The following is a 72,089-nucleotide window of genomic DNA, read 5'->3' as shown; positions in this document are numbered from 1 at the left end:
ATGGTATAGATGAGGAGTTGATGCTAGAGCCATGCCCAATTCCTATTTCTAAGAAGGAAAAGAGAAGAAATTCTAGCTAGTCGTGTGGGCCAGAGTACCAGAAATAAGCAGCATGAAGAATACCTAGTGAAGTGGAAAGGATGACTAGTAGAAGATTCAACTTGGATATCCACAATGGAGGTTGCCCATTTGGGTTTTCCTCTAATAGCTATAAAGTGACAGGGTCACTTTTCAATCTACCCTGGGTGTTTGATAGATGAGCATCCAATGGTGTAAGGGAAATCTTGTATCACCCAAAAATATGCTTAGTGTTAGTTTTTGTTTAATGTTTTTTCATTTTTGGGTACCCATTTCGGTCAAATAAAGGTTCCAACTCTCATATTTTCACTATTGGTTTTCTGGGTTAGAGTTTTTGAGCACCTTGGGATACATGCCAATGTAGAAAATAGGTTATTTTGTAATTGAGCCATAATTATGATGAATTAGAGCATGTAAGTTGAAGGGATTATTATAATTGTAATTTAAAGCACTCTAGAAAAAGAATCAAGTCAAAAGGCTTTATAGTTTGAAAATTATTGTAATTTAAAGTTGCCTAGAGACCTCCTAAGAGCACTTCAAAGTCAGATTTGAGGCACTAAATGGCTTATATGGGGCCAAAAAATGAGGAATGAGCCATAGGCCTATAAAGTTCTTGGAGAGCCTTCCAAAAATGTAAATGGTTTGTCAATCGGAGTCCCAGATCAAAAGTTATGCCTCCTGAAAGTTGGACTACCAATTCTGGATTCTTCTAATTTTACACTGACTTCTGACTTGATTTCTAGAACCTTCTATTTTGGTGGTGGATGTCAAATGGAATATTCTAGAATTTATTCCTAACCCTAAACCTAATTGGGGTTACTTAAGAAGATTTTTGGCATTGTAAAGACATTTTTTTGGTGGAGTTTGGGAGAGGGTACAGTGAGGAGGAATTTTTCACAGAATCAAACCATTGTAAGCCTGTAGGACATGTCTTTGAGTATATTTTCATTGTATTAAATGTAATAGCATATCACTTATGATAATAATATTTACCTTTTCTTTCTATGTTCATTTTGGTTGTGGTTTGTGCCCTCATCATACTTTCAAGTCCATAAAGGTTTAATGGTTGGAGTTATGTAGTCTTGTTTGTTGATAGTGAGGTTGACTATCAGGAATAGTTGGGACTTGTCCAAAGAATGCTTTGCATTGATGTTTCTAGGTGTGAAATTTGGGATATGTTCCTAATTTTTGTATAATTTTCTAATTAGATATCTTGTGTTGTTTAGCTCCATAGGTAAAGTAATGCTCTATGTGTAAAGTAATGCTCTATGTTTGGAATTTTGACTTACATTGTTCTTTGACCAAATCAATTAATTTTGGTGATCTGAATTATGACTTAGTAGTTTGTATATAATTTTAAAGAAGAGTGAAGAGTCTAATATGGATCTTTTAGTGACATTTTGCACTCTTTACAAAGTTATGAGAATTGGAGAATGTTTTTGGGTCAACTATTTATCGTGTTCTTGTTCTATTCTACATGTTACATTTAACACTAATCTTGGAGACTATTTTTGGGTTAATTATTTATTGTATTCTTATTCTTTTATACATGTTACATTTAACACTAATCTTGATGAATATTTTTTATTAAGAAAAAATAGGTTTTGATGGGGTCTTGAAATCCCTAATAATCATATTTTAAAGGGGATTTGGAATCCCACTAACAAGAGTTTCTACAATATAAATGACATTTAGAGGAAAAAAAACCCAAAGCCAAAAAATAATCAACAACCAAGAAAAAAAATCAACCAAAGTACCAACAATACAAGAGGCCAACACCTTACATTATGGAAATTTTTTCAAAAGAAAAGAGATCCAAAGAGATTTGAGGGCTCCCCAAGCCACAATAACTAGGTTTTTACATGGCTCCCAAATACATACCCACACTTTCAATGACACCATAAAAAGAAACACTATACTCTACCTCAATATGAATCAAAGAAAGGAAAAAGGGTTACCAAGATCATAAAGACTACCCAAAATTCTACCTTTATAGGAATATTCACCACCTCCCATAGTAAAGTAGCCAAAGTTAATAACTAGTTGTAGAAGAGGAAATCTCCATCCCAACAAAAGGGCAGAGGAAGTAAGAACATTAATGAACCTCCAATTTAATATCTCACAAACCAAAAACTCCATGATCATTACAATAAAAGAGACATCACCAACTACACCAAAGAACACTGATAGGAAAAGATGCATTTAAAGTAGAAGAGGGATAAGTAAATATGAGATCATAGTAAATCCCCCAATGAAATATCATCATAACCAACCTCCTTAAGCCATCCAACAATCAAAATCATCTCAACTATCTTCAAACAATAAATTAGAATATCTTAGAGGATATTGTGTTGCATGTACTTTGATTAAATTATTTATGAAAGATGTGTAATGATATTTTTGGGTTCCCATATTTTATAGAGTGACCCACATTAAGTGCTAGTATTTATGGTGTTTTAATTTTTATAAATAATTCTTATCTCCATCATGGATGACCTAGTTATATTTTTGGATGATCAAGTTAATATATACAATTGTGCAAATGGTTGATTTGAAATGTGTTTTATTTCAAAATCTTGCACCCTTATTTTGTATTTGACCTCCAAACAACCTTGTGAATTATGGAAGCAACCTTAAATGAAAACATAAAGACTCACAAGAAGCATGTTGTATATCCTAATTTATCTCATGAGAACCATCATCTATCCATATGATAGGTCAACCATTGAAGAGTGAAAGAATATTAGGATACGATAGATGAATAAGTGAAGCTTTTTGCAAAGGGGGTTGACAACTTTGAGTGGAAGGTTGAGGCACTAGTACATTTTGACTCATTTTTTGATGAAAATTGGTCAAATTTTCAACTCATGTTGCTCAAATTTTTGACAAACTATTTTTTCGCTCTTTTTGTTGTTGAAACTTCAACCAATTTTTGCTTTGGTCAAAATTTTGACCAAATTGCCGGTGATCTCTATATGTTATATTGATAAGCCTCCTTTATCGCTCATCGAAAAAACTCATCGCCATGACTTATAGCAATATCTCCTCATTTTTGATAGAAGAGTTCACTATATTCTATAGTGATATCTCTTCCTTTTTGATCATCGAAAACATTCATCACCATGACTTATAGCAATATCGCCTCCTTTTCAATAGAATATTTCACTATATTCTATAGCGATATCTCCTCCTCTTTGATCATCGAAAACACTCATTGCCATGACTTATAGTGATATCTCCTCCTTTTCAATAGAAGAGTTCGCTATATTCTACAGTGAAATCTCCTCCTTTTTGATCACCAAAAACACTCATCACCATGACTTATAGCGATATCTCCTCCTTTTCGATAGAAGATTTTTTTATATTCTATAGTGATATCTCCTTCTTTTCGATCAACAAAAACACTCATCACCATGACTTATAGTGATACAACATCTCTATCACTCATTGTTGTAATGATTATATTTTTTTTCTCGTTTTCTAATGATTGCTATATGTTATAGCGGTAAGCTTCTTTTATATCTCATCACTATATTATTTTTGTAGTTCCTTTGCATAGCGATAAAAGGGTTCACTATATGTCATAGTGATATACTTTCCTCATCACTCATCACTATGTCAAGATTAGGTCTTCTTTGTATAGCAATAGAAGAGTTCATTATATTCTATAGTGATGTAGTACCCCAAATCTCTTTTGACCATACTACGATCGCTATTATGTATCTTGGCTCATGGAGCCTAATTGCTTCACTATAGTGGTATATGAAGCATCGAATGAAGAAACATCATTTCTATCAATTGAGGTTTCTAACATCGCCTTGACTTATAGAAATACAACATCTCTATTGCATATCACTGTAATGATTATATTTGTTTCCTATTTGCCGATAATTGCTATATGTTATAGTGATAAGCCTCCTTTATCACTCATTGCTATATTATTTTTGTAGTTTCTTCACATAGCGATAAAATGGATCACTATATGTCATAGCAATATACTTTTCTCATAGCTCATCACTATGTGAAGATTAGGCCTCTTTGTATAGCAGTAGAAGAGTTCACTATATTCTATAGCGACGTAGTACCCAAAATCTCTTTTGACCACACTGTGATTGCTATAGTGTATCCTGACTCATGAAGCCTAATCACTATAACTATAGTGGTATATGAAACATCGAATGAAGAAACAACATTTCTATCGATTGAGGTTTCTGACATGCCTGTGTGAAATAAATATCATTATCAGTTAAATGAAATGTAAAATGATAGATTCCAATGCTTATTCGATGGTTCAAGTGGGGCAGGGCATCAAAGAAATATACAGAGAAATCATGGTAGGATTTCACAACATCCACTAAATGTTTGGTGGAATTAGTGTAGCCAATGCTTACACGATTTCTAACCATGATGTCCAAGTGAGTTACACCATCCACCCCTAAAGATATAACAATAAAGCTAAACCCAACATTTCATATGAACCCACCAATGTTTTGTCGAATGAAGGTTACAATGTTGCACCTTCCACACTTCAGTTAATGTGACCTGTATAAGACAAAAAAATGTGACTTGTACAAGGAAAAGATGGTGTGAAACACAACTACTTGCATATTTTATGGTTCAGTTAATGGTATCGAGCAAGAGTCCACTAAAACATTGTGTTGCATAAAATTGTAACCAAGATTATGGAAACCTCAAACTAGGAACATAACAATGGAGAGTATGTTCGGTATGCTCTTAGGAACACAATAATGGATGAATCTCTTGGATGTGTGAATGCAAATGGAAAATGTACCTAGACTAGAATGATGATGCAATAATAAGAAATTCTAATGGACCTCTAATGACTCCTAACCCAACCAGTATCAGGCCATTCTTCTCGTGTGTGAAATGCTTGAGACAAGATGTCTATTTAAAGTGGATGGAGAAAGCATCTAGAATGTGCTTAGAAACCACTAGGAGATAAGGATAGGGATTGACAACTAAGCACAGGAGATAAGGATAAGAATTGACAACTAAGCACCTTATCTCACATTCTAGATAGATGGATAAGACTGATGAGATGGTATGTGTGTGTAGAAGATTCCTATGGTGTAGACAACATGTGCTTAAAAGATGCGATGACAACTAATATGAATGCACATAATCCTAGGCAGTTTGAATAAAGATTAAATTAAATAACATTTAATTTAATCAAGATCTAGAAGAATTAATGGGAATATGGAGGATTTTAAATAAATAAAATTTATTTAAAAAAGGAATATGTGGAGAATCATGTGTTAATTAAATTAAAACATTAGAGCTAGGAGTATTTAAATTAAATTTAAATACTTAGGCAAAAATGAACTTATTTAATTAAAATAATTTAATTAAATAAGTAGAGGAATGTGACTAGTATTAATTAGATTAATATAGTCATTTGGGACAATTTTTAGTGTATACATTTTGCCCCTCTTTGATGTGATGTCGGCACGACATCATATCAAAGAAAATACAGGTTGCCCTAGAGAAGATAGGAGAGGACTGGTGAAAATGACAAAGAAGAAGGGTGATGGAAAATGATAATCTAAATGCAACTTAACTACATGAATGCAAGAGATTCAATTGTGTTCATATGGAGAGCAAACCTTATTTTAATATTGCAAGAGGAGTTATGCACCAAATGCTATAGAAGCATAGACGACAAGATTCCTTTGTGTGTATTAGACTCTTAACACAATGGATGCAGGTTTCAGAGTCATGAGGGAACAAATGACATATACACACTGGAGAGGTCTGGGCACACCCAAAGTCTTTTTAAGGAGCTTGGTGGAAAGTGTGCTAACTCGTTGCCCCCAATGAGCAATGCATTATCATAACTTGAAACTGACATAGATGTGCTAAAGAATCATGAAAATAGATCATATTGCAAAATAACATGTGTAATAGGGATAAGCCATTCCAATGATACCAAGATATGGAAGATCGAGGCACATTGGGGAAGGCTATCACTGACACAAAAAGATAAAATTAACAAAAAGACATTATGACTAAGTAGTCATTCAATTCACCATGCTTGCCATGAACCTTATAAATTTGTTAAAATTTGTTAAGCCTGTGTAGGAAGGATTCATCCTGTAAGGCAAAAAACTGATTGATTGATTGAATTGAAATGATATATTTGTGATTGGTTGCTGGCAATGACAGTAAAAGGAATGATGTTCTCAAATCATTGAGTCTAAATATGAATTTGTGTAAGCTTGTTTGCAATCACTATTTGATGAGGTTGGTTTTATGGATGGAAGCTCAGTGTGGTGAGAATATGGATAAGATAAGATGAGATAATGGATGAATTGAATTGGAATGGAATGGCAGGAATCGATAATAAAAATATAAATATTCTATTAGAAGAAAATGTGTTGAATGGAAGACTAGAAATTTGATCAAGGTGGATGCAAATAGAATGAAGAAATTGATTATGGAAATGATGTGAATGAAGTGATTAGAAGAAGAGAATATGATGAGATTAGAGGATAAATGAATTGATTGAATGATTGGGAGACTTGAATTGAATTTAATATGAATGAATGAAAGTGAATGAATGTGGAATAGGATGGATTGAGACCAATGACAAGGGAGAGCCACGGTATTTGTAAATGGATAGAAAGGTTGGGTAGATATATGAATGGAGGAATAATATGGATGAACAACAGATATAGTGTCAGATAATGGGGAAACAAGAACCATATTTCAGAGGAGAGACCAACAATGCCCCATTCCAAGGATATGAAAATGGAAGGAAATAATGGTGGGGAAGGATTGCATGAAAATGGACGGATGGTGTGAAAGCTCGCATATGAAGAAAGAAAAGGCATGTGCTCCTCTTAAGCATGTATGAGCATTTTTATTGTTGTGCCTCTAGTATTATTATGAGCATGGGTATGAAAGTGGAATGAAGGAAGGCATGAAAAAGGGATAATGATACGAAGGATATGGAGGAGGGATAATTATATGAAGGATATGCGTGATAAGAAATGGATGAAATAAAAGGGATAACCAAGATCAAGGGTATATAGAAGAAGGATAGGTGTGCATAGGATTATGGATGGAAAAGATATGAATGAACATGAACGGGACAAGGACTATAGAATGTAAGATAGGGATAACAATATGGAAGAATGTAGGAAGTATATAGGATAATGTATGGATAATGGACAAATGAACATGAACATGACAAGGACTATAGGATAAGGATAGGGATATCATGTCAAGATCAAACATATGGAAGAATTATGGGAATATGTAGGATAGTTAATGTAAAGCAAATATGGGAAAAAGTATAAAGACATATGGATAATGCGGAAGGGATATGGAAAGTATAAGTCAAGATCAAAAGTGGGAATGACAATGGACAATAGATGGAATATAGACGATAGGTAAGGAAGAACAATATGGATGGAACTTGCCCCTAGTGCAAGGAAAGTTAATGGATAGGTAAGTGAAAGTGGAAGACAATGGATACATAGTAGGAAAATGAAGGGAGGACTCAAGCATCTAGGTATATGGATGTATCCCTTGATATTTACGTTTCTTTAATTTGTTTATTATTATTTTTATTTTCAAGAAATTATTGGTATTTTCTCGTAGATGTTGATAGGGTAAGGAAAAGAATGCTAAAGTGAATTGGGGAACAGAAGACAATGACCTATGAAAAAGTTTGGATTAAGGGAGTTGAGTAGGTAGGAGGAAGACATGGTTGATGGATACTAGGTTGGAAGACTTGTGAAGGAAGTGGAAAGATCTTCATTGGTACACACCTTGAAGGGTGGTGGAAAGAAGTAAATTGTGAAGGATATGTAGGAGAAAGTTGGAATTTTGGGATATAGGGACCCAAAATGGATGAAGGAGATGATAGAGTTGGGATGGCGGATTTGGGTGTATAAGGACCCAAAATGGATTTGGAAAATGGAGGTTGAGAGAATTTATGAAGGAGGGAGACTTTTGGATTAGCATTGGATGTCATTTGGAATCTTTCTTTGAGATTCATTACTACATTAAGTAGCTTTGGTATCCACATAACTTTTGCACTTTTGATTTTTAGTCTTTGTGGCTTTTTGATTGTATTTTGGATCTGATTTTTCTTTTCTTGGACATGTCGCTTAGATGGGACATGTTGATCCTTACACTTTTGTGTATTTTCGACTTTGTTTTCTTTTTCTTTGGCATCCAATTTGCTTCCATTTGCCATGGTATGGGTGTATGAAGGTAAAGAAGATGGAGAATTTATGGAAGGTGAACGTTGGAAGGAAGTCAAGGACATGCGCCTTTGTTGATCTTTATGAGGGGATAATTTGGAAAACGTGGATAAGGTGGGAGGATGTATATAAGGACCTAATATGGAAGGAAGGGAAGAAGAGTTTGACAATGGAACATAAGGACCTAGAATGGATGGACTATAAGAACCTAGAATGGATGGACTATAAGGACCTAAAATGGACTTGGAAGATGAAGGAGGAGAAGTTTTAGGTGTGGAAGGAAGAGTTTTGGAATTGGCAAAAGTGGAAGGTGTACCAACATCTTGAGGAATTTTTTTTTTAAGGGGATACTTAGTATTCTAAATGCAAGATGTGAGTCTAGGTGTATGGGGTTCATGAGGAGATTGGATAGGTGTGATGGGATCATGTGAAGGAGTAGGGTTATGAGGGGGATCATGAGGAATAATAGGATCATGAGATGGAGAAGGATCGTGAAATATGGATGAAGGGGTGTATTGATCTTGACTTGGAAGAGGATCATTGAGTGGAACGAGTGGATTGTGAGATGGAATAGTTTCATGAGATGGAATGGAGGGAGTGGAACTATGAGATGGAGTACTTTGATCTTGACATGAAATAATATCATATAGCTCAAGGAGTGGATCATGAAATGGAATAGAATCATATGAGGACGTGGAAGGAATGGAATCATGTGGTGAAAGAAGATCATATAGCATGGTAAGTGGATCATCATATGTGGGTGTGAAGGAAATGGAATCATGAGATGGAGTAATTTGATCTTGACATGGAGGAGTATTAGTGAATGGAGTGGAAGAAACTTTTTCATGAAGGGGAATATCTATGGATGGTAATGCTGGAGACAGAATGGAATCAGTAATGTGCGTGGTAGGTGTAATGTCTTGATCTTGATTAGGAGGGGAATCAGAAGATGGACTAGGAGGGATGGATGAATCTTGAGGGATAGTGGAATGATGGGATGGAGAAGTGCTTAGATCTAGAGGAGAAACATCATGCTTTGAAGGAAGGTCTTGAGATGGAACTGGAGGTATGGCTTTGGGTGATTGGTTCACATTATGCTGAATTTTCAATCTAGCCAAAAGTGATGTGAAATACCTCTGATGAGGTGGAGATGACATTGTTGGAGGCTTAGGAGATGATGTTGTTGGAGTATTAGGGGATGATGTAGTTGGAGGACTAGAGGGTAATGTTATTATAGGATTAGGATTTTGTGGAGGTGGAATTATGGATAAAGGATTTGAATTAGCTTCATAGTAAGGGGAATTACATGGAGGATTAGGATTGGATGGGACATGAGAACTAATGCCTTTGAGATATGAGAGACAATTCTTCATTTCCTCCATTTTCTTGGCAAGGGTTTTTACGTCTGAGGCATTGTGTGGGCCATGAATGGAATTATATGGAGGGATATGAGAGCTAGAAAATGAAGGACACATAGTAAAGAAAATGACCTTTTCCTACAGACTTATTTTGTCCAAGAGTGTTTTCTTTAGTTCCTCAATTTCTATGGCGAGGTCATTTATGATGGAGGAATTGTATTGGCTATGGATGGAATTATCTACAGATGAAGGATAAGGAGATGGATTTCCCTTGTCAAAGGTAGGAGAATGGTGAACATGAGATAGATTAGAATTGAAGTGTTAAGAAGGAATTTGATATGGAGGAAATACGAGACCATGTTGTCGTGCAATATTTTCAATCATTGAAAGAAGCGGATTTGAATCCATGGATGCAAAATGAAAAGTGATGAAAAGATTTAAACTTGGAATTAGGAGCTTTGTGCTGATTGGACTTTTGATTTGATTTAATTTGAAATTGATTGAATTTGAATTGATTTGGTTTGGATTTGGATTGGATGAGGGTTCGACTTGACTTGATAAGAACCCTATGGTAGTGTAAACAAAGTGAATGTTTGATTTGAATGAAAGTCCAATGATAAGACAATGCTCCTATGTCCGAAGTAGAATATGTGATGTCAAATTGAAATAGAAGAAGACGTGAATGAAGTTTTTGAAAGATTGATTATGACTTGGATGATTGAATTTGACAAGGTATTGGATTAGAAGAATGCTGATTTGAAGGACCGAATTAAGAATGCATGATGAGCCTGACTAGGGAAATTGAATATGAATAATGATGAATCATGAGTATGAAGATTAGGAATGTGATTGAATGACAAGGAAATAATTTAGATACATAAAGAAGATGAAGATGTCAAGCAACGTTTTGAATGATGAAGGTAAGATGTGTAAGAGGGAACGGTGTCTTGGATGGAAGGAATATATGACGTGAAATGATTTGGAATGATGATTAAGAAGAGGTGTTTTTGAAATGTTTTTGATTTTTTTGGATTTTTGAACTTTTATGATTAAATTTTTTTTTTTTATATATAAATTTTTACACGTAAAAGAAATATGAATAGATTCAAGGCTGTGAAAATTCTCATTCATATCACAATCTCGCTCTGAGCATTTGCTTTTTAAAGCGACAAGACGACATCGAAAATGGCGTCGAGTAGAGTAGGGCAGGCAGATGCATTGTTTTCGCTTTGCAAATTAAAGAAATGCGAAAAGATTCAAAGGCTTATGTAACTCCTGTTTCAAATCATTCTTTTCACTTTGCAAACAGATCCAAAGGCTTTGTAATTCTTGCTTCAAATCACAATCTGGATGCGTGCATTTGCCCCTTTCTAATTCACCGAGGCAAAAATGCATCGTTACATTGAAAAAGAGAATGAAAACAGGGCAGTGTGGGCGAAGTAGGAGGATTATTTAGGGAGAGATTCACTGAGAAGGGGGCGAGGAAGCGGTACTGCGGGAGAAATTTTTGAGAAGTGAAGGGTTGCGGAGAAGCGGGAGAGAGTAGGCCACAAGAGGAGCTCTCATGGGAGAAAGAGGAGGTGTTAATGGCGGTGTGTCCAAAGGCTGAACCAGCATCGATGGGGACGAAAGTGGAGTTGCAAAGGGAGTTATGTTTTACGATGAGAATCTGCCTCTGCACGAAGAGAAATTGTCCCACTCGTAGGTCGGATTTGAGATGTAGAAATTGTGGCGCTGCGAAGGAGAGGGAGTCGCTGGAGAAGCGGCAGCACCGGAAGGAGAGGGAACCGCTGGAGAAGCGGTGGCGCCGGAAGTAGGGGAGCCGCTGGGCTGGAGAGGTGGCGCGGGCCTATGCAATGAAATTTTTTTTTTTTTTTTTGAATTTTTTTAAATTTTTTTTTTTTAAAGATTTATATTTTAATAAACACACCCTCCTTATTATTATTATTATTTTTAATTGTTGTCTCCCCTCCCCATATGCAAAAAAGAAAATAACCCCCCTATCTCACTTTTTTTTTTAATAACCTAAATAGCATAAAGCAAATTGAAGAAAACCTACCCCAAGCCCCTATACATTTTTTTTTTCAACAAAGAAGAAAAAAAATAGGGTACTCACCTCATGCGCTCCAAAGATAGTGACTGACCTCGTGGCTTGATTAGACGCTCCTTACGCAAGTTAATCTCCAACCGCAAGCCTCCAACCTTAGCTTGAACCAATTTGAACCCGCGAAGTGGGTCCCACCGGGCGTGCCAAAATGTGTTGCATAAAATTGTAACCAAGATTATGCAAACCTCAAACTAGGAACATAACAATGGAGAGTATGTTCGGTATGCTCTTAGGAACACAATAATGGATGAATCTCTTGGATGTGTGAATGCAAATGGAAAATGTACCTAGACTAGAATGATGATACAATAATAAGAAATTCTAATGGACCTCTAATGACTCCTAACCCAGCCAGTATCAGGCCATTCTTCTCGTGTGTGAAATTCTTGAGACAAGATGTCTATTTAAAGTGGATGGAGAAAGCATCTAGAATGTGCTTAGAAACCACTAGGAGATAAGGATAGGGATTGACAACTAAGCACAGGAGATAAGGATAAGAATTGACAACTAAGCACCTTATCTCACATTCTAGATAGATGGATAAGACTGATGAGATGGTATGTGTGTGTAGAAGATTCCTATGGTGTAGACAACATGTGCTTAAAAGATGTGATGACAACTAATATAATGCACATACTCCTAGGCGGTTTGAATAAAGATTAAATTAAATAACATTTAATTTAATCAAGATCTAGAAGAATTAATGGGAATATGGAGGATTTTAAATAAATAAAATTTATTTAAAAAAGGAATATGTGGAGAATCATGTGTTAATTAAATTAACACATTAGAGCTAGGAGTATTTAAATTAAATTTAAATACTTAGGCAAAAATGAACTTATTTAATTAAATAAGTAGAGGAATGTGACTAGTATTAATTAGATTAATATAGTCATTTGGGACAATTTTTAGTGTATACAAACATATTGAGGAGGAAAGACAAATAAATCATATATATATATAATCAATTACATATTTGAAGAATTTAAATAGGAAAGGTTTCATAACCTAGAACTCATTCAATAAAGAGTGTACATGACCAATCTATGACCAAAATAAGCATGCACTAGTATTGTAATACTATATCAAAAAAATCATTAGTAGGCCACTATAGAATATAGAGGTTTAACTAGAAAAAATAAATTGGATAAGCACTATGTTATACATATCAAAATATATCTAGAACAACAACTTCATACTCTTGTCAACTCTCAATATCAAACTAGTGCTCAAAACAAATTACCTTAAATCATATCAGACTTGGGTGTGGATAATATTATCTATTACCTTCCTCTATCAACGTATAAGGTGTTCATTAACAAAGTCTAGTGTAAAGGAGTTAAAATTTGAATAAAACCAAGGGTACAAACTTGGGTGTGGATGATATTATCTATTACCTTCCTCTATCAATGTATAAGGTGTTCATTAATAAATTCTAGTGTAAAGAAGTTCATATTTGAATAAAACCAAGGGTGAACTAGCAAATTTCTATAACCATTTATATAATTTTATATAACCTTGAGAAATTATTGGTTGCTCACAACCTTGGATCCTTTTAGATCTTTTAGATTGAGGGCATAATTTAAGTTATTCTATAGAGGACATTACATAAGATGCATGTTACCAATTTCTTTTTGCATGTGAGGATGATCAAACTTAAATGTAGGAACAAAACTATGAGAAGTATCCCGCCATACCTAGCTATTCAATGTGTTCTTCACTATGATGTGGACTAGAGCCTAATACTCCATGATGCCTCTTCACTTGTCGCTATTAGTAGTTTTTCTATCGCTATCTTTTTTAGACATGATTCCTAAATTACATGATGGGTGTATACATTAACTTGTCTAGCTTTTATACAAAGTTGTTGATCTAAAATGAATTAATATTATACTATTGCAGGAAACTAAAGAAAAAAAGAGTCTCGGTATAGATCCACATTTATAATTTATATTAATAATATAGTATTAAGAGATAAAATACACCTATAAAGAGCCATGCATATAGTTTTAGCTTTTAACTAGACACTGAATTCCCAATAGACTGAATGCTTGTAGTATTCTTGAGAATAATAAGATAGCTACAAGTTATATTAGGTAGTTATCTCAAGAGTTCAAGTATATCTATACTACATCAATAATCATTAATAAAAAAAGGTCTTCTTAAGCATTGGGCTCCATGGGAATCTTCATATACCCAATAGAGATATTAGAAAAGTTCAATGAAACTCTAGGTAAAGTGTCTATAGTTATCGCATGTACATGCACTTCATAGAATAGGGAAATCAAACCTTAAGTCATAGGAGTATTATCTTTTCATTCAACATCCCTGCAAGCATCCCAATTTAGAATAAGGAAAGGGGAAGGGTTTTAGATTTAGATCATATTGTACTTTACAGGGAGTATGTTTGAACACGAGACTTAAGAGATACACCAATTATTAAGTAATCAAATAATAGTAAAGTGCAAGTGTTTACCATCTCTCTTTGAGAAGTCACCTCCTTGTAATTGAATAGAAAAAGAAATATAGTAAGTTATAAAAAAAAATCCTTAAAAGCTATATGACATTACTTCACAATTAACATAATACTCAAAGAAAACAACTTATCATCTCAAATTTACATTTTAAAGTGTTGACATTTTATATATTGAAAGTAGCAAAATATTTTAGCATCGATACAAAAAAAGAAGAGAAGCTATTTATATTTTAAAATAAAAAATCATGTCAAGCATATCAAGGAATTCCTACAAGAGACCTACACAAGTAACACAAAAACCAATATTGCATGTCTACCATTGAGAAAGGAACTGCAAAAATGTCCACAAGGGGGAAAATGACAATCAATTGTAATTTTTGCACACAACATACTTATCAAGTACCTAGAACCTTTCCAACTTAAATTTGAATTATAAATATTATCGTTTTCTAATTGTTCTTATTCAAAGAATTCAGTGGACCACAAATATATATTAAAAAATGGTACAAAACTATAGACATATTGTTAATGGAAGAAGAGTTGCTCACTAGAAAGGATGAAAGATAAATCATTCCGTAGTAGAAGAATATTTCTAGGAAGATTCATACAATTTAAATAAGTGAGATTGATAGATAGGAAAAACACCCTATCCAGTGTAGCCTACATGAAAACAACCAAAGCACAAGATTTTATGATAGCACTCCAAGGAATGCCTCTCTTTCCCTTTCTAACCAATTCTTTCACAAACAACCAGAGATTTATGACTACCCAAACACTGAACAAATAATTGCAAACAAACTCTCTTTAATCTCACCGACACTGCCCACAATTGAAACAATGCTCCAATCAAGGCTTGCTAAGTTTAATAATAATATTTTAGTTGGTATGATAAAAAATGTAGAGGAATCAAATGTAAAATCACCCTCATCACCATTCTCTTCTTCCTTTGACTCCCTTGGAGTTGCAACAAATTAGACAATCCCAACAATTTCACTGCAACATCAAATAGTGTAATTAACCATGAAGATGTGCACACAATGAGACACATGAATTGGTTATTCCACCACTCTCTCACACAATACCCAAGAAGAATGTACTACACAAGTTGATATCCATAGATTGAAAGGAAGAGTGCTAGTGCAATTGGAAAAGAAACCTCTGTAATCTGCATTAGCAGTAAAGCTAGTGTTAAAAAATGAAAATTATGGTATAGAAATTTGTAAATAAAAATGAGTTCATCTTTTTGATATAGTTTAAGCAACACATTCTAAGATTTTACTTGCTCAAGTGGTTCATCACCCATATTTATGATATAATTTAAGCAATGCATTGTATGATTTGACTTGTTTAGATGGTTCATCTAAAATCACATAGATTCATTTACTAATATGATTAAAGATGCACCAACTCAAGGAATCAAATGGGCAGCTCAAACATCACACACTAAGGTCTAATTGTTAAACAATCAAAATTGACTTCCTTTTTTAAAACTTATCTTTTCCTAAAGATGATCTAAATCAAAACACATAATATATTGTTCAGGCGATAACCATATCATGAGACCAGTCGCTAATAGGTTAATAGTGTGTTTCAATTTGGACAGATAAGATGATATTAATATAAAATAAAATTTAACTAACCTTGGGCAGGAATGATGTATGATATAGCAGACTCATGGTAGGAAGTAAGGCATAGCAAATAACTGGTACTGACCAAACAACCCATAGGCAGAAATAAACATAAAACATCCTTTACCTCAGGCTAATTGTTGGTGTAAATAAGTATTTACTTATTACACTTAAGTTTACTTAGGTTAAAGCATTATTTTATTTGTGAGACACTTAGGAGTATGTGCACTCTTGTGAGTTTTCATGATGACATCATAGGGGTCCGCACCTCTTTTAAGAACATGTTGTCTACAACACAAGAATCTTCTACACACATATGACACTTTGTCATTCTTATCCATTCATCTAGAATGTTGGAGAAGGTGCTTAGTTGTCTTATCTTCTGGTTGTTTCTAGAGACATTCTAGGTGCTTCCTAAGAGGCCTTTTTATACAGGCACTCCTAGTGTACTCTTAATCATGGCATATTGAATACATTGTCATTCTGATCATACTCTCTCTCTCTCTCTCTCTCTCTCTCTCTCTCTCTCTCTCTCTCTCTCTCTCTCTCTCTCTCTCTCTCTCTCTCTCTCTCTCTCTCTCTCTTGCATCTACTGTGAGCTTGTGTATGAGTTCTTAGTTCCTAGGTGAATTTTTCCCTTAGGCACATTCTTACATGGTATCAGAGCTTGGAGACTTTCTCATCACATAGCCATTCGAGACCACACTTGCTTCATCACCTCAGCCTGAATCCAGAGTGCTGCAGAAATTGGGAACATCTAGAGCTAGATCTGACCTTGCCATTGTGTCTAGAACACTAAACTGGTGAAAATCAACTATAAACACGCCTACTTTGGCACAAAGTCGACCGTGAGGCAATTTTTTTTTTCAAATCGGAACCCGGAGGCCCCGATTTGCAATTAGGGTATGGTCATTATTTTCAAATCTATAATCCAATTTTAATTCGAATCTATATTTTCTCTATATTTCTATTATATTTCTGTACGAATTTTTGAAATTTATTTATCGATAGAGAATTTTATTTTAGCAGACCTGGGCAGTGACACCCTAGATCTGCCATTTTTGGAGGGTATTTTCATTTGTTCACAGGGCATATTCAATTTAAATCTGTGGCCATACCATTGTCACAAAGGGTAGTGGTTACAAATCTAGCATAGTATTTTAACCGACGCTCAACCCTTCTTGGCCAAGGCACAAATTCGGTGGTGCCAGCACACGATCTCCCGACAAGCTATTTATTTTATCGCACGTGAGTTCAAGCTTTTATAAAGTGCACAAAACTCACCCACATCACATGTGGGATAACACTTGGTGACTCCGACGACATATTCTCTCTGGCGACGACTGGCTTTTTTCAGCCACCCAGTTTGTTTTCCTGCCCGTTTAATCTCCCATCCATAGATGACAGTTGTCAGCAACCCATTTGACACACAGCTTTTTTGGTGCCCAATAAAGTTTCTCCATGACAACTCCTACCCACGCAGTGACACATGGCCATATTCAAAGTTTTCCATGCTGACCTCCACATAGACCAATCCATAAGTGCCATGTGTCCCTATTGACACTAGGACTCTGTACATTTAGCAGACAAGTCATCCTCGACACGCAAGCAGATTCTGGGACTACCACATCACTCATGGAACCTAGATGATCTTTCCACATCATCATATGGCACAGACACATATTCATCCGTGCAGTACAGATGACCAACTCAATGTGCCACATCAGCCTAGGGCGTTGATTTTTTGCTAACGTCAGCATAACACTATCTTAAAATTGACGACCATTTGACCATCATTCTTAGGAATTTTATAACTATAGAGATGACCATTTGATCATCAAATTTAGACTTGCAATTTTTCCTCCAGACCCCTCTTTAGATTGCTTTTTAGTTTAGCAGCTTGACTTTGCAAGTTCATATCTCTGACATCTGGATTCTGATTTAGGTGCAATTTTTTTCAAATTGGGTAGAATTTCTTGAGTTTTTTAGTGGTAGTGTTGTTTTCTAGTTTTGTACATAGATTTTGCAAAAATTGCATTTTTTGGCAACTATAACTACATAATCCTATGTTTTGCAACTTCAGAAGCTCCGTACAGGCACATTTATTCACTTTTTCAAGTTCCATTTTTTTTGAAAGTGTGTATTTTTCATCTACTTTCTAGATTTGAAGTCAGATTCTAGGGTTGTGTGGACCAATTCAGATTCTAGGGTTGTGTGGATCAATTTCTCACTTTTTGAATTAGGCCTTCTTTGGAATTGTAAAGCTTTTCAGAATTGTTGTAAATCTAAGCTACAGTGCTTAAGTGACAGATTTCGGCCTCATAAGGCAGTTGTAAAAGAAAAATAAAAAATTCCACTTTGTTCAATTTGACAAGTGGCCCATTGTAAATGCACTACTTATAAAGTGCCAAAGCATCTTTTTTGAGGGGGTCTTTTGATTGAGTGAAAAGGGGGGGTGTGTATTGTGTTTCTTGTGTCTCTCTATTGTGCTCTTTTCATTTCTGTATCATGGGTTTTAAATGTCCTCCTCTAACTTCACACAACTATTCTACATGGAAAGATATTGCATGGAGTAGATTAATGGAAAAAGGATATAGTCTTTATGTTGATGGTACAATTACCAAACCTACTAATGCTAAAGAAATCATTGATTGGCAAATTCAAGACCAACAAGCTTTAGGTGTTGTCAGGAGTTGTGTACATGGGGATCTTCTCTTTCACATTAAAAAATGTTCAAATTCTAAAGAAGCTTGGGATAAACTTGAACAGTTGTATGGTAAGGTAGATGAAGAAAAGGGATTTTAGATTGAGGATGATCTACTTCTCTTGGATCCTAAAAATTATGACACAATTCAGGATTACATCATCAAAGTCAATGAGTATAGGGCGCTTCTTAAAGATTGTGGAAATCCCATGAAGGATGACAAGTTGATTCATCATATCCTGAAGAGGCTACCTTCTGAGCACGCCAACTTTGTTTCAAGTTTTAATACTCACAGGTTGACCATGGGATCTGCTTACCAGAAGCCTTCCTTTGATGGATTTGCAGACATGTTGATTGTTGAACAATCTCACTTGGTGGATTTTGGACTTCTCCAGTCATCAAAGACCAAAGCCTTGGTGGCTAGTGATGATCACAAATCAATTCAAGGGGGGAAAAGAAACAAGAAGAAGAAGCAATGGAAGTAGAAAACACAATCTGAGACACAACAATCCTCCTCTCAACAAGGAAGTTCTTCTTCAAACAAGAAGGGAAGTAATGACAAGGAAGACAAATTCTTTTGTGCATACTGCAAAAAGCCAAATCATGACGAGCATCATTGCAAGACAAAAAGAATCGATGAGTTAGAAAACCTACTCAAGAAGAACAAGATTCAAGTGCCAGGTACTTCCAAGGATTCAACTCCAACCTCTTCAAAGGGTAAAGGTCAAGCACTTATGGACACAAATTCTTCTTTGGAATGGATACTTGACCCAGGTGCCTCCTATCATATGGGTTCTTCGAAGGACTGACTTTTCTTCATTGAAGCAGTCAAAGGTACCATAAATCTTCATGGGAGATGATGCTAAGATGGAAGTTGAAGGGAAAGGACACGTGGAAATGGAAAATGGGGAATTAAAAGATGTTCTCTATGTTCCAAATCTAAGCTCCAATCTCCTATCAGTTTACCAAATCACTCACCTTGGACATGATCATAAGGTTGAGTTCCTTCCAGATTTAGTGATGGTGCAAAGTCTCAAAAATGATTCATTGGTTGCAATGGGGAAAGTCAATGATGACAAGAGGTTATACTCCTTCTCCCACTTTGTTCTTAAGAGTCCTTCTCAAGCCTTGTTGACTCACTCTACTTCAAACATCAACTTATGGCATGAGCAATTTGGTCACCTTGAATTCCGCTCTCTTCAACAACTTTTCTCAAAACACATGGTCAAAGGTCTACCTAATATCAAATGTTCTAAGGGAGAGTGTTTATCTTGTTTAGTGGATATGAATCTCAAGGAGAAGTATGATAAAAGGAAGTCTTCTCGAGCTCCAATTGTTCTTCAGCTAGTTCACATGGTATTAGCAGAACCCTTCGCAGTGACTTCAGTTAGCCAAGGCTACTACATACTCACATTTGTTTATGACTTTTCTAGATTCACTTGGATCTTCTTCCTTCATCATAAGAGTGAATTGGTTCATAAGATTCAAGATTTCAAGACTCATGTTAAACACAAGTTAAGAAAATCCATCAAGGTACTAAGGGTGGACAATGAGAACATATATGTTGATAGAAGACTTAAGAACTTTTGCAAAATTGAGGGGATTGATCTTCAAAATTCACCATCATTCAGTCTGCACAAGAAAGATATTGCAACTATGAGGATTATGACTCTCAAGACCATGGCAAGTTGCTTGATCAAGGCCAAGTCTCTTGATCCTACATTAGAAGTTGAAACCATTAGCAGTGCTACTCACATACTTAATAGGTCTCCTCATCTAGCCTTAGATGGAAAGACTCCTTTTGAGGTATGGTGTGGAAAAAAAGTAGTTGTGAGTCACCTTAGAGTCTTGGGTTGCCCAGCATGGGAAAACCTTTCTTCCAGGATTTGTAAGGCACTGACACCTAGGTCTTGTACCTTCATCGATTATGAAGACAATGTGAAGGCTTATAGATTGATGGATCTAGAGACACAAGATTTTTATGGAGAAGGATGTTCACTTTGAGGAAAGTTCTCCTAGCTTGTCCTCTAATCCTCTCCACACATCATACACAGTGGAAATTGATAGTGACACCAACTATAGTGCTTCAACAGGTTCATACATGTAGGGTTCTGTTGACATTTGCAGTGAGAGGTCACATCAATATTCCAGTCCACATGCTTACATTGCCACAATGAAAGGTCCAACACAATATGGTACATCTCATCTTCTAGCTATAGCTTCAGTTGATTTGGGAGATAGACTTGAGGGCTTACATCTTCTCATTGATGAAGGTGATCCTTCTATAGTTGTTGCGAGGGCTCACTCTAACCCTCATGTCCATTCTCTACATGATCAATCTTTATAGGTTGGCATAATTGTGGATCCTTACGAACAAAAATTAGTCGAGGTCTCTTTGTCATTTGAGGAGACAAATGGTTTAGTGGAATAGGTTCAACAAACATCCTTGATAGATCTGCATTCATTCTTTTCAACACAGTTGGAAGGGGTGAACATCAACATCAGTATAGGGATACTTGAGTAGGTTTTAGGGCCAGTACACATATTCAAGAGTGTACCTTTTCCTTTTTTTCTTCCTAAGGGGAGGAACACCATTCTACATTCTTGGACCAACTTCTTCATTGGAGTAGCTTTCACTTGTCGACATTCTTCTTTTTTTTTTTTTTGGGGGGGGGGAGCCTATTCTGTCTCTCTTCCTTCTTTCATTCTCTTATGTATATATTGGATGTATGTCATAATGGGGGGGTCTTGATTACTCCATCCATCAATGCATCCTTATTTATCTCTCTTTTTGGGGGAGGGTTTTTCCCATGAGGTTTTCCCTCTTTCCCCGCTTTATGAGAGATTTGCATCTTCATTATGTACATGGGTACCTAATATGGCCTTGTAGCCGGGACCCATTATGCATCTCATCCTAGTTTCATAAGCTTAAGGGCATTCCCCTAAGTTGCACTTAAGGGGGGGTGTTGGTGTAAATAAGTATTTACTTATTACACTTACTTAAGTTTACTTATGTTAAAGCATTATTTATTTATTTTGCATTATTTTATTTGTGAGACACTTAGGAGTATGTGCAATCTTGTGAGTTGTCATGATGACATCATAGGGGTCTACACCTCTTTTAAGCACATGTTGTCTACAACATAGGAATCTTCTACACACATATGACACTTTGTCATTCTTATCCATTCATCTAGAATGTTGGATAAGGTGCTTAGTTGTCTTATCTTCTAGTTGTTTCTAGAGACATTCTAGGTGCTTTCTGAGAGGCCCTTTTATATAGGCACTCTAGTGTACTCTTAATCATGGCATATTGAATACATTGTCATTCTGATCATACTCTCTCTCTGGTCTACTATGTGCTTGTGTATGAGTTCTTAGTTCCTGGGTGAATTTTGCCCTTAAGAAAATTCTTACACTAATGCCTCTTCTAAGTACAATGAAAGGATAAAGTTTTCTTACAAATATTTCAAGTAGTCCTATTGCCCATCTCTTCTACTGAACAAGGGTATCTGGACTAGTGGTTGCTACACATCCCATGAAAATTGGTTCCTCTAGTTGGACACTAATGGAATGTCAACCTAGACTATAAATCTTCATTCCTATCATAACATTCTCAATTGTAGATCCACACATCCATCCCACTTGCAACCAGTCAAAAGTGAGTTAACATCTATGCTATAGAAGATTTTTATGGGTTGCATCAAATATCTAATATATAAGGTGATATGTAATTTTTTGTGTTTGGATTTGATTATGCATGTTTTTTTACCATCAATGTTTCAGATCACACTTCATGATCCATTATCAGAATGAGAGAATGCATTAAAAAGTGAAATATACAGACCAAGCCCAACCAAAGGGAAATAAAAAGAAAAAGAGGATTGGTTTGCATATTTCATTTTTCCATTCTTGCTTTCTCTTATCCTGATGATGGATTGAAAAGTGTGATCTAAAAAATTGATGCTAAAAAAACATACACAATCAAATCCAAAAACAAAAAATTACATTTCAAATGGATAATGGACATCTGATAAGATTAATATAAGATGATGGGCAATCTTTCAATAGAAATTATTTTTAAGAAAAAAAAAAGGTTATGCATCTTCTACCACTTTGCCTCAAACAATTTTGGTTTCATAGCTGCAACAAGAAACCTTCAAAGCTTCCTCTCTAATAGGGAAGGAAGGGTATGATTATTGCATGGAATGTCACTTAGTATAGTCCAAGCTACTTCAACTAGGGCATATGATTCTCCAAATGTTTTCCTCAATCCCTTAGATGGACAAGATGATGCAATGTCTAGAATCTCTGCTTAGCGAACATCATACATGTTATTGATTGAATATTTAAAGGGTTTATAAAAAAAATTTAATAAGCCTTTTATGAATACCTATTCCGACCACATTTCAACATGACTATTCCTCATGTTTCATTTCTATAAATAGATTTTATTTAATAAAAGATAATAATGCATTATTAGATGAAGCTTCTTAAAAAATAATAAATTAAAATAGGATTGAGTGCAATAAAATCTTAGTAAATAAAATATATTAAAAAAGAGGAGTCCTTATCATAATTGCCTCAAACATCTACTAGACACTATATTTGTCGTGCACCTGAAAACAAAGTGGTGTACAACCATAAAAGTAACTTCTAGAAAGCTTGCTTCAAATAGGATTGAAAGTATAATTTATTGTTTTTTAATTAGATCTAGAGATTTTTCCAAATGACTCCCATAGTTCTATAATACTGTCAGTACACAACAAACAATCAATAACAAAAAAAAATCAGCAAAGATATCAAGATTGCACCCAAATATTAAAAAATAATTAAAAATTTACTATTAATATACAATACTATTATGAACATTAAGATATTAAAAGACATTTAGTAATATATATCATTATTTCATGTGAAATAATTGAATTTGGTAAACAACATACCATATACTGAACTTCAATTTCTAAACCAATTTAATGCCAAAGATTTTCCATTACCTTATATTTGCATTTCACCTCCTTTCCTATGGTGTTGATCAATCTTAGGTGGCAACCCATACAAGTATTTTTTTTCTATGAAAGCAATAGGTTCCTCCATAAAGAGGGCCTTGGAGTGCACTTGATCCCTTCCCAATAGTCTACATACACCTAAAATCTCCATTATTACATCTATAATCATGTAATAACTTGACCAAAAATGCTGTAGAGCTCTTAAATAATCAGTTCAAAAAAGATAGTAAATTATTTCTTATTTCTATGAGTATTTTCAATTGGTTTCCAAAGGGTTCATCCTTGAAACTTCCATGGAACACTTGAGGGAATTGAACAAAACTGCATTCTTTCTCTAATTTAAATTGAAGGAAAGAACAAATAGCATGTTGTATAGCTCTGCAATCACTGACATGCATATCACTATCTAGATTTAGTGTGAAAGGCACATTTTTCATTAGTGCTAAGACTCTTTCCTAAAAACCTAACACCACATTAGATCAGTAAAAATCATGTTAAGAAACAATATATATTTTCAATACCATAAAAACCTATCATAGTTGACAGTATAATATTATATATTTCATTTTATTCTTCATAGTTGATATTACTATTAAAATTTCCAAACAATTATTCAAAAACTTTTTCAATCACAATTTATACCAGAAACTTTGTAAATAAGATCTAGAAAGATAGATAAACAAAATCTACTAACCATGAAATTCATGGCACTAGCCTTATAATGATGGTTGACCTTGGGGCATTTCTCTCTAGCAACATATATTAGGTGGGGTAGAGCATCAACTTTCTTCTCATGAACAATTTTGTTTTCATTAATATCCTATACATATATATCTTGATTAAAGTTTATACTGCAAAAACATAATAAATAATAATTTTAACGTCACACTCTCACTATTACCTATACTATACTTGTATGGTTTCTAACATCCGAACTTCTATATATAAAACCATCAACACTATGATGAGAAGTAAAATTAGGTGGAATTTTTTTTTCTTCCAATGTTTTGCTTATCCTTTTCTTCAAACCTTCATAATCATACTACAAATATCATTTAACAATGTTAAGGAGGCATGATGATTCAATAACACAAGAACTATTGATTTCTGTATCTTAATCACATCAGATCATCACCTTCATATCTTGCCATTGTCAGAAAAAATCAAGATCAAATGATTCATTTTCTTTGGAGAAATACACAAAGGGTACCCTATTTTTTATTTTGAACTTTTTGTAGAATGGTACCCAATTTTTGGAAAAGCTCAAAGTTTATACAAGACTAGAGTAGAAAGTGATGGGAGATGCACCATAATCTGAGATATAACAAGAATTTTTTTCTACTGGATAATCAAGTGCAAGAACATAAGGAACTATATTGGAAGCTATCAATGTAGGCTCCTTGAATGAATATGTTGTAGTGATGATAACATCCACAATAGGAAGCTTGGAAAAAGATTCTCCACTATATCTACAAGACAAAAACATAACACAACACCCAAGTTTTTATATTATTTCAAAGATGAATAAATATATAAGACCTTCACTCATAGAGAAATAAAAATATAAGACCTCCACTTTTTATGATAATAAAAAAAATGTGTAAATGGACAACATTTATTTCTACCTCTTTGCAAGCCTCTCTAGATACTTGCAAGATAGATCGAGAACAACAAGATACATCATTTCTATACGCGATAAAAGTAGACTTCAACATATTATTGCCATATCAGAGTTGGCTATCAACACTTTGAGAAGACTTGTAGTATATCTTATATTGATATATTAGAAACAAATAGAAGCAATTGGAAGGAGACTTTACACAATTCATATTGTTATAATAGAAGTGCAGATCTAATATATAGTAGAGATCATCTTGGCATAAATCTCATCAATATATTTGAGATAGCTGTGATACTCTATTTTATTGATAAGTAATATATATTATAGCATCATATTATAACTAGTATCAATTTTAAATCATAATCTTTGGAGGTGTATGTGATGGTAATCTCATGTTTGTTTTTAATCTAATTTTACTCCTTGTCCATGGAAACTCTTCTACTCTTCTATCCTTTACCAATCTCAAGGACACTATTTATATAATATCTCTATTTCTTTTTGTGTATATATATGATAGGGGAATATGTTTGAATAGTTTTGTTTAGTATTAAAATATTAATGCATCCATTACCCTATGTTAAGGGGAAGACTTTTGGTGAATCTACAAAGAGGAGATAAGTAGGCATTGCCTTGTCATCATTAGGGAAGGGTTAATTTCCTTATAGTATGAAGTGTCCATTGCTTGTGAGAAAAAAATAGTTTAATTTTCATACATCTATATGCATGATTTTGGTGTGGTAGGAAAACTCTTTTCTTTTGTTATGGCTGGCTGATTCCTTTTTTGATATTTGACTCTACTTTGTGTATGAGCAAGTGCATGAGAGCTTGTAAAACAAATCACTTCGATAAGTTCGAGAAGTTTTTATTGTTGTTTTTTATTGATACCATAGTGTTGAGTAGGTGGTTTTTCTTGAGCCAATAGATTAGAAACTTGCTTCATCCTAACTTTAGTCATATCCATTGTAAGAAAAAATATCTTGATCAAGTCTTCCCTCTATTGTTGTTGAGGTAGAAACTCAATCTGTAGCTCATTGGGTCTTTTCTTGTATACACCATTCAAATCCTTGATAATTATGTAGGTTTTATCAAAATCACTAAGTTCATTCTTGATCTAATCACATTGTATTTTAAAATTGGCTACTACATGGCATGCCACTTTAGACAATATTTATAGAAGATATTAGTTTCCTCCATACATGTTTTGATTTGACTGATAGTAAGGGACCACACCTATAATACAATGTTATACTCCTTATCCATTTCCTTCTCAACACACTAATAATAAATGTCATATTGTAATAACTATTTATCAATATCTAAAACCAAATCAATAGACTACACTCCACAAATATGAGATACCAACACATCATTGTCAATCATATGATCAACAACCAATAAAAAGGGATTAGGGGGACATTTTATATTTATTCTTATTTTAACCATGAAATTTTTGTAATTATTATGACACTCCACAAGGTTCTATTTTAGTGATATCCCAATCTAAGGACTTGAGAGGACAACCATGACTAAAAGGATACAAAACCATCATATTTTCCCCAATTTTATGGATAAGGGCCTAAAAAACACTATTGGCATCTTTTTATATTTCAAAACCATATTGTTTCTCTCTTTCTAGATAGACCAAATACCATACCAACTCAAAAAAAAAAAAAAACTATTCATAATGATGTAAAAGGAAACTCAGGAAAAACTCTTAATAACTTACCTACATAAAATATTGTTAAAATGTTGCAATAACTACTAATTAGAGCAGCAATAAACAAACCTCCTGCAACCTGTAGAGTTTAAAAATTGTATTTTTGAATCCACATGACTTGAATTTTAATGGATGAATATGATATAAGATTGTAGGGAAGAACATTATATAAGAAAAGAAAAATACCATAAGGAATGTCTTGACCTCTTTCCCTACTGCAACATCTTGTAGAAAGCTTAAGAACCAATTAATTTTAAAACTGATAGTAACAACAACATCAATAAAGATATTCTCCAAAATAGAAATTTAGAGAACACTTGGAGTAGACCTGATAAGAAATAAATATCAAGCTTAAATATTTTTTAAAACACAAAATTCATTAAAGATATACTATGTTGTGAGCCACTACATAGAAAAATTAGCCTAACCTATAATACAATATGAAAATAAGTCTAACCTATTAAAGAAAAATGTAGCATTCAACTAGAGAAATATGATCGTCATACAAAAGATAAGGCTGATGCAAATCAACGTCAACAAGTGGTACTTCGACCACTCTAAAAGCATCCATATGAATGTGGCACTAGAAAGAATGCTCAAGAAATTTTATTGTTTCTCCACAATAAGACATAAAAAACTATATACAAAACCAAACATTGAGGAAAAATAACTTAATGAAAATTTTAGTTTTATTGTTTGGGATAACAAATTCCCCTGCCTCTACCCCTATTTCAAACAAGTGATTTTTTAGAACTATATGACAACCCTTATTTTGCATTATTGTAAAGCAATTTTAGTGTAAATTTCTTAGGTATCTAAATTTTTATTATCTAACTAAAAATAATGAAATTCCAAAAATCTAGAATAACTTAGGCACGTTGTTTCTAAATTGCAAAACAATAAAAATTCCCCCTATAAAAACACACCATTTCTCAAAATGTCAACAATAGAGCTTCAGGAAAAAAATTCTTCTTACATTTGCCTCTGCCGAGCAGATGATGAATGGGTTTCCAGCATCTAAAGAACTAATTATGACTTAGAAACTGATGATTTTCACTCCTTTTGAATAATGTCACTTAGCTTTTTTTGGGAATGCTCCTCCCAAACAAATGACTTACTAGAGAAATGAACTTTGTTTGTCACATTTATATTAAAAAGTTTTGAAAATAGTTGGAACATTCATGACCACAAACTCACATGCTTTCACATTGAATAAACCTTTAATGTCCCCTAGCTTTGAGATCTTTATTGGGCTATACTAAATTGTGACTTCTAGAGATTTAGAAACTATGTAAGTCTTCTTTTGCTATCTCATGGAAAGGGATTGAATCAATCCCATCCATTGACACCTAGTTCAAATTCCTAGATCAATCACATGAATTTGTTTCCCATTCTTCACAACATCAATTATACCTTGGACATCCATAAATTGTATCACTTTGAAAAAGGGAAGTACAGTAGTATAGAGACCAAGTAAAGAATAGAACTTGGCTTTTGCATTATCATTGTGCCAATTCTCAGTGAAATCATTCTTGTAGTTATTGGTGAAATTAGGGTTTTTTTTTTCTTTCATCTCATTATCTTTTGATTTATCCCTCATCCCGTGGTCATGAGCTTGAAGTGAAAATCCATCCTTCAACACACTTTTTGCTCTATTTTGTTTATAATCCATGTTGGTCAAAATTTCAACCAAACAAACTCACATTGGTCAAATTTTCAACCAACTCGAGATCTTAACAAAAAAAAGCTAAAATCAAATGGAAAATGACATAAGGTTGAAAATTAACACCATATCTACTAGTGAGGGCCCTTAAAACTTGGGATTAGAGATTTGAGAGGATCACTTTGAAAAAAACTAAGTATATTAAACCCAGGGACCTCTTTTCCTTAAACACTATTTGGAAAGGTAATAGATGCATGGGATTTTTAGTTTTGTGTAGGCTCTCCTAATTGAGGAAGCCTTATAAAAATTAAGATATAAATTTTAAGAGGAGGGCCTAGTTGTTCCTCTAATTTTTGTGTCAGGGAAATAAAAAGTTTTATCTTTTGCTCTATTATAGCTATTTTTCTTGCAATCCCCTCATAATTCCTTTATTATGCATCTAATTTTTACTTTTTGAGGTAGGCTTCATAAGCTAGCTCATCCTACTAAATGTCAAACTTCTATTGTCGATTAATTGCATCTATTAACATCTTCATTCATGAATCAACTTAGTGTAGTCCATTTTTAATTTAAAAAAAAAAAATATTACTAAAACCCATATTATGTAAATTTTGAGATTTATTATAAGATTGAGTAGGGGTGGGTGGTTGGAAATCATATTGAACATTCTAGCTATATGATGTTACAAAGGAATCCAACCAAAAAAAAAGCCATGTTTTAGATTGATATGAATAATAGAAGGGTATAGGGGCAACATTCTCATTATATCAACAACTTGATTGTCTTATCTACGCTTCTATATTTTGTACATATGACTTCTAGATAAGTCAGACCTACAATTTAGACAACCTATTCTTTTTTGGCTTTGATGGATGTTTATGTTAGATAATTGGGGGGGGGGTTGAAGCAGTTATGTCCAATGATCTCACAGTTCCTTTAAACATTTCATCACCATAAAAGAAACATGAACATCAAAAACATTAAACTTATACATCCAATCATTGATAGACACATCCAACATAAAAATTGATTCATACATTAACTTCTTTCCAAATTGTTATCATAGTGCTCCTTGCATTACCAATAATAAATAAATTTCCACTTATTTCCTAGAGAAAAGTTAGTTATTACCAATTTGAAATAAACTATAAAACCACATAAATCAACTTGCAACACAAATATGATTCAAACAAATTTGACACCAATATTGAACATGGAAACTCTATTAAGGGAAAAACCACCTAGGACTGGAAACCCAAAAAAATTTCTATTATGAAGTGATGTTTGTTAGGAGACTACCTTGTGAATGGTTACATAAACTTTGTTAAAGTTTCCTTGTTAAAGGATTTCACCAAAAGGTCATCTAGACCTTATCCCTCCTAATCTAGGACTAAAAAGAGTGGCCTAATTTAAAGGACTTACAAACACTACTAATTGATGTTACCATATAGGATTTCATAGACTTGTTTAGTCCACTTGGTCCTTCCAAGATTTTATACTACAATGGTTAAACAATAAAAATTTCAAGTGATTTGATAAGAATATCAACTACCTTTGCTCATTTAGGTTTCTATTTTTTCTCTTTCTCTAGTATTTTACTCACTTGGTTGATTCTATCTTCTACAAACTTCTTCTTTCTCTTTGCTTAATTTACTTGGCTCAACACTTAAATCTTTCTCCTTCAACAACTTTTCTCTTCACAAAAAAATTCAATCATATCTCTTTCAACTTCATCAACTCTCAAACAAAATAACAATGAAATAATCACCCACTTCTAAGAAACAACCTAAAACTATCATTTTCTCCTCCTTAAATAGATTTCTTAATGCTTCTAGATCCTTCCATCAATCTTTTTTTCCTTAATTAAAATAATCAATCTTAGGTTTACAATAGAATTCCTTCATACAATGAATTTAGAAACATAGAAAATATTACTTTACATAGAAATCTGTGTCCATCCTTATCCTTCTTCATTTTCCTTTATCAGATCCTTCTTGATATTTCTCCATCATAGATCTTGAAAAAAACTTTGAGTCTCACTTTATACCTTGTCAAACTTTCCAAATTTCCATTAAAAGTCAACCTTAGATTCCAGTTTCTCAAAATTTATTCTTCTAGCTATCGCTCGGTAAATTTTACATTTACTCAGGAAATATTTAACTTAGTTAATACTAACTTGCTGAGGAAACACTATGTTCTCCCTTCTTCTTACCAAAATCTCATGAAATAATGTAGTCACTCAGTAAATATAGTTTCCCTTCATTAACGTTGGGACTCAGTTAAGCTTGTGATCTTCAATACATCTTAGTAATATATGATTGTAAAATAATCAAACCAATATTACGTAATCATTGTCCAGCTCATTTAAGTACCCATTGAATGCCTTACATATCAAATCATGACTTCATCATACTTTCTTCAAATCCTCTTCATCAATCAAATGATATGGTACTTTCTTGAGTTAGCATAATGTCTATCTAATTAAGACTTTGAAATCAATGACAATATAGCAACTGATATGACTCTTTTGAATTTTAGTTCTTTAGACTAACACTTAGTTTATATCTTCAATAACAAAAAAACTTCAACTTCTTCTACATTACTTCCCCTTTTCTTATGATCTCTTGTTCAAGTTTAGTCTTCTTTCTTCTTCATTTGATTATCCTCTCTATTGAACATATTCTCCCCCTTACAATATATTCTATCCTTTAGTTACACTTCTCCCTCTTTATAGGTTATTCTCCCCCTTTTGGGCATATTCTCCACCTTTGAAAAAAATGCCAAGGGTCATTATAAATTTCAATGTGAAACTTATAAAACCTTGTAATTACCTTTGTACCTTCCATGTATAGATTACATCAGATTCATCATAGTTAACTTCACAACTTTCTTGGTCTCCCTATGGGTTCTAAGCCCCTTGATTCTTTCTGGAATGGGATTCTTGATAGGTTTAGGAAGAAGCTAGTCAGGTGGAAAGGGGTTTCTCTTACTCAAGTAGGTAAATGGCTTTTGGTAAAATCCACTCTTCAAAATCTCTTGATGTATGCCCTGAGTCTTTTTGGGATACTGATAAATTTTGCTGAAAAAATAGAAAAGATCCAGAGAGATTTTCTTTGGTTTGGCCTTGAGGGTTAGAAGATATATCCCCTTGTGGCTTGGGATAATGTCTGTCTTCCAAAGTGCTTTGGGCCCCTAAGAATTGGGAAATTAAAGCATCTTAATAAGGCTCTACTAGCTAAACGGATATGGCACATTTTTAGTAGCACAGGGGAATGGAGAGATATTTTTGTTAATAAGTATATTAGAAGACCTACTATTCAGTTCCTGCTCAATATTGAAGACATCTTGAATGGATCGATTATTTGGAATGGAATCCTTAATGCAAGGGATTTGGCTAAAGATAAGATTAAGTGGAAACTGGGTAATGGTGAGGACATTCTATTCTGGCATGATATTTGGTTGATTCAAGTCCCCCTTATAAATAATCCTATCTTTAAAAACTAGTCAAATGTTTGTATTAGGCAATTTGGTTTGAAAGTTTCTGATTATAGAACTGACTAGGGTTGGAGAGATATGTCTCATTTTGAATGACCTCAAGCCAATTATTGTAATGCTGAACTCTTTGATTCTTAATAACAAGAGGGATGAGGTTATTTAGGGAGACAACCCAAATGGTTGTTACTCGGTTGCATCAAGATATAACTTTCTTTGGAGCTTTAATGAGAAGCTCCCCTGGGCTAAAGCCTGGTTACTTGGTCTTACCCCAAAGATCAATATCTTTTTTTGGCTGGCTTTACAAGAAAAAATCCTTACCTAGGATAATTTAATTAAAAGAGGACATTATATTCCTAATAGATGTATTCTATGTAAAAATTAGATAGAAATGAAAAACCATTTATTTATCCATTGTTCTTATTCTAGAGAGGTTTGGGATAGTTTAATTAAGAATCTTGGGGTTAGTTGGTGCAAGCCAGACAATGTACGAGATTTCTTTTGCCAATGGAATATTATGTTTAAAGGAACTAATTTGTAGGATTTAAGTACTTGGAATTTGCCTCATTTCTATTGGGGAGTATGGAAGGAAAGAAACAATCAAATCTTTAGAGAAAGAGAGGAACCTGCTTTCATTCTAATGGACAAGATATATAGAGGCATGCAGGAAAATTATCAAGTAAGAAAGGGGGATATTTTGAAAGTGGTGGTAAGAAGAAGGAGAAAGACAAGGACATGAGGGCTAAAAGATAGGAGGTGAAATGGCTGCTCCCTCTAGAGGGATGGCATAAAGAAAATTTTGATGGTGTAGCCAAAGGAAACCCTAGACCTTCAGGTTGTGGAGGTATCATTAGAAATAGCTATGGTGGAGGGGAGGCAACTTTTTCTCATCCATTGGGATATCAGACAAATCATTATGTAGAAGCCAGTGCTACATGCCACATAGTGAAATTAGCTTTGGACATGGGAGTTAAAAATTATAATTAGAGGGGGATTCATATAACATCATAAGGTGTATTAAAGGGATCACTCAACCATCATGGTCAATAGCAAATATTATTGATAAGACCTGCTCCCTTCTTGATAATTTTTAAAGTGTCCACGTCACCCATGAAAATAGGGAGGAAAAATCTGTGGTGGACTGGTTTGCCAACAAAGCAGTTAGGCAAGAAAAGGGGTGATTTGGAATTCTGGTAGAAATATTCTAGAAGAGGCAAAAAGCCTAATTGAACTAGATAAAATCTAGGGCAGTATGGATATCTAACTGTCTTAATGGTATTTAATGAGAGTTGGGGTTTAAGTAATTATAATAATGGTGTTTATAGAAAATGTAGTCAGATGAGGTTATCAGTGTCACCTCGACATGTTTCTTGGGTTGATTTCTCTCTCTTTCTTTACCATTTTTGGGGGTAAAGATAGACATTTTGGCAATTATCATAGAGGTGGCCATTAGGGTTTCTAGAAGTTGGAGAAGGGTTATTAGAAGTTGTGGTTTATGAGAATTGTGAGCGTTGAGAACTTAGAGATGGTGGGGGGAAAGAAATAGGAAGGAACCTATTGGTGAAGCAAAAAAATGGAAGCATAGGACAAAAGTCTAGGAAAAGCTAGAGAAGGGTGGTATAGCTAACTACATTTCAAAACATCATGGTTTTGACCTTGCGGTCACTAACAGTATGGTGGATTCATGGAAGTACAGAAGGGTGAAAGTGGACTGGGTTTTGTTTCAAGTCACTAAGGAAATCATTTCTCTACTAATTGAAATTATGGCAGAGGGGATGAAGTTTTTAGGGACAAGAAGATGCCAACAAATGCTGTGAAAGAATTTGCAAAGAATACAGAGGAGAGAAATGAACTGGTAAAGAAGCTATGGAGGTATGTTCTATGGGCCATTATAGAGTATATTTCTTTGGACACTAGATTTGATAGAGTAAGAACACATCGCTTCATTTTACTCAATCATTTTCACTATGGTGTCAAGATTTTGTTTCCTTTCTATTTATATACTTCAATATGTAAGAGTATTTCTGGGCATAAGAAGAAACCCTCAACGAATCTAGTCCTGCACAAGGGGTTGTTGCTTCTAATTTATGAGAATTTCAAGGCTCAAACCATAAGCAAAACTCCCTTGCAGGGTGCAGATGCTTCTGTAGATATGGGAAGCTCTAGTTTTTCATGTGATTCAGAGGATGTCCAAAGTATTAGTTCAGAGGATGAAGAGAACATTACACCTATGAAAAAGGCCAAGGATTCAAACAAGAAGTTTCCTTCATTAATAAAAACCTCGAGTAGCAAGAGCCCTAGAGGCCATGGGTCAAAATCATCTGGAAAGGTAGATAAAGAATATAATGAGGAAGGAGATGATATGAAAACTAATGAAGATGATGAAGAGGAGGTGGAAACTAAGTCAGTGGAGCTAGTGGCTAAGAAACATAGGAGGTCAAAAGAGAAGGATGTTGAGGGGATTGTGGATTCTAGGCTAGAGCTTCCTACTATTCCTCTTTCTCCTATTCATCCTTAGGAACTAGACATCGAGAAGAAAAATGGCCAGGAAGGAGAGGTGGTTATTAAGGATAGGTGCATGGCTTGGAGAAACTTTAATGTAAGAACTTTCAAAATGGGTATAGTAAGAGGCAATGAACCCACAAATTTTAGAAGAAAAATAGGGTCAGCTCCAATTAGAGGATCTCATTGATCCAACAATGGTGGCCATAATAGATAATGCAAGGGAGACTGGCATGAATTTGCTTAATAATTCTAGGAACAACATGATTGACAATTTTAAGTCAATCAAATGGCTTTACCATGAGTTGAAGGAGTTCAGAGAAAAAATAGGCTAGCTAGAATAGAAAAGGAAGACACTAGATTGTGGGAATTTCAATGATCAGGGGGATCAAATTAGTTTGGCTGTGAAGAGAATCCACAATTTGGAAAATTACAACCATAATCTAGCAAATCAAATGCTTACCATTTTGACCTCTATCAATGATAATATCTCATCCCTTACAAGAATGCTAAAAACAAGGGGTCTTCTAGATGAAAATGAAGAGAAGGATAGAGAAAGAGCTAGGATGGAAGATGAAGTAACTACTAACATTACCTTTAGTAGCATGGAGTGGGATAGTCAGAAGAAGTAGGGCTAGGTGGCTGAGGAGATTAACAAAGGCTATGAAGTAGTAGAAACGATGCAAGAGCTAGAGAGAAAGATAAAGGAATAACAATGGTTTTTCTTTTCTTGTATCTTGGAATGAAAGATTGCTATAGTTTTTTTTTTTTCTAGTTGGTTTGTTAGTCTATTGTACTGGCCTTCAGGTTGGCCTTCATTTTTTGGCTAGGCTTTATCTACTTATTATCAGCCTTTGGCTTTTTGTATGTCTATTGAACTGGCCCTTTAGTTGGCCTTCTTTGACTGGCTAGGCTCTTACTGCTTATTATTAGCCTTATGATGTGTTTTAACTCTTGGGTTTTATGATCCTTGTAAAACCTATTTTTCTTATCAAAAAATTCACAACTTTTGAAAATACTCCTAAAGTGTGAACACTTCTACATCAACTCCAAAATATATTTGAAATTCATCCATGAACTAATACAACATAAAAGTTCACCTAGTAAATTTTAGGTATAGGAAGGACCCCTAGTTTACTTCTTAGACACTCAAAAGCATCCTTAGGAAATGACTTGGTAAATATATCAACACTTTATTCCTTTGAATTTACATACTCAAACCTTACTTTCTTTTATTGTACTTTCTCCCTCAAGTAATGATACTTGATAGATATGTGCTTTGTCTTTGCATGCATCACCATATTTTTTGATATATTTATAGCACTTGTGTTATCAGTAGTAAATAGTGATAGTCTCGATTACTTCCACTTTCATTCCTTCTAACAATTAATTGATCCATATAATATTTGAAAAATTGATCGTGGCAACAACATATTCAGCTTTAATAGTAGATTGTGAAATACAACTTTATTTCTTACTTATCCATTTCATCAATTTTTCTCCTAAAAAGAATGCTCCTGCACTTGTTTTTTTTCTGTCATCAATGTTTCTAGCCCAATCAACATCTGTGTATACTTGAAGATTAAAGTCATCTTCTTCTTTATACCATAGGCCATAATCTTCAGTTCCTTTGAGATACCTAAATATCCTTTTCACAATATTCATGTGTGTTTCCCTTGGATTAGATGAAAAACTTGCAACTATTCCAACAACTAGGGAAATATCTGGTCTAGTGTGTACAACATATTGTAGCTTTCCAATAATAGATATGTATTGTGTTTGATCAACCTCACTAGTATTTTCTTCCTTTGACAATTTCACTCTAGTCACCATAGGTGTACTAACTTGTTTAGAATCACCCATCCCAAATATTTTCAATAGTTTCTTCACATACTTGGATTGAGTAACATAAATACCTTTTGATGTTTGATAGACTTGCAAACCATTTGTTATTTTTATCTCTCCAAATATTGACATTTTAAATTCTGTAGTCTTTAGACTAGAAAATTACTTACTCAACATATAATTTCCTCCAATTATTATGTCATCAACAAATATTTTAGAATCAACTATTGGAAATGTAATAGGGAAAGTAAAATATAGAAGGGGGGGTGGTGAATGAAGATCTATAAAACTTTAACACTTCAAACATGAACCATATTTGATATCTCCATCATAAAACCTCATTAAACATTAACCTTGAAATGTAATACCAGATATAACATCTAATAACATAAATAAAACATATAAACAATTGATCAACATATGACACTAGATATGATAACATAGAAACCCTCCAAGGTGAAGGTCAAACTGCAATGGGGATGACACCCACAAAGATCTTCACTACTATAGCAATAAAGTGTGCCTATTAAGGCTACAATGTTTGATAAGTTATGATGATCTACCTGTAGACACTTAAAATTTTCCTAAATGCTATATTAATTTATTTAATATTTCCTTTGATGCTATAATTGATTATTAATTAATTAATTATATTTATCATGTTCCTCTACTTATTTAATTATTATTTTTTCATTAGATAGGTTCACTTCCCTAATGTATTTAAATTTAATTGAAATGCATCCCCTCTAATGTGTTAAATTTATTTAATGCATAGTGCTCCATAAATCCTCTTCTAAATAAATTCTAATTTATTTAAATCCCTCCACTTTATTAAATTTCTTAATCCTGTGATTAAGTTAAATCTTATTCAATTTAATCCTAATCCCATCCTAAAACCTAGTCTACCACCCATCACACTCATTCTTCTAAGCCTACCCATTAATTAATTTCACTTAATTAATCTTAAACACCTTCCTAAACACCTTTAGTCCCTAAGTGTTTTCTCACACATGTGTGAGGAACTCAAGAGCCAATAAAGCTTCCATTGTATTATTTTATTCAAATAGTCTTACACTCTTACACACTTTTCCCCCTTTCCTTTCTCCAACGTTTCTCACACATGTGTGAGAAAACCGTGAGCCATCACTTTTACTAAAAAGGCTTATGTTTACTTTTTCATGGCTTGTCTCCTTAGCCCATGTGTCTCCCTTGTGGAACCTATGTGTATGCCACATAGATGTCACCTCCCCAAGGCTCTCTCAAACCTATAAATAGAGCTTTTGTCTCAAGAATTTTTCATCTCCCACAAAGTTAGAGTTTTCTAGTATTTTTAGTGTTTTTATGCATTGTTACTAATCTTTGGTAGTATTGCACTCTTATATTTGATTCTTACATCCACTTCTATTATCCATTGGGTGCTCTTAAGAATGGTTGCTTCCATAGCCATCTCTTGAAGCATTCTTCATCATTTAGCTTAGTTGCATGTTCATATCATTGGGATTCATAGTTGTGTTTGGGACAATACACTCACATCCCACAATCTAAAGTATACCAACAAGGCCTCTTATGAGTGCCCTTGTTGAGCTACTTTGAGGTTATGTGGGGACTCTTTCTTTTTGGTTGCATAGTTTTAAAACTCAAGTTTAACATTTAGTTGTATTTTTTTTATTTTGAATCTTTTGAATATGCACATGTACAACTAACATTTGCTTGCTGCCGACATGTTAGGTTTTCTCATATACACTACCCTAGGGGTTTGCCCTATTATGAGATTACAAGACTATTAGGTCTATTTTGATTAAAGGATTCTACATAAAAACTAATTGAGTTCTTTGTTAGGAGATTTACTAAGGCCTATTAGGACCATTCTATTGAGAGACTTACCTTGAAACACTTAATAGAATGTATCAGTACTTGATACTTTAGTTTTTACTTCAATGATGATGACATATCTCTTCTATCCAATATACTATCACCTCTCTATGATTGATCTTCAATGAATCCTCATTGTATTGCTCAGTCACCTCTATCTTTCACCTCTCCAATTCATCTTAAACCTTGCATCCAAACTTATAATTTGAAAGCTATCTGAGTTAGGTTTAAAATCCTCCTTAAATAGCTATTTAAAGAACCTTCTAGAACATGATCAATGATCTAGATTCATCCTTTTTTATTCTTGATCCTTCTAATTTTCTAATTGGTTGATTGTCTTTCATAGGGATTAATGGCCTATGATTGTGTTCATAAGTAGCTCCTTGATTAACTCCTTGATCTATAAAACATGCTTCCAGATTGACAAAAAATGTTTACATAAAATTTTGTGCCATAAAAAACTCATATAAAAACTGTTTTACTCAGAAATAATAGTGTTCTGATGCTCAGTCATGCCTATTTTGTATGATTTCCTCTACTTTAATTCTGCTTGAATTATATTGAAAGTCTCTTTGTCTTTCTTAGAATTCATTTTATTCTAAATCAATCGGCATTAACTGAATACTTCAATGATTCTTATGTGTACTCGACACTAACTAGCACTCGACATGGACTGATTATGTACACTTCACCATTATACTTCCTCAGCTTATATAGTGGCTCAATTGCAGTATTGACCAACCAAAATTGCCTAGAAAATGACTAAGTATTTTGCACTAATAGATAATACTAAGATTTCCTTTAGGGTCAATGATCTCCCCCTTTGACATTAATGGAAAAAACCTTATCATAATCAATGTTTCACACCTAGAAAAACTTCAAAATATTTAAAGACTCCCCCTTATGATGTGCTCCACTCAACTCGACAACTATATACATGTTCTTCTTCTAGCTTTAGTTCCCCTTGTGTTTGGCATACATATTTTCCCTTGTTCTTGTCACGGTTTCTATGGGGTATTAGTAGGGGTTAAACTATACTTGTCCAAAAATGGTTTATGAATCTATAATTTATTATCTCTGCTGCAATATTCTCCATGAATTTTTTCTCAAATTTTCTCATTTGTGTTAATGTTAGGATAACTTAGTCTCTCTACTATTTGAACTAGTTAAATGATTGGAGCTTATTCATTTAGATTATCAATAACAACCATTTCAAGGAATATGTCCTTGATCTCAAACAATACCTCTTTCTACTATTGTTCTCTTCTCATATCTTCTTGTCTCATCTTCCTAACTAACAAATCTTGAAGTGTCTTCATTTGATCATAAGTTAAGTTATTTTTGTGCCAATTAGGAATCACAATCATTTCATTAAGTATAATAGGTTTACCTTGTATGCCTCCAAGACTTTTCAATTTTCTTTTCTTGGATTTCTTCCCCTTTGAATCTGGGGTATTGGTGCTTGGCATATACAATTGTAGACCTTGAGTGGAAATTTCTACACTCAGTATCTAAGACTCCTTGGATCCTTTTGTCTCCATCTCTTCATCAATTTTTTCTCTCTCTATTAATTTTCACCTTTTGATCAAGTCCATTATCCTTAATCTTCTCTTTAGTGGAAACAAGTTCACTAGTTGAACTTGGTTGTACAACCTCCTTTTTTTCCTCAATCTAAGGTCCCAAGGAACTTTCTATCACATCTATAGTAGAGTAATATACTTGATAATGTGATCTCTCTTCCTTCTTCTCTCCATCTAAATCAATCAATGCACTGCCCTTATTTCTATCATTTATCTATTTAGGTCCTTGTGCAATTTCACCTTTACTAGCTGGCACACTCTATTGCTCAACACCACTCACATTTCTATGTACTTGAATTTTGACTATATATAAATTGGAAATAGAAATAGGTGATTGTTAAACCAATTGAGAAGTTACATGTGTGTCAATCTTAGGATATTCTTTCAATTGCACTAACACACGATTCGTATTCATCAACATTTTTCTTGATGACTTTTTTGTAGAAGCTTGCTCCCTCTATTCTAGCTCAGTTATTATAGTCTTCTCTATCTCTTCCTTTTCATGAGTCCCATCTTTTGATTTATCTCTCATAGGTTCATCCTCTATGGTGACTATTTCAATTTTCTTCTCACTTTCTTGAGTCATCCTATGAATTGTATCAACTAGTTTCTCAACATCACCATAGATATCCTCTTTGTTATCTAGCTCTACTTTACCTATCTCCTTCTCTCCCTCATCCTTTCTCTCTTCATAATTAGACATTAAGCCATAAATATTCTTCCATTTTATCTTACTCTCTTTAACTACCTCTTCTACTCTATTCTACAATAACATATATGCTCTTCTTTTGGGTACAAATATGTTTATATGACTTCTCATGGCTACATAGATTGTCTTCTTTGTTAGTTTAGATACAATCTAAGCCAATGAGGTTTCTATTATTTTTCTTTTAGTCACTAGTGCCCATTTACATTTTTCATCAATTTTATCAAATAGAGCCTTTGGAATCATCTTTCCTAATTCTACAAGCATATATTTAAAATTCATCATCATGTTTAAAATTGTTCTTCTAATTTACGTTTATTAGAAATCCTTTGTTGAAATATAAGATGAGTAACTAAGAGGGAAGAGGTGAATCAATTACCACTAAAATAAATCCCAGATCCCTTAGATGTCTATATAAAACATAAACTCTGTTGAAACTACTATTACTCAGTTAACACTAACAATATGATGTAACTCGACAAGAACTATAATATCAATTGTTACTCGACAAATAATGAACATGAAAATCTTAAGATATTAACTATGATTAACCTTAATTATCTTAGTTGCATACACATAAAAGAAATAACATGAACACAAGTGACACCAAGATTTAATGTGGAAACCCAATTTGGGAAAAACTACCAATTGCAACTAGTTACTATTTTTCACTCTTATAAAGTGAGCCCTATTAGGAGCCAACCCTATTAAAGTTTAAAAACACATTGTTAGGTGTAATTCTATTAGTGGATTTAATCACCCTATTAGGAGTGGCCTAGTTAGAGGTCTTTAGACACTTCAATCTAGAAATGCCACCTTGTTAGAGGATTTGGAAAATAACTGTTAAGGCAACTTGGTTAAGAGATTTGATATACTGCAACAATGGTTAGAGAGTAATAGTGATATGACCTAAATGTTGACACAACTATATTTTTGATTTGAGATCTCAATTCTAGCTCAAATACTTGATCCTTCCTAATCAGATTAATCTTTGCCACAAAACAAGGATATTTTTCATATCTTTCCAATTCACTTCCTCTAAGCATCTTCTTCTCTTCCACACTTTGTCATATTCAATCCTCAACTTGACCTTATACTTATATCATTAATATTATCAAGTCAGCTTGAATACAATGTAGAATAATTAATATTCATCTCTTGAATAGGCTAGAACCAACAAACAAATCCTTTAAACTCAATATGCCAAAACAAGAAAATCCTTTGTTAGCCGACCCTGCTCAGAAGATACTAAAACTAAAAAGATTTTCCTATGTTAACCAAGTGAACTCAATTAAAATTATATTTTCAAAAACTTCCTTTCATAACCAAGTGAGCTCAATTAACATTGGTTCCATCTGACTTTCCTTTATTACCTGAGCAAGCTCAGTTAACACTCAAATTTTGTGAACATCTTTTTGATGATTGAGTGAACTTGGTAGATACTGTCTTCTAAACTTAGCAAATGCTAGAATTCTTGGTAGACATAGGAAACTATCTTCATTTCCCAAGTGAGTTTGACATACACTAACTAGTAAAGATATGACATTTTATGTAATATCAAAGACAATATACAATTGATCAATTATTTTCAACAATCTCTCTTTGGCATTGATGGCAACACAACATGTCATAATACAATGAAATTTTACAAAAAAATAAAGTAAGGAAAATATCTTTAGTTTCATTTTGATTCTCATCCATGAGAATTCATTCTATCAGTGTGAACTCTCTCTAACTCCAGTTTCTCCCTCTGTCAGCAAACTCTGTCTTCAACATCTTCTTCTGATAGAAAAATCTCCCTGTTTGACATCTTCAAACAAATTTTTTGTTATATGACTATGAAAAACTCTCCCTCTTTGACATCTTATGCCAAGACAATATTAAATGAATATCAATGTACCTAATGTATAGATTCATATGCAATCTACCCTTTCATTACCGCATCAACTTGATTGATCTTCAACATGCACTAGTTGATGCATCATTAAACTTCATTTAGTGAGATTTAGATAGGGGAATAACCCCTAACTTATCTCTTAGATACAAGAATGCATCCTTAGGCAATGACTTTATGAAAATGTTTGTAATTTGTTCTTTAGTATTTACATATTCCAATGTTACCTTTTTGTCTTGCAACAATTCTCTTAGAAAATGATATTTTATTTTAATGTGCTTGGTCTTGGTATGCATCACAAGGTTCTTTGATATATTAATTGCACTTGTGTTATCATAGACGATAACCACTGGATCCTTGATTGAATTGTTCCTTCTTTTTTCTATACCATTTTGTTGAGATGTACTAGGGGCTAATAGTTGTCTTTTGATTCCTCTTTTAGTGTAGAATTCATTGAATTCACCTCCTCTATCTAATCTTGAACAATTTAGCTTCTTTCCTGTTTCCTTTTTTACTCTAGCCAGATACCACTTAAACTTTTGAAAAGCTTTAGATTTATCTTTCAAATACATTATTACCATCATCCTAGAATAATCATCAATAAATATAATAAAGTAGTAATCTCCACTGTAGCTCTCAACACCAATAGGTACACAAAGGTCTATATGAACCAGCTCCAAGACTTCTTTAAAATGATAGTTCTTGCTCTTGAAACTTGTCTTGCCCATCTTACCAATTTGACAATTTTTGAATAGACCCATATCAGGTTTCCTTAAACTAGGAATAAAACTTACTATTTTATTTTTGCTTATCTAGATTAGGTTATCAAATTTTACATGATATAACCTTTTATGCCATAACCATCTTTCTTCTACTTGAGAAATGAAAAATGAACTTTCACTAATATCTAGGTAGAATAAGTTACCTTTTTTTTGGTTATTAGACCCAACTAGATTTCCTTTTCCATCTAGTAGCTTGGCCTTCCCATTCATGAATTCCACTTTGAATCCAATTTTATTGAATTGTGCCACACTCAGTAGATTATGTTTCAATCCTTCAACCTAAGAAGCATTATCACATCTAAGTTCATTGGTTAGAGAAATACAACCTTTTCCTTTTATGCAACATGGTTCATTGTTTCCCAATCTTACACTTCCACCATCATAGTGTTCCATATGTTCAAACATTGTCTTATCACCAGTCATATGATGATAAAAACCACTATTAATAATCCATGTATCATTTTTGCTAACAAGAGAGATAAGTGCCATTTTATCTTCTTCATTATTAGATTCATCTTTTACAACAATAAGACCATCTCATTATTAATACTACTATTTGAATCTTTAGCCAAGAAATAAGAATTCCTACCTTTGTCCTTGTAGTCCTTGTATCTTTTGAAATAATTCTTTCCTTTATACTTGTTGTTCTTCTTTTCATCTTTATCTTCTCTATTTGGACACCTTGCAACAATGCAACCAACTTCACAAGAAAAATATATTAGAATTTTTTTACCTTTGTACTTTCCTTTGCCTTCGGGATAGTTCCTTGCAAGAAGTGCTTCAATGGCTTCAAGATCATTGTTAGAACTATCTTCCTCTTCACTTTCAAATTATTTTCCATTATAATATGCAGTTTTATTCTTGAGTGACAACTTGGCTTCAAATATAGACACAAGATTGCTAGAACTAGGAACATAGTTATCATAGTTATCTAGCTCAAATGCTGTCAATCTTCCCACTAGAGCATCCAAGTTTATCTTATTATTTTTATCACATCTCATAGCTTGAATAGATGATGCTCTAATTAAATAGATAGTAAGAAGGGTTCTAAATACCTTTCTTACCACTATCACATCTTCAATTTTCCCTCCAAAGGCTTTGATTGCACTGACACTAGCTTTGATTCTCTCAACATATTTTGCAATGTTTTCATCCTCTATCATCTTCATCTGATCAAACTAACTTCTCAAGATCTCTATCTTGGCTCTTCTCACATTATCATCACTTCCATAGATATCCTTTAGCTTTGTCCACATCTCATGAGCAGCAACACACCCTTTGACCTAATCAAATTCAACATAGTTAAGAGTTGATACAATATCAATCATCATGATGTTATGATTTTTCTTTTCAACAATCTCCTCCACATGCATTGTTCCAGTAGGAGCCTTATACTGTGCATTCAAATATTTCAGACCTAAATCACTAATGGTTGCTAGATGCAACTTCATAATTCCTACCATGACTCAAAGTTATCTTTGTTCAACTTGGGAATCTCTCTCCTGTATGACATCCTAATCTTTAGCTTTGGTCCTTGAAACCTTCTCTATAAGCACCAAAAACTTTGATACCAATTGTTGGAAATATAAGAGGAGTAACTGAGAGGGAAGGGGTGAATCAGTTACAGCTAAAATAAATCCCATATCCTTTAGATGTCAATACAAAACATAAACTCTACTGAACTTGTCGTTACTCAGTTAACACATAGGCACTTGGGCACTTGGTTAACACTAACAATATTTTTGCTCTCATTGACTCTTTGGCATCCTGATGATGGATCATATACTATGATCCGAAACGTTGATGAAAAAACTCTTACACAATCTTCCCCAAAAATTAATACAAAAAGCACTATAATATCAATTGTTACTTGGAAAATACTAAACATGTAGATCTTAAGATATTAACTATGATTAACCTTAATTAAATTAGTTGTATACATATAAAATAAATAACATGAACACAAGTTACACCAATATTTAACATGGAAATCTAATTTGGAAAAAACCACCAATTGTAACTAGTTACTATTTTTCACTCTTCTGAAGTGAGCCTTGTTAGGAGCCAATCCTATTAAATGTTACAAAATACAATGTTAGGTGTGACCCAGTTAGAGGATTTAATCACCCTATTAGGAGTGACCTTGTTAGAGGTATTTAGAAACTTCAATCTAAAAATGCCACCTTGTTAGAGGATTTGTGAAATAGCTGCTAAGCCATCTCGGTTAAGAGATTTGATACACTACTAGAATGGTTAGAGAGTAACAATGATATGACTTGGTTGTTGATGCAACTATATTGCTAATTTTAGATCTCAATTCTAGCTCGAATACTTGATCCTTCCTGATCAGATTAATCTTCTCTGCCCAACAAGGATATTCTACTTATCCTTCCAATTCACTTCCTTTAAGCATCTTCTTCTCTTCCACACTTTCTCACATTCAATCCTCAAATTGATCTTATACTTATATCATTAACATTGTCAAGTTGTCTTGAATATAACTTAGAATAATTAATATTCATCTCCTCAGTTAGCTAGAACCAACAAATAGATCCTTTAAACTCAATATGCCAAAACAAGAAAATCTTTTGTTAGTTTAACCTACTTGGTAGATACTAACACTGAAAATATTCTCTTGTATGAACCAAGTGAACTTGATTGACACTTCATCTTTGCAAACTTTGTTTGGTAATCAAGTGAGCTTAGTTAATATTGGTTCCATCCAACTTTCCTTTGTTACTCGAGTGAGCTTAGTTAACACTCAACTTTTGCAAACTTCTCTTCGATGCCTGAGTGAACTTGGTAGATACTATCTTCTAAACTTAGCAAACATTGGAATGCTTAGTAGACACAACAAACTATCTTCATTGCTCGAGTGAGCTTGACATACACAGACTGGTAAAGATATGACATTTTGTGTAACATCAAAGATAATATACAATTGATCAATTATTTTCAACACCCTTAAGGTATCATACTTTATATAATGGAATCTAGATAGCCTTAAACTACTCTTTGTGTTCTCACATACCTCATCTAGGTCTTGTGGATTCTTGTGTATAGCAATTCTGATTTGACTCAAGTAATGTAACTCAGTCCTCTCTACTTCATTTTCTTCATCACCCTATTTGACAATGAGCCTTCTCCTTGGTTTCTTCATTGGTTTTATTGGCTTTGATTTACTAGAGGTTTTATCCTTTTTCTAGAGCTCTTTATTTTGAGTTGGCTTGGTTATCTTGACAACTCCTTTCTTCTGAGGCATGGAAACTGTAGTGCTAGTTACCCTAGTCCTTTGTCTTGTCACCCTTGGTGGCATAGGTGTCAATTCTATGATAGTCTTCTTTAAACTTTTCTTCACCTTAGGCTTGACAAGAAAAAATTGTTTACATTTGGTTGCATGTGGCTTGACAACCACTATTTTCTTTCTATTACCTTCTGCTACCTTTTCTTCTTCTTTATTATCATCATCTTTTTCATCACTACTAAAATCTTCACCTTTGCTTTGTGTAATCTGCAATGATGGCTCACTGAATGTACCTTTCAGAGTCTTTTTCATCTTCTTTTTCTTTCTTTCCATTCGTGCCACTTTATTTTCCATCATGATTTTGATCTTTGTTATTTCATATGTGCTGAATGGCTTGACATATTTGTCAATAGGCTCATCTAGTAGTGTTATTTTGGCAACAACAACCTCATCAATGTTTATCTCATACTCTAGTGGCCTTAACAATGAAATTCTTGGTATAACTACTTGAATATAGTGTAAGGATAAACCATGGAAAAAAATAAAAAACTACATGCAAATATAACCAATAATAGAAAATAATAGATCACACAGAAATGAACACAAGGCACCAAGATTTAACGTGGTTCACCCAATCCCTGGGCTACGTCCACCAAACAACAAGTCTGATCTTATTACAATCCAGTGATTACAACCTGATTACAATTTGTAATCCCTTACAGCTCAATACCGCTGCAAGAACCAATTTTGTATCACAACATAATGAAAAATACCCAACCCCAAACCCTTTTATACAAGTATTAAACCACTTTAGGGTTATAACATGTTGGCCATAATTAGCAATAACTTTAGTGGTGAATCTACAAATGGAAAATAGTACCAAAATGATTGGCAAATAGTACCAAATTCCACTAATTATGAAGTATGTACAGTACTTTCCTGATCAATCACCAAAATCTAACAATCTCCCACTTGGGGACTGATTAGGCTCCACACTAAACAACAATCTCCCACTTGGAGACTGATCCTGTAGCAATACCACTACCACATGGGGCTCCCACTGGATCAAACCACCTTGGAATCTACTGTTCTTTTATTCATGTTCAGTCTAAAAGACCAATCGAAGCTGAAGAGGAGTTCAACTTTTCCCTTGTTACAACCTTTGTCAACATATCTGTTGGATTGTCATTGGTATGTATCTTCTCCAGCTTTAACTATCCATCCTCCAAAATTGACCGAATGAAATGGTACCGCAACTGTATGCGTTTGGTCTTAGAATGCAGAGCTGAATTCTTAGCAAGATGAATGGCACTCTGACTATCTGTGAACAAATAATTATCCTTCTGAGGATTTCCCAATTCTTCCAAGAAGAACTGAAGCCATATCATCTTCTTGGCTGCCTTTGTAGCAGCAACATACTCTGCCTCTGTAGTGGATAGAGCATTAATCTATTGTAACCTAGAAACCTAGCTCATAGCTGCCCCACCAACAATAAAGACATAACCTATAGTACTCCGCCTAGTATAAATATCCCCTGCCGAATCTGAGTCAACATAGCCTTGTAAATCAGTAGTAGAGCCCCCAAAGTGTGAAAACTTATTAGCTGTTCATCTCAAATATTGAAGAATCCACTTGATAGCATTCTAATGCTCAAATCTTGGATGACTCATATACCTTCTAACGACTCCCATTGCATGTGCAATATCTGGCCTAGTGCATACCATAGCATACATCAAGCTTCCTATAGCTGAAGCATAGGGTACCTTGGACATCTTATCATCCTCTTCTTGTGTCTTGGGACACATCTCCTTATTCAATTTCAAATGACCAGGTAAAGGTGTGTTGACAGCGTTAGCATTCTCCATAGAGAAACGTTGCAACACCTTCTCAACATAATCAGCTTGAGATAGCATCAATTTTCTATTCTTCTTATCTCTGCAAATCTTCATACCAAGGATTTTTTTTGTTGCCCCCAAATCCTTCATAGAAAATGCATGTGCTAACTGGTGTTTCGGGCCCTTAATATGATCCATGTTAGACCCAGCTACAAGCATATCATCAACATATAGAAATAAAATAATGTAGCTAGCATCATCCAACCTCTTAAAATAAACAAAATAATCTAAATGACACCTGTTATAGCCATGCTCATGCATAAACTTGTCAAATTTTAGATACCATTACCGAGGTGCTTGCTTCAAGCGATATAAACTTTTCTTCAATTTACACACTAAGTTCTCCTTACCTTTGACCTCAAATCCCCGTGGCTGGGCCATATATATTTCTTCATCCAAATCACCATGAAGAAAAGCTATTTTAACATCCAACTGCTCTAAATGCAAATCTTCAGTAGCCACAAGACTTAAAATAGTAGGGATAGAAGTCATTTTAACAACAGGAGAAAATATCTCATCAAAATCAATTCCCTTTTTCTGTGCAAATCCTTTTACAACTAACCTATCCTTAAATCTTTTCTTACCTCCTTCCTCTTCTTTCAACCTATAAACCTACTTATTCTATAAAGCCTTTTTACTTGCAGGCAACTTGCATAGATCCCATGTCTTATTCTTTAGCAAAGAGTCCATTTCATCTTTCATTGCAGACTCCCACTGAATCTTAGTATCCACCTACACAACTTCATCATAACTTTTAGGTTCACCAACATCAGTAAGTAAAATAGAATACAAAGAGGGAGAAAATATTTGTGGAGGTCTAATTTGCCTCGTTGACCATCTAACATTCACTGGTGTGTGTGGTATTTGTTGTTGTAGTTGTTGCACATCATGAGGAATGGCTGGAACATCAGCTTTTAGAGTATCATCTAGCACTACATAATCATCTTCTTTCTTCTCATGTTGCTGCAACGAATCTTTGTACAACACTTTCTCATTGAATATGACATCTCGACTTCTAACAATTTTAAGATTTTCAAAATCCCAAAGCCTATAACCAAATTCATTAGTGCCATATCCAACAAAGACACATTTATTTTATTTAGCTTCTAGCTTGGTTCTATTTTCAGAGTCTATATGAGCAAAAACTTCACAACCGAAGGTCTTGAGAAAAGAATAACTCACCTTCTTACTAGTCCATGCTTCCTCTAGAATACCATAGCCCAAAGGAGTAGAGGGACCTCTATTAATCAAATATACTGCAATATTGATAGCCTCTGCCCACATGTGTAAGGGTAACTCGACATGCAACCTCATGCTCCTTGTGCGCTCCATTATAGTCCTGTTCATGCGTTCAGCCACTCCATTTTCCTGTGGAGTCCTTGGAACAATTTTTTGTCTATGAATACCATTAGTGGAGCAATAATCTTCAAATTCATGACTGCAATACTCACCACCATTATCAGATCTGAGACATTTTAATTTTTTACCAATCTCATTTTCAACCAAGCATTTCCATTTCTTAAAAGTTTGAAATACATTAGATTTCTGTCTAAGGAAATAAACCCATACTTTTCTAGTTGCATCATCAATAAATGTAACATAATAATGAGAGCCACCAAGGAAAGATACCTGAGCTAGTCCCCATACATCTATATGCACTAGCTCTAATTTCTCCTTTTTGTTTTCCTTCCCAGTCTTTACAAAACTCACTCTCTTTTGTTTTCTATACACACAATTTTCACAAAAATCCGTATTAACACATTTCAAACTTGGTAAAACTTTCTTTGAATGAAGTAATTTCATACCTTTCTCACTCATGTGCCCAAGTCTGTTGTGCCACAACGCTGTATCAGAATCTACAACAACTATTTGTTCTCTATGCTCAACTGCAGCAGTTGTTCCTGAACATTCATTTTTATCTGAAACAATCAAAGTAGTAGGAACAATATGACCTGTACAAAGATATAAGGTGCCTACTTTCACACCTTTTTCTACTACAAGGGAACCTTTTGAAACTTTCCAATTTTTATAATTAAAAGTAACTACACAACCCTCATCACCGAGTTGCCCAACTGAAATTAAATTTCTACTTAGCCTTGGAACATGTCTTACCTCATGTAGTAGCTAATGATTCCCATTCTTTAACTTAATCTTAATTTTTCTCTTTCCAACAATCTTACAGTGTTCATTATCCCCCAAATAAACAAGCCCAAAATCCCCTTGGACATAATCAATGAAATAACCTCTATGAGGTGTAGCATGAAATGAAGCACCAGAATCTAAAACCCATGAATCATCAACACTCTCTAGAGATAGAAGCAAAGCATCCTCTTTGGATTTTTTACTTACCACATTTGCCTCCTTATCTCCATCTAATTTATCTCCTTCATTTTTCTTTCGATTTCGACAATCTTTCTTTTTGTGCCCTTGTTTCCCACAGTACTAGCAATCATTTGGTCCTCTTGATTGAGACCTCCTCCCCTTTGACTTTCCTCTTGATTTCCCATGATTTCCAAAGTTACTTCCTCTTCCAGTTGTTCTACCCCTGCTTTGTGCATTCAAAGCTTTTCCTGATGTAGATCCACTTGAGGATTTCCTATGAGTTTCCTCACTCAAAACAACATCGATCACATCATCATATTTTAGGGTACTAGGGTACTCCAATCCAATCCTATCAAGATCTTATCCAAAATCATGTTGACATCCCCCAAAGCATAAAAGAAGATATCATCATACCATGTCTTCCATCCATAGTGCAGTCACCATCCCCTCCATCTCAAAAACCTCAAGCCATGCATCCTCTACTGCAAGATATCTTTTCATCCCATCAACTAAATCAAGATCCTATCCCACCATCTCCTCTGCTCCATGCTTCCATCTTACCACCTATCCAAGCTATTCCACCATCTATAATCTACCCTCTTGGATCACTTACATTCATCCATGGTGGTCCCCTCTCAGCAGAAGAATTAAGAACAATATCTCCCCATTGCAGTACATCTAATAAAACACATCTACCATTTTCTACAAGAAAAAAGTTTCCTCAGCTCGTTCAAATGCTCAATCAATAGCTTTATCAAGGTCAAGGTTTAGGACCACAAGAGCAAGGAATCAAAAAGCCTATTATTGCACAAAAGAATCCAGGATTTCATGGTATTGGATATGTACCCAAAGGCTCACCATCTAAAAGTGTTGGTACATGCCATCCCCAAACCAAGCCTATCTCTAGGGCCACCATGCTAGCCTCCCACCACTCCTTCAAGAAATCTTATGTCATCCCCCCTCCACCATCTTTGCAACCCAAAACAACCTACCATATCCCCCCTTCATCCACTAAATCCATTTTGAGTCCCCATGTCCTAAAATCTACCATCCTCCATCCTCTTATTAGCCATCATAAAAATCCTATTCCCTCCATTCCTACGCAAGATCAACAAAGGCACATATCAGGGCACATCATCCATCATCATCCCCCTACATGTTCTTCCATATCCTCTCCATCTCACAAAGCTTCTCCTAACCATCTTCCCAAAGCTTACCACAACAATGTGAATGCCAACTTCAGAATGCATAAAGCTAAAAATCCACATCCTAGGCAATCATATGTCTATTCTAAAAGACATACTCCAAAAAGGAAAAATCCAATCAAAGAATGCGAAACAATGCAAAAGCCTATGAAAAGAAAATCCAAAACCATGTGGATCCCAAAGAAAAAAGTTGAAACCCAATGCATAATGGCATCCACCATTTCTAATCCCCCATCCAGTGACTCGTGTCCCCCATCTCCTAACTCCATCTTGGGTGCCTATATCCCCAAGTGCGCTTCCACAAATCCTCCATCAAGCCTGCATCTACCATCTATACCCCATATGCTCTTTTCAAACCCATCCCAACATGTGCCAATGTTGATCCTACAAGCATCCCCATCTCATGCTCCTTTCCAACATTTTCATTACTCCATCTCCTACCATCAATCCCATCTAATCTGATCTATTGCATAAATCACACATCCGGTGTACCAACAGCTAGCAACAAAATTGAACATTCCAATAGCTAGTGAAAAATCCCAAAAAAGCCAAAAATAGCTGAAGAAAGCCAAAATCATTCTAGCTAAGTCCAAAGTCAAAAAGTCAAAAAAATAAAGAAAAATAAATTGTCCACTGGTGAAAACTTGGCAATTCAAGCGCCTTGGACAAGTACCATGATGAAAACCTGGCAAACAAGCATCATACGTAATCCAACCATCCCTAGCTTAGCCTATCATCCTCATGCTTTTGGTAACATCTTGCCATCCAGCTCCATCTTCCAAATTATCCACCTATCTTTCATCCTCTAGCTTTTATCTATCACTATCCACTTATCTTCTGCAACCTCACCCCATCATCCCATCTATCATCCATCTCCCTAGTGCCTTCAACTTTTCCATCCTAGCTTTAATCCTATCACATCCATCATAAGACATCCTTTCGAATGTCATCTTCTGATTGGGGGCACTTTATTCCTTGGAGATCTTGTCTTGTCCATCCTCCTTTTTCATTGGTATCTCGCTCAAGGCTATCCTCATGCAAATCCAACGTCATCCTCTCATTAGCCATTCACTCTAGCACCATCTATCAGCTTAGCTACCACCAACCTTAGCATTGTCCCCATCCTTGGTCGCACATCTATCGTCATCATTGGATGCATCCTGCCAAATCCATATCTTCCACTATCACCTCATCCTTAGCTTCTACATCTTGCACCAACTTGAGCCATCCTGCTATCTTATCATCCGGAGTGCCTGTACAACTTGTAAATAATCTTGTATCCAACACTTGTATCATACCTTGTATCATAGCTTGTATATCCAATCTTGTCCAAAACAACTTGTACATTTGTACCATATCTTGGTCCATTAGCTTGTACATCCTCTTTAGCTTAGTACCATTGTATCTATCCAGCTTTCGTGTCAATTCATCCTTGATCAACATCTTGCACACATTGCACAAATCTTGGTTAGCTATTCCAATGCATCCTTTAGCTAGATCTCCTGTCACCAAAGTGTTATCCTTCTTAGTTCAGCTTGCCAAGTGCATCACTCATCCAAATCCACCAGCTTAGGTGCTCTCCGATAGATCCTTGCAGGATATAGCTTTCCTCATGTCTAATCTTGGTCCGTTAGTACCTCATCCTACCCATCTCATTGGAAAATGGTTCTCTTTTGGATTTTTGCTTTCTTTTGATTTGGAATCTTCCCTTTTGGGTCTTGAAGTATCTTTTCCAAGAAATCTTTTTGTTTCCTCCTCAAGGTTGCCACGATGTTCCATATCACGGTCTGCTGCGAATGGGGCACTCTGAGCATACGATTTTGATCAAGTCTTTCATTTGTTTCTTTTTTGCTTGTGGGTTACCAAGTATCGGTTCCACGTTGTTTCCTCTGGGTTTCATGTGTGATACTGGGGCAATCCTTGTGTGTTTGTTTTGAGTTAGTCCGTCAGTCCTCTGGACAGTTGGTGACACGGCCTTGATGTTCTTGGTAACCTTGGAAATTAACCAATAGTCCTATATCAAATTTAGTGCTCAAATACATGGTGGTACTTCTCTTTGACGTATCCCCCTTCTCAAAAAACTTCAATGGATTCCCATCATCTCCATTATCCCCCATCCATATCCAGCATCTGTCTCTCATACCCCAGCTTATGCATCAGTATCTCTTTGAATCAATCATCACTCTTAGCTTAAGGGATCCACAATCCTAGTCTTAGGGATCCACCCATGAAATCAATCCACCAAGCCTCATCTTTCGAGATCCATAATCCTAGTCCTAGGGATCTCTGAAACCCATCTCTCGCCAATCTAGCTCTTTGAAATCCTATTGCATCAGCTTTATCATCCCATTATCCATCTCCCTATCCTGGATTCCTTTTTATAGCTCTCTACTCCTTCATCCTCCCCCCAATCCTGAAAGTCTTAAGCATATTTACTCTTGTGCCTCTAATTTTCCCCTTTATCATTCTCCCATAGTGAGAGTTTGCGCCAACTAAACCTCTTCTCTTAAGCCACTCTTCATCCTCCCACCCGCTAAGATTCTTGTACTTCTCAAGAAGCTGTCAAGCCTCACTTTCTCTCCCCGCCGCCTTCTTGAGGGGGTATCTCACAATCCTTTCTCTCCTCTTCTGCTCTAGCCTTGGGCATCTTATTTTCTTATATTTGATGCCATGCCACTTGCGGCATCATATCAAAGAGGGGTAAAATGTAGACACCTAAAAATCCTTTAGAAAGTAAAATATTTTTATTTTCTGAAAAAAGTCCTTGATGTCATCATCATTAATTAATTAATTAATTAATTTTTATGCCATTAAATCTCTTTATCTAAATTAAAAATATTTAATTAAGGAATCCCTCCCAAAAATGTTTAAATCTTATTTAAACATTATTTCCTTATTTATTAATTATTTAATTAATAAATTGACCAAAAATCCCAAAATAAATAATTAATTTATTTTTTGCTCAAAACTTGGCCAATTTCCTTAAGACCACTAACCTCTTCCAAAATCTTCTAATCCTTCTTTAATTTCAATTAAAGGAAAATCCCATCATTTCCTACCCCTAATCCCAACGCAAAATATTTAATTAAGTTTAAATATTAATCCTCATGTTTATTAAAACTATTTTATAAATATCTCCTCAACCCAAACCCTTGAAATAAATAAAACTTTATTTATTTCCTAAAAACCTTATTTATCCTCATCCTAGGAAGTTTTAGACTCTTCTAGAAAGTCTTCATCCTCATCCAAAGCCTAGACTCTTCTAGAAGATGTCAATCCTTATCTTTGACCCTAATCCTAATCCCCGCCCCTAACCTTGTCACATTCCCTAAACATGGGTTAAGACTTGCTAACCCAAGCCAAAGCCAACAAATATCTCCTACTTCACCCACCCTCATTAAATGCCATCCACTTGCCCATCTCTAACATCCCTAATCTAATCCTAATCCATCTCTAATCCAAGCCTTAATCATTTGCACATTCTTAAGACAAGCTTAAGACTTTCCTAAGCCAAGCCAAAGTCTATCCCTTCATATATCCCAACCATAAAACTTTATGAAGCCCACAAAGCCATAAATGACTATTACAAGCCCATTCATTGCTCTTACAAGCCATTATGAGGGTCTTTATGAGCTTTGAGCCTCTTTTGTTGACCCCTCGACCCCTCTTGCTCTAACCAATGACTCTGTGACATGTGTCACTCCCTAATTGGCTATAAGGAAGCACAATCCATGTGCTCTCCTCTCATTCAATCTAAACCTTCCATAAGCTTTTTTCCATCTTTGCATCCTAGCCCTTGATCCCTCAAGCCCTTTGCCTATTTAAGGAATCCTCTCCCAAGACATTTTAACACAATCTAGAAAGTAAAGCCATAATGCCATTTTGAGAAGCCATTTTTACATCAAATCCATTCACCAAAATCTATAAAAAATCCTCCATTGAAGCCCATTTGAGCATTTGAGCATACATACATAATCAAGTCATCTTAGCTATTAGACACACCTCTACATCAAGTGATCATCCTCATTGAGAGAGCCTATCCATGGCTCATATTCTCATTTGAGGACTTCACTTTGTCTCTCATAAAGTTATGTTAAATTAGTATGCAAATGCTTTTTGATTGTTTTAATTTAGTGTTTCTAACATACTAAAGTAGCATATACACCTAGCAGTCCTAAAACCTCTAGGGACATATCTCATTTGCTCCTATTGGTCAAAAAGGGTCATAGGATAACCTATGTCCCCTTTTGACACATTTCATGACAACATATGTACTTAGGGGTCCTTGGACCCCTAGGGACATTTAATTTGTTCATATGGGTCGAAGGGGTCATAAGACAACCTATCACCCATTTTGACACATTTCATGTCAACATATGTCCCTAGGGGTCTTAGGACACCTAGGGACACATTTTATTTATTCATATGGGTTGAAAGAGGTCATAGGATAATCTATGACCCCTTTCTTATCCTATGACCCCTTTCGACACATTTCATGACAACATATGTCCATAGGGGTCCTATGACCCCTAGTGACATAATTTATTTTTTCATATGAGTTGAAAGGGGTCATAGGATAACCTATGACCCTTTTCGACACATTTCATGACAACACATATTCCTAGGGGTCATATGGGTAGAAAGGGGTCATAGGCTAACCTTTGACCCCTTTCAACATATTTCATGACATAATATGTGCCTAGGAGTCCTAAGAACCGTAGGGACATATTTTATTTGTTCATATAGGTTGAAAGGGGTCATAAGATTACCTAGTATCACTTCTTTTGACACATTTTGTGAGAACATATGTCCCTAGAACCCCAAGGAACACATATTGTCACAAAATGTGTCGAAAGGGGTCATAGGTTATCTCATGACCCCTTTCAAATGATATGAACAAATGAAACATGGACATAATTCAATTTGTTCATGTGGGTCAAAAGGGGTCATAGTATAACTTATGACCCCTTTCAACACATTTTATGACAATATATGTCCCTAGGGGTAGGATTCGTATGGACATATTTTATTTGTTCATATGAGTCAAAAAGGGTCATAACATAACCTATGACCCTGTTGACACATTTCATGACAACATATGTCCCTATGGGTCTAGGGACATATTTTATTTGTTTATATGGGTCAAAAGCCTTTGAACACATTTCATGACAACATATGTTCCTAGGGGTCCTATGTGGTGCAGGAGCACCCCATTAAATCAAGGAGTCATAGGGTCTTCTCCCATAAAAATGGGTAGTTATAAGGTCTTCTAGGCCTTTTCAAACTTTTTTTTAGCATGTTTGGTTGTCTTTAGGCTTTCTTGCATTTGGACCCTATTGTGTGAACCCTTGAAAAACTTTGGTATTTCTATAAACCAATTGATTCATGAGGTCATAGGGGTCTAGTAGTCTCCTAGGGTCTTGTTAGAAGTCATAGGAGGTGTTAGGATCTTTAGAAGTCTTTATAAAGTCATAAAAAGAAAAATAAGTTGCATAACTAGAGTAATAATGCAACATTTATGCAATAATATGGATTTTTGTTTGTAATGGTTCCTTTCAATGGTCACAACCTTTGAAAATTGATTGGACCAGTTGGAGGAAGGTCTTCATAAGCCCCTACAGGTGGGTGGAAGACATAGATTGTAGTTTTGCTTTGAAATCAATATAGAAATCATCATTTTTCATACAAAAGACTATTTTTTCATGCATTGTATGGACTGTACATATTAGGGGGCCTAGAGAGTTAGTTTTTATTGAAGTCTTTAGAGTCACCTTTCCAATGAGCCTACTCTAAGCTCTTGATTCATTGGGAGGTTGTAGATATAAGGTTTTTTGTAAAAGTTGCTCTCAAACCCTAACCACCTAGGGTTTTGGAAAAGAATGCTAATTTCTCCCATTTCCACCATTGGAAAATTCTGATTTTTGGTGGAATGGGAGGTTTTCAAATGTACATTAATATTTTGATGGTTTCTAGGCTGGGGCAGATGGTGGCTGTATGAAATTTGCACAAATGAGTTGGCATCCTCATGTGACAATTCTGCTACATTATGAAACTCATTGATTTGCATGCCTTAGGGTTTGTGCCAATAAGTTAAACTTTAGAATCTTCCTTCCTATGTACTAACATAATCATTAGATGAATTATTTTGGTCTTTCTCACTAGATTTTTGGTACTTCCTTTGTTAAGGTGACCTAATTAGGGAAATTAGGCCTGTATAATAGTCCAGTTTTGGAAGGCTTGTAAATGGCTTCAACACTTTCCCTTTTGGGGATATAAAAAAATCATAAAGGGTACTTGGAATTCTAATTAGTTCTTGAGGTCTTTTGGAAGATATTATACTTGTTGCCTAATTTTTCTTTGGAAGGGCTAGTAGCCTAGGTGTTGCATTATCAGGACAGAGTCATGGAACCCGTGTTTAGTTTGCTATTTGGCGTTGATTATTTGGTTTTGGTGTTATGTTGAACCCCTTAACATGCTGATTAACCTTATTTGTGAGAATCCACCATTCATGGGTGTGAATTCAAGTTCGTTAGTGTAAAGTTGTATGGATTAATGATGATCCATTAGTGTTATTGTTGTGTCAAGGTGTAGAAGTTTGGGTGTATAATCTATCCTATTGGATTGATATCTACATTGTGCTTATTGTACCCTAACCTTTGCATCACTATGACCCCTAGGGGCATATTTCATTTATTCATATGGGTCAAAAGGGGTTATAGGATAAGCTATGACCCCTTTTGACAAATTTCATGACAACATATATCCCTAGGGTCCTAAGACCCTTGGGGACATAATTCATTTGTTCATATGGGTAAAAAGGGACCATAGGATAACTTATGACCCATTTTGACACATTTTATGATAATATATGTCCCTAGGGGTCATAAGACCCCTAAGGACATATCTAATTTGTTAGTATGGGTCAAGAGGGGTCATAGGATAACCTATAACCCCTTTTGATATATTTCATGATAACATATGTGCCTATAGGTCCTAGGACCCATAGGGACACATTTCATTTGTTCATATGGGTTGAAAGGGGTCATCGAATAACCTATGACCCCTTTCAACACATTTCATGATAACATATGTGCCTAGGGGTCCTAGGAGCCCTATAAACATATCACACATGCTCAAAAGGGTTGAAAGAGATCATAGGGAAACATATGGTCCCTTTCAACCCATTAAATGATTATATATGTTCATAGGGGTCCAAGGACCCTTAGAGACACATCTGACATGTTCAAATGGGTATAAAGGAGTCATAAGGAAACCTAAGATCCCTTTCAACCCATTTAATGAAAAAATATGTCCCTAGGTGTCCTAGGACCTCTAGTGACATATCTTATATGTTCAAATAGATTGAAAGGGGTCATAGATAAACCTATTATCCCTTTTGGCCCATTAAGTGAAAACATATGTACCTAGGGATCCTACGACCCCTACAAACATATCTCATTTCATTGAATGGGTCAAAGAGGGTCATAGGGTAACATATGACCCCTTTCAACCCATTTGACAACAACATATGTCCCTAGGGGTCCTAGGAGCCCTAGTGACATATCTCATATGTTCAAATTGGATAACCAATTACCCCTTTTAACTTATTTGATTGTAACATATGTCCCTAGGGGTCCTAGGACCCCTGTGGATATATCTCATATGTTTGAATGGGTTGAAAAGGGTCATAGGGTACCATGTAACTCCTTTAGACCTTTAAGTACATAGATAATGTCGTCTAATGGGTGAAAAGGGGTCATAGTGTAGGAAATGACCCATTTTGACCCATTCGATCACATTATGTGTACTTAGGGGTTGTAAGACCCCTAAAAACATAAATAATATGCTCAAATGGATCATAAAGGGTTATAGTGTACCCTATTTCCCTTTTTGACCTATTTGAATATTATGTGCTCTTTGGGGTCTTAGGATCCCTAACAATATAAATAATTTGTTCAAATGGGTCATAAGGTAAGCTATGAGCACTTTTGACCTATTCAATCACATTATGTATGCTTAAGAATTGTAAGACCCCTAAAAATCTAGATAATGCGTTTGGATGGGTCAAAAGAGCTCATAGGGTACTCTATAATCCCTTTTGACCCTTTCGATCCTAGCACCCTTAAGGACATAGATAATGTGTTTGAATGGGTCAAAAGGGATCATAGGGTACCCTATGACCCTTTTCAATCTTTTTGAACCATTATATGTGTGGTTAAGGGTCCTATGACCCAATAAGAAATACATATTAAGAGTCCTTAAAAGAGGTCATAAGTAATATTATTAATTAATTTAAAAAAAAAACCATTTCTTTATTTTTAATGAGGAGAAATAGGTATATGATATATTAGGTATTTGATATATCAGATACCCAATTTAGTATTGGTAGTGCTTTGGATACCAAGCCTACATGGTCAATGCCAGAAACATCTCAAAAATGTGTTTTTACCCAATTTTTCTGTGTTTTTGACTTCAAGCATGTAGCTAACAACTATTTTTTCACCTCTATTCAATGAAATGAAAAGGGTTTCTTAATAATATTCTCAGCTTTCCATCAATATAATTTTTGTCAAATTAAGAGTTTAGTAAGTATTTTTTAATTATTTTCTAAGGGAGTTAGCTATAAAGTGTTGATTAACATATTGATTGAATAATAACTACAAATTTCAAGTTGTGAAACATTTTTCAAATTAAAATGATGCATCAGAATCTATGCTTCATCTACTACCATTAAAAAAAAAAATTGATAAATTTTTGAATTAGTTAAGGTGGTTAGACACGACAACTTTTTTTTTTCTAAAAATATTGTAGTAGAAAATTCATAATTTAATTATTTTGTTGGAATAAAAATACCCAAAAATATGTGTCACATCTAGCCATGAATCTACTTCTTATATCTAGAATCTTAAAGAATAATAATAATAACTTGATTGTGATTAAGGTGGTTTAGAAACTAGATTAAATTTCCTATAGATTCCATTCTTACAACTTTTTAATATAAACTTCATAACCAATTGAAAATTGTAAATCAAGTTGGCATAGACCTGATTTGTTAATTTTACACTACCACTTAAGTGTATAGTTTGGCACACCATGATCCTATACATACCCAATAGGGTATCCAGTAACTTGGTGGATTATTTATTTGGTGATACCAACTATTCCTCCTAATCATTTTTTCATGTCACTCACATGACTCAAATTTTTTTTGATCCATTCTTCTTTAAAGACCTTCAAAAAATTTAGGGCAAGATTTAGCCCTTTCTCAACAATATGTTTTTGTTCAGTTTTCCATCAATAGAAACTTCTAATATGAATTTCATAGTTCAAAGTCTCCTATTTCACCACATTTTCACATATAACAATATCTGACATCATGAATTAAGATTACCCTAGGTGGGACAGAGGATAGGGCTCCAGATGCATCTCCTTTAGCTACTATTTTAGGGTATGCCTTGAATTTGGGAAGATTTCAAGCTTCATTACAAATAAATTGATTTTCACTAACTTTAGATGATGCCCCTTTCTCCATTGTAGCATAACTTGATACCATTCTTTACGTTTATGGTTTGATCTTCCAACTCTTCTTCACTTGATAGTAATATGACCCCTGAGTCATATTTAATTTTTGATGACACACTGTGAAATCTTCACTTCATTGCTCAACATTATAGAATTGCTTTAGCTCTTTGATCTATTGAAAACTTGAATGCACAATGTGTAAAATGAACAATGAAATCATTTATAAAGGTTAACATATGTGAATTAGGGCCTTATTAAAGCATCCAACATATAGTGGGTGTGCAACAACTATCTCAACCATCTTTGTAAAAATCTACGAACACTATTCCCTTATTTCACTTGTTTGATACCACTACAATTTTCAACTCAGTCTATGTTCAAAATTGGTTACTATAAAATATTGGTCCTTACTAGTATTTAAGACTCCAACATTGGCACTCAATCATCACAAGTTATTCAACTTGGCTCCAGAATACAAAACTTTAGATTTGTCCTCATGTATCTAATATCATGCTGATATGGAATTTTATGAGAATAATCTTAGGAGTTGATGTAAGATTTATCATTTTGAAATATAGTTCTATACATATCTCTTTAATTTAACCACCTAATCCATTGGATTGGGTGATTACGACTTCATCATTCGTTGCACTACTACATCCATCTGATTTCTTTCCCTAGGTTTGATTCATATGGCTTCTCACTTCCTTAGCTCTAACTGTTTCTTTACCTTTTTCTTGCTTAGTAATGAGTGCTGGTGCTTGGTTCATATAATTTCTTCTCAAGTGACCAATCTCATGATAGTGGTGACACACCAAACCTCCATTCTTCCATTTCTTAAACTTTCCTCTAAAATGTGTCCTTATACAATTTTCTGAAATATGTCCATAGTGACCACATGATTGATAATTGTACCATGTATTGCAATTCCAATTTATGGTATTACCTTGCCTAGCTGTTTAGGTGTTCAACTGTTCTTTGCTTTAGATTTACAAGCTTGTGTCTTATGGCCATACTTATGACATGTGTGAAAATAGCCTCCAAATCTTGATGTGGTTTGTGACTTACTGATCTTTCATTTATATTCATGTGTTTGGTGTCCATTCTTGTTGCAATTGAAATAATTTCCATTGAATTTGGGTTTAGGATTTGACTTACCAGATTTTCTTTGAGAGACATTAGCTATATGGCTTAGTTTTCCATAGTAATAGCATGTAGGCTTCTTATTCTTTGGTTTTTTAGTCACATTCCTCTATTCTATTTGCTTTGATGACTCTCCTTTCTCAACAAATGATAGGAACTTGACATAGCCTAATTGAGAAGTGTCATGAGGTCTCATGATGCATTCATCTATTCATTAAGAAATCTCACAGCCTCTTTAGGCTTGATCATCCTTTCAATGATTTTTCTTATCTCTCAATTCACTCTTCAATTAATTGATCTTAGATCTTAGATTTGAAATCTCTTCCACTTTTCTAGAAATCCCATGATTACCACTTTGTAACTGATTGACCATGTCAAATTTATTGTGAGGCAATCTCTATACCTCTTTGATCCTCTCATCAAGACTTGTAGTATCTTCCTTTTGTCTTCATCAACCAATGCCTTGTCATCCTCAACTTTCCTCTTTTGTTTAGTTACTTTACATAGCCATACTAATTATATTTAATGCTCTCTCTTCAATACCCTTACTTCTTCATTCATAATGTTCTTCTTCTCTAGTAGATCTTCTATTGTTGTATCAAATTCACTAGACATCCTTCATCAAAGAATCCTTCGATAGTTTCTTCTTTGTATTGTGTTTCATTTTTTTGAATTCACATCTCTATCGATCTCTTTAATGATTTACTCAATGTATCCTTTATAGTAATAAATTTTTCAAATGCAAGATGAACATCAAGCTTATGATTTTATATGATCTTCCCTAGTTTGTAGGCTTCCATTCTCTAAGATCTTTAACTCCTACATGGTTAGAATTCTACCTAGAGTACACAACTCTAATACCAATTATTGGAAATATAATAGGGAAAGTAAGATATTGAGAGGGGAGGGGGGTGGTGGTTGAATCAAGACCTATAAAACTTTAACACTTCAAACATGAACCATATTTGATATCTCCATCATAAACTCTCATTAAACATTAGCCTTGCAATGTAATATAATATCTAACATTTAATAACATAAATAATACATATAAGAAGTTTATCTACACATGATACCATTTATGGTAATGTAGAAATCCTCCAAGGCGAAGGTAAAACTTTGATGGGGATGAAATCCACAAAGATCTTCACTACTACAACAATAAAGTGTGTCTGTTAGGGCTACACTATTTGATCAGAATTGATGATCCACCCCATGAGGGGTATTCCCTATTAAGAGCTTACAAGATGATTAAGTCTACCTTGATCAAAGGATTTTACATGAAAAATAAGTGAGTAATCTATTAGGATATTTACCAAGATCTGTTATGACCATTTTGTTAAGAGATTTACCCTAAAACACTTATTAGAATATATCAGTAGTTGATCCTTTGGTTTGTACTTCAATGCAGATGATAGATCTCCTCTATCTAATGTAATATCACCTATCTATGATTGATCTTCAATGAATTCTCACTATACTTCTTGGTCACCTCTCTAATTTACCTTAAACTTTGCATCCAATCTTATAATTTACAATCTCTCTAAATTAGATCTAAAACCCTCCCTAAATAGTTGTTCAAAGAAGCTTCTAGATCATGATCGATGATCTAGATTCATCCATTTTTCCACTTTTGCCTTCTAATTATTTGATTGGTTGATTTCCTTTATAGGTATTAATGATCTATGATTGCATGTATAATTATCTCCTTCATTAACTCCTCAATCTAAAAAACATGCTTCCAACTCAAGAAAAATAGTTTACATAAGATTTTGTACCATTACAAACTCATATACAAAAACTATTTTACTCAACACTAATAGTGTTTTGATGCTCAACCATGCCTATTCTAGATGTTGTCCCTCAACTTTAACCTTGCTTGGCTTATACTAAAAGTCTCTCTGTCTTGCTTGATATTCATTGTATCCTAAATCACTTAGCATTGAAATACCCCTAAATTAGCACATTGGCATTCTAAACCAATTTTGGTACATCAATCTCACAACATCAATCTCTTGATAAATAAAGTCCTATTGTACTAAGCATTTTTGTTTATAATTGTCTCTACTTGACCTAAGTGTCAAATACAAAAAATCCCCAATTTGTATTAATCACATACTTGATTTAATTCCTAGATATTGATTCAAATCAACTAAATTAACCTTCTAATCAAATTAAATAAATTTTAAGTCATAGCAACTTATTTAAATTAACATTCACCCCCTTTAGCTAATCCACATGAGAATAAACTAAACATATTGATTTAATTAAATATACACATCATAATTATTGAAAATAAATAAATAATTAATTAGAATATTAGATTATGATGTCATATTTGAATGGATCAATATTCTTTCCTAATTCATCTCACATGAAAATGAAATTAAATATATTTATTTAATTAAACATCTTCATCATAATTGTTGAAACTAATTATTTAATTAATTAGAATAATAATTATGACCTCATATTTGAATGGATGAATACTCTCCCCTAATTCATCTCATTAAAATCCATCAAAACTGAAGGACTCAATCTCTCCTCCAATCTAAACCATACATTTAGTTTAGTCTTGATAGTTGATTGGGTCCAAGATTCTATAAAAGAGACCCTCAACCTCTCATTTGAAGAGGATGAAAGTGAAGATTATTGAACTGCTATCTGATTGAGCATTGAAGAATTTTGCATTCGAATCTCCATTGCTTTTACATGCTTATCATTTAGATTACAATGCATTTAGCTTAATTTTCTTATCATTGTTCTTATATTAATTTGAATATCATAAGATTAAGTCATATATTTACATACAAAATATAAAAAATATAGATTAATGTTGCATCCACATTCATTCAAATCCTTCATATTAGTTTGGTCTCGTTACTGAACTCTCGATTCTGAGAGCATATAGTAAAAATCCATCTAGTTAGAAGGCAACATATCTCCTTATACAATCACATGAATAATATCATGCTCATTCTAAAGTGTTATTGAAAATATAATGATCATGTTGAAGTGTTTGGTTGGATTAGAGAACCATATTTAACACTCACATTTCTGGCGCCCACTATGGGGTAGAAAAATCAATTTTCTGGCCTCATTTATCTTCATTTTTGACATTCTAGACTTTTTTCTATACAATACAATGAAATCTCACATGCAAAGACATTTTATCGTGCAATAATTATGAATTCTCATGTAGTTCTTTGTACTTTCTCACACCAAAGTGTATATGCTCAAACAAGGAGAGCATTCTCTTGCGTAACACAAAGCACTTCCTCGTGTGACATGGTGTAAAGTCTTTGGTGAGACTTGATAGAAAAAGATTTAAAAATCTACATTTTTACTAATGTGTCTTAAATAGTTCTACTCTAACTTCTATATTTGAAGAACTTATTTTGTGATTTTTGATGTCTAAAATAGCATAATAGTGGTTCGCAGGACAATTTGAAGATACCTTGAAATGAACATACAAACTTTGCTAATGGTTTGATTGCATGATGCTTGTCAAAGAACCTCTTGTCAAAAATAATTCAAAACCACTCAAATAATGTGTCCTTTTACATGCTTTCAATCCACATAGTTTAAATAGGCCTTGTGAACTTTGTAGGGATCTAGACAAAGGAATAATGAATTATGCTCTTAGCTACTTGGAAGTGACGCCTAAGAGTAAATTAGAAACCTATATGCCTTTGGAAGATGGTACCCAAGGGAGGCAAGAAAGGTAGTCGATCTTCCAAATAAATCTTTTAATGAAGGGATAATGCTCTTTTCCCTTTGAGAAAATTGGAACCTTGGAATAAGACAAGTTGGCATTGATAAGCTAGCTTGGTGATGAATATATTCTGTGTCTGGATAAGGTGAAAAGGTAGAGAAGTATTCTCTTTTCCCTTTGGGAAACTCATAAAATTTGACCCTTGAATCCAAGCCAAGTTTGAGTCAACCTTTAGAGGGCCTACTAGAGCGATCCAACCTTTAGGAATGACCTAAGTGAGAAAACACCTAATGCTAGTGATTCCTCCTCACTATAATAAGTAATATTTGTAGAGTCAAAAAATCTAAAGCCATGTTAATTTTTTTCTCTTGATTTTGATATCGCATATATGGAGGAGGCTCTATTTATTACACTAGGTGGCACCAACACTAGTCTTGCTAGTCAAGTGTGCACACTTTTAGGTGTCAGTGTGGGTTACTAGTCTTAACCTCAATTGTGATGCTATTGGGGATTAATGTGAATAAAAGCCTATGAATTCTTTTTTAGTCAGTTGCTACCCAGTTCACCTTTGAAAGAGGGCATAATCTTTGTGCAAGGAGGGGGAAGAATCTCTCCTATAGATCCTCACCATAGGCATGTACCTAGACACTAGAAGGTGGTATATGACATTGGCCCTTACCTCAAGGGTAAAATTTGTAAAAATATATTATCATGTCCTTGGAACACACCAAAAAGATGGGCTCCTTGTAGCGAGATGACAAGTTGTGTGAGGTGAACGTATACACATAAGTTGTGATACAAAGATTTTGTTGACTCTACAATTTTCAATTATAGGGATAAAAGAATGCTTCTTTTAAGTCTAAAATTGTCAAAATTATCCAAAAAAAAGGTCAAGACTACCCCATCACTTTGAGTTTCTTTTCCTTGATTGGATTGTTTACAACTACTGCTTGTGTCCCCTCGTGTGTTTTTACAAAGAAGTTTGAAAATCAATTGTTCTACTTGATAAATCAATCTAAAATGATGTCAATCTGAAAATGATGTGAAAATTTGGCAAAAATATACAAACACTATCTGTAATTTGTCAAAAACATGTCAGAACTTATCAAAGTCTCTTCAAATCTAGCCCAAACTTGTCAGTTTATCCTTTACTTGCTTTATTGTGAAATTTTGCATGAATCAAGACCTTTGGGTCTATTAATTTCGAATTCCCCACTCTATACACTAGGCTTCCTCACATGGGAGTCTGATATTTCTCACATGAGATTATACCAAAACATTGTCATCTTTATCACAAATAGGTTGAACTAGTCTTCTGTCATTACTTTGCGCGATTAAGTGCCTAACTTCACACGCTAAAAGAAATTGGTAATTTCTATTCCCTTTTCTCATGTCAGTCTATATACTTCCTCACACATGTCTACCAGGATCCTTGTGCAATATTTTATCCTCATGCTATAAATTTTTTCTCAAATTGGTTTGTCAGAGTTACTTGCTTGGTTTATATAATTTACTCACCTCATAGTCATTTCCTTGCGCCAGTCTGTCAAAATTTGTCAAAACTAGTGAAATATTTTCCACTTCCTCATCAAAAATTGATCCAAATTTTCTCCTTTTCCAAGTACACTAAGTCATTAATCTATCTACAATAGTATGAAACTCAGGCAACTTGCATAGTTGATCACTTGCGATCTGCATATGAACTAGTCTTGTTACTCTACTATCCCATTTTCTTTATTATGTTTTTATCCCTTGTGTCATGATTTTCAATCTCTCAATTATTCTAGCCATTTTTGTGACTAATCATACCTTGGTATATATAATGCATACTGATAATTATTGAAAACAGATTGACACAAGTATGAATATGTATTTTAATCATTGTTTTGTCACTGATGTCAAACCCACTACTTGTTGGTAAGACAATTTCTGATATGATTTAAGTATTATCTTTTTTTTGATTAATGAAGAGGATTTGATCAAATAAGGTAACAATAGAACTAGAGGAAAGGTTGAGTTATGATATGAAAAAGAGTACAAGGATCAGTTAAGACATTGATATTATAGTTGCATTGATAATCTACTTAATGTTGTAAAGGATAGTTACACTAATTAAGTTCAGAAGAACAAGTTAAATGAAGTTTGTCTGCCAAGCTTAACATTCTACATAGTAGGTGCCAAGAAAAGATAGTGTAAGCTGAGTATAAAATTAGTTGGAGTTGAGAAAAGTCAATTTTAGTGTAACTTGAGTGAAATAGTGTAAGACAAGTAAAGTTTAGCTAATGCCGAGCACCCGTAAACTTTAGTTTATGCCAAGTGTTTTGATAGTGGATGTCAAGAAATATAGTTTGTGCCAAGCATCATAAGCTAGTTAATGCCGAGTGTCAATATTATGAGAAAGATCATGACTTTGATGAATCTAAGCTGACGAGTTTGATTTCTTGGATTGTGTGAACCGTGTGGAAGAGATGATTGATGAGCTGGTGGCACAAAATCCAAGATGAACTATTTTAAGGTGAATTTAAAGAGGATTGAAAGGAGAATTTTATAGAAGGGAATGTAATGAAATGAGGGGTAGATTAATTGAATCCTACCTAATCCAACCTAACCCTAAAATGGACAATGGAGGATGAATGGCAAAATATCTTAATTCTCTATTTATAGAGATGGTTGGTTAGAAGCAAGGTTTGTCATGTGCGAGAACCTAAAGAAGACAAGGTGTCTAGGGTATTTGCTTCATTTAGTGACCTAAGAGAAGAGATTGCATTGGCAAAAAAAGAAAGAAGGCTTAAGGGTATGGATGCTTGAAGGGTGAACAAGCTATCAGAGATGAAGAGTGTGAAAGCCAAGAAAAATGGAGGTCTAAAATAGAGATATATAATCTACAAATGGAGTTGTAAGTTGTTATTAGATCAAGCTTTACTATTACCTTCTAATCATTGTGTTAGTCTAGGGAAAATTATTTGGATTAAGGTTGACCTAATAGTAATTTTTAAATCCTTTAGTTGGAGACATTCCTAGTGAATGAGCTAAAGTCCTCTAACAAGGCTCACTCCTAACAGGTGATTGAAATCCTTCAACTAGGTCACATTTAACAGTGTTCATTGTAACCTTTAACAAGGTTGGCCTTTCATAGGGCATCACTTCAAAAGAGTGAGAATGAGTAGCATGTTACTTGTGGTTTTTCTCAAATTGGGTTTCTACATTAAATCATTATGTCAAATGTGTTATTGAATTTGTTATGTTTCATGCTTACATTTTCTGCAAATTGATTTGATAGTAACCTACAAGTTTAAGTGATTGCATAATCTAATGGATGTATGCATGATGAAATTTTTTTATTAATATGAGTTCATTGAATTGTGAAAAGTTTTAATTGTACATCTAAACCTTGGATAAGTGATTCACCCCCCCTCTTAGTTATTCTAAAGAATTCCAACAATTGGTATTAGAGCCATTTGCTTAAGAGGACTAGTTTGAAGGTACTAGAAGCACAAAGGTCAAGATGTCAAAAAGAGAGGTACCAAAGCTTAATATAGGTAACTTTTATACATGGAAAAGTTTGATGCAACTACACCTAAAAGGTCTTGGAGATCATGCACAAACTACCATTATTGTTGAGCATGCCAATCCTATTGGAGCCCTCATTGCTGAAGATCTAAAAAAGAAGAAAGAACACAACCAGACAATGTTGGAGTTGCCTCTCCCATAAGTTATGCCAAGTTTGATGATTTCAAGGATTGTGATAGTGCAAAGAAAATATGGGATGCTCTATACAACATCCACAAAGGTAACAAAAATGTTCTAAGAGCCGAAGCTAAAAGCCTCAGAGCTAAGTTTGATGATATGAGAATGCAAGAAAGTGAGAATATTTCTCAATATTTATCTAGAATAAAAGATGTTGTTAATGCAATAAGAGGATCTATTGGTACAATAGATGATGATATTGTACTAAGTAAAATTTTGAGAATAATGCTGCCTATATATGCTATTAGAGTATCTGCAATACAAGAGCTGATATGTATGCCATGGAATAATCTAAGTCTTGACGGTCTGGTAGGTAGACTCACTACTTTTGAGCTATCTAACTTGGATAATTATAGACCTAAAAAATATTGAATCTTCTTTCAAAGCTAAGCTATCAAAGGAACTTGATGAGAAGAAGAAGAAAAAAAGGAAAAATATGTGTCTAGTGATAGTGATACAGATGAGGAAGATGTAGATCAACTTGAAGCACTATTAGTAAGGAAATTTCATAGAGGTAAATTAAAGTTTAAAGGTAAGTTACCTATCATGAGTTTCAATTGCAATGAGGTTGGTCATATTACTACTATATGTCTAGAGAGAAAGAATTACAAAGGTGGTGACAAGTACAAAAGTAGAAGAGATGAAGACAAAAAAGACTACAAAGAGAAAGGCAAGAAGTGTTGTTGCATTGCTGAAAAGGAAACAAAAGATGGATCTAATGATTATCATGATGAAGTAGTGTATGTTTCAATGAAGGATGAATTTGATGAGGATGAGGCAACTTCACTAGTGTCTTGTGTGTCAAAGATGGATTGTTGACAGTGGGTGTTCACATCACATGACTGGAAATAAAAGTAAGTTCATTACCTTGAATTATTATGATGGAAATAGTGTAAGGTTTGGTAATGATGCACCATATCTGATAAAAGGGAAAAGCTTCTATCAAGCTCATAGAAAAGATTTTATGTGAAAATGCTTATTATGTTGAGTGTCTCACAACTAAATAATTTGGGTTGTAAGGTTGAGTTTGAGAAAAAAATTGCTAAGATATATGATACTAATGGAAAATTGATTGGAATAGGTGATCAAACTAGAGGTAATATATTCTACCTTGATACAGAGGATGCTACATGTTTAGTTGTAGAATTTGATGATGTATGGCTATGCCACAAGAGGTTATGTCATGTTAATTTTGATAACTTGGATAGTATCAGTAACATGAGAAGAGTTAGAGGTTTTCCTAAGTTGAAGAAGCCTAGCAATATAATTTACAAACAATGTCAGTTAGGCAAAATGATGAAGTCAAGTTTTAAGAGTAAGACTCATAACTCTAAAGGAATATTAGAGATTGTTCATTCTAACTTGTGTGGACCAATTGAATGGCTATGTCACAAGAGGTTATGTCATTTTAATTTTGATAACTTGGCTAGTATCATTAACATGAGAAGAGTCAGAAGTTTGTCTAAGTTGAAGAAGCTCGACAATATAATTTGTAAACAATGTTAGTTAGAAAAAATGACGAAGTCAAGTTTTAAGAGTAAGACTCATAACTCTAAAGGAATATTAGAGATTGTTCATTCTGACTTGTGTGGACCAATTGAAGTGCAAAAATACAAAGGAGATAAGTATATTATGCTACTTGTTGATGATTATTCTAGAATGATGAGAATTATGTTTCTGAAATAGAAATCTGATGCTTTCCAAACTTTTAAGTGGTACTTAGCAAGAGTTGAGAAGGAAACAAGTTAAAGTATAAAATTTTTGAGATCTAACAAAGGAGAAGAATTTACATCAAATGAGTTTGAGATGTTTTGTAATGATAGAGGAATCAAAAGATAGACATATGCTCCTAGAACCCCTCCACAAAATGGAATTTCTAAAAGGAGGAACATGTCTATAATGGACTATGCTAGGACACTCATGATGGAGAAGAATGTTTCTTTAAAATATTGGACAGAAGTTGTAAGTACAACTGTCTATACCTTGAACTATGTACAAGTCAAGAGGTACTCATTCAACACCTTTTGA

General features: G+C 34.3%; 2 pseudogenes; both read right to left on the bottom strand.

The window, feature by feature from the left end:
* Window positions 1-14,910: 14,910 nt before the first annotated feature.
* On the bottom strand, window positions 14,911-22,612 carry LOC149552544 (putative cellulose synthase-like protein H3; annotated as a pseudogene).
* Window positions 22,613-22,703: 91 nt separating this feature from the next.
* Window positions 22,704-46,845, bottom strand: LOC149552543 (cellulose synthase-like protein H1; annotated as a pseudogene).
* Between the last annotated feature and the right edge of the window lie 25,244 nt (window positions 46,846-72,089).

Source organism: Cupressus sempervirens, chromosome 6, assembly GCF_028749045.1.
Source record: "Cupressus sempervirens isolate cs-2001-9-10 chromosome 6, ASM2874904v1, whole genome shotgun sequence".
Classification (NCBI taxonomy): Eukaryota; Viridiplantae; Streptophyta; class Pinopsida; order Cupressales; family Cupressaceae; genus Cupressus; species Cupressus sempervirens.
Note: the sequence above shows the minus strand (reverse complement) of the source record. Positions and strands in the feature narration are given on the sequence as shown.